The sequence below is a fragment of the Cydia amplana genome, chromosome 6 (assembly GCF_948474715.1).
Source record: "Cydia amplana chromosome 6, ilCydAmpl1.1, whole genome shotgun sequence".
In the NCBI taxonomy this organism is placed as follows: Eukaryota; Metazoa; Arthropoda; class Insecta; order Lepidoptera; family Tortricidae; genus Cydia; species Cydia amplana.
Window position 1 is genome coordinate 4155200 of NC_086074.1, and position 72089 is coordinate 4227288.

Consider the following 72089-nt stretch of genomic DNA (forward strand, 5'->3'; position numbering starts at 1 on the left):
AACCCTCTTCAAAAATTGACCCAGGTATATGTTGTTAATGCAGTTTTTTTAGGGAAGCTCTACACAACACAAATAGAGGTAATTCTATGTAGTAGTAATAAAACTTGCCTAGTTTTCACCCTTTCCGCAAAGAAAATGAAATCATTCGCTGTCAATCCAAAGAAGAAGGCAACCAATCCGCACAGAGCAATCGCATAAACTTGATACTTCCCTTCTCCTATTTCTTCCTCCATTATTCTATCCAGATTAAACTTATCATCCTTTTTATTAGTCTCACTGGATGCATTCGTTTTTGTCATTTTAGTTCTCATCACACTTTATTAAAACTATTTCATAAAATTATCATTTCGATTTCAGTGTCGTTTATTTCACACATATAAGTTTAGGAACAGTAGGTAATACAAAACCAAGTCACTTGCACGGTAAATATTAAATTGGGTACACTTTGTCAACGAATTTAGAATTCAAATATGTACAAATATGTCTTCACTTTAGATTAAATGTATCACGAAATATCTTATAAATTTGCTAATTAATAAAAACAGAGCCTTGATTTAATGCTGGTTAAGTTTGCCGTACAACACATTGTTTGATTTACTTAATAATGTGCCGGTGTGTCCGTATTTATTTTTCATTTCATCTGTATCACGCAGCGTACTACGGAGGTGAACAACACGCGAACGCAAAGCGAAGCCATGCGGCGCGGGGTGAATCAATCCTTTGATACCTATTAGAAGCCTCTTACGTGGGCGATCTCGTTGCGAACGCGACGCGAACGCCATGGGCCCGCCGCGCCGCTTCGCTTCGCGATCGCGACTTCGCTTACGTAAGACGCAGCGTTAGTTAATTAAATTTAAACACGTGCACGTTACTATTTGATTAAAACGTCACAATGGGTTTGCTAAGATAAAATGAGGCAACTATGTCGTACTAGCTATTCATAAATATGATTGTATGGAGATAACAGAATCATAAAGAAAATTTGATGCATAATGGCAGAATGCAATGTACACAGTGCTTGCTAATTCATGCATATGTTTAAGTATGCGTCTTTACTGCGGATGTCGCCAAAGTTAAGGCATTTTAGAACAGTAATTTTTAGTCGGATAATAAGGACAAATGTCGTCTCCTCTCATGTAAATCTGTGACAGAAAAACAAAGTTTAAACACAATAATTAGTAGGTATCACAATTAAGGAAGGTATTAGGATACAAGTGCGAAAAGTAGGAAATTCGCAACGAGTGGCGAATTACCCATTCGCACGTGTAATATCGTTCAACGCTTTACAGTAGTACATATGGCCCTTTAAATTTTCAACGTAGGCACGTAAAGTGCTAATTACCATACAAGTGCGGTAAAGTAGCGTCCAAGTAGTTTGCGCCATCGGCACGGTATAATAACAAAAAATTGCCTATAGTAACTTTAATAAGATGGAAGAAGATATATGTAGGTATTCTATGTTTGAATCTCTATCCCCTTTAATTTAAGACAAATGGTTGTATCCTTACAGTCGCTTTAAACTAATTAAAACTGAATTTAGTTGAGATAAAGTTTGTATTCAGGTATTTTGGAGCACCCCGTTCATGGCACATTCCCTTCACATTCGTGTTTCGTTCGGGGTACAATGTACCTATGTATTTAAATTACCTAGTTGTAGTTAGTCACTTGTTTTGGTTTAGGTGGTCCGATTTTTATTTTAGTGTTGATTTTTTTTGACAGATTTCGATAAAATTTTGGTGGATAGATAGAATTCCCTATTCTTTACAATATTAGCGCAATTTCACCGTATGTCTAATAAACTTTCTATAAGTTACGAAGACATGACGGAAAATTACATAAAATATAGTTTCATAGAAATATGCAATTTTCATGCATTCGAAAAGCTACCCCAATGCACCATAATAAATATAGGTATTAAATAATTAAAACTGGTACTTGCTCATGAAAATTATGAACGAAAACTCTAAAATAAAACCAGCACACTTCTCGGAGATTGCCGCTATGATGGATAGGAGCTTTATTTTTACAAATTGAAACGTCCAAGCGAGGGTTTCTTCTTGTGATAATTTATTTGAGCTTCTCGCAAATGTTACTTACAATATTTCATCCGTGTTTGAGCAAGTCTTTTAGTACGTAGAAATAACTAACTAAGCCGTAGATGTGTTTTTATTATGTTGTAAGAAATGATGTTTTAAGTTTTAACGCGAAAGTTTACTGACTATTATACCTACGGGAAAAGTTTTAAGGCTGCCTTTCCCCGGAGGCGAAGATGATACACCTCTACTCCGCTTCGCTGTATTACAACTTACAACCAACGCTATTGGTTGATTCCTCTCATCTCCACTTTAAGCTTTAGTGGAATGGTAAGCCTTAAGGTTACTTTTGTAACCAATAGTCTTGCAACTTTTATTTCATACACACCATCTGCCATTACAAACTATAATACCTACAATAAATATTCGCTCTCACAAAAGGCGAAAAGCTAAAATAGAGGGAAAAAATGATATTCCGATTGCCGGCTTCACATTTCTCGCTTAACGACACATCTGTGGCCAGATTCTCATCGGCGAGATTGAGTCGAGTTCTTGGACCAACCATTTTTACGACTGGCAATAAAGCGCAAACTTGTCGACATGTGTATCCTGCCTATCGATGGGCCAGCGCCGGCCACTCCAAGGGACGCAGCCATGCGGTAGAATGAGATAGCAATATCACTTGCTCCCTCTAACGCATAAATGCGTCCCTTGGAGTGGCCGGCGCTGGCCCATCGTGTAGAGGAGAAGATTTGCCAGCGAACAATGGATGGAGCGCAGCATACTAGGAGTCCGCAGAACAGACTCAACAAATTAATAAAGATATTCCTATTGATCGAGCCACTATCATTTAAATTGTATGGTGACCCTTCCACACCCTGTCACAACAAAATCTCTGCAGAGTTAGACTGTACAATGTGCACATACACGGTCAACTCAGGCCAATGCGAAATACGAGCACAAATAGGGCGTCTACACATTGCAGCATTCTCAAGCTCCGTCTCTTTCCCTCCAACTCATTTCCCACTCTTATAGATGTTAGGCATATAGCTGGTGGACCAATGTGTGAGCCGGGCGAACACGAGCGCCTTTGAAGTTACCGACAACGGTCGGAAATGCGGGCGAGCGTTGCAATGACGGCAAGGCGAGCCGAGTGGATTGCACACACATTCGCCTGAGTTGGCCGTATATTATGTGTAGGTTAAGCATTAAGCATTAAGCCACCCGATGCTTAAGGGACACCTTAATTATGTAGTTGCTTGCATGTATTTCCCCAGCACGCGTCTAAAGGTCCCTGGTTCGTTCCCGGGTTTTGGCACCATGTTAAGTATTGAAGGATGGAGAGACTTGAATGAAACGTTTTTCTGCACTTTTATTACTTACATTTATTAATTAATACAGAAATTCTTACATTTTGACGATGTGAACGCTAGGAAAGGCGGATAGGAAGAGGAAGAATAGTGTTGCCACACGCAGAAGTTAAGTTGTAAAGTCTGTTTTACACTGCAGGACATTTATTTAGGTGTGTTTCACACAACGAGTTTCTCACATAGCCATGACTGCCATGAGTCTGAGTCGCCCGTGAATGGAAAGCTATTGGAGTATCAACTTTGAGCATGGAACAAAAAATGTTTTATCGTGTCAGGTGTCACGGGAAAGCGCGCTTCGTTTTAGAAATAGTGCGCTGGATTATACGGGGCCGTGGAATTGTGAATTTGAAAAATTGTCGTGACTAAAAACTGTAATATTGCATTAAGCCCATTTACTGTTTTACCGTGCAATAAAAATTAAATGAATTAATAAGCCTTGTGTAATTTCCTTTTAATGGACAGCGGGCTAATATAAATAACGCATAGTAAACGACGCAAACATCGTTGTGGGGTAAATTACCGTGATTATGTGACTTGTGTGGCTTGCAGCAGTTTGGGGATAACGACAATGCCGTTTATTACTACAAATACCCTTTGCAGGGCTTTGTCACATTCAAATTATAGCAGTATCTAAATCACGGTGGTTATTAATAATGATACTTAAACTTGATTCTAGCTGACGAATCTGATCCGAAGCGGTTTTTTTATTTTTTTATTATTGTATTTTCATCGTTTTCGTGCATACTTATAGTCTTAGGGCCCGATTCGGATTATGAACTAGATCTACTAGACATCACCAAGATACGACAACGATATTTTTAAGATCTAGCCTGTCAAATTTGACATTTCCGCAATTCTGGAGATACTCTTGAACGATTTCCACAATGTCTAAAATGTCTCTTTATGTATTTTAGATCTCAAAACGATTTTGAAACGATCTTACTAAGGTCAAGTGAGGTAAATGCAACTATGGGGTTATTGCGTCTCTCCGTTCTTTCTCGAATACGATTGGTCGAAACGCCTTCCCGTCGTCTAGTAATAAAGCCTGAGCTACTTGGAAATGAAACGTTGCATAGTAGAGGGCGTTTCGACCAATCGTATTCGAGAAAGAACGGAGAGACGCAATAACCCCATAGTTGCATTTACCTCACTTGACCTTACCATAATTTAACGTAAAAGTAACATTGGTTGCCCGAATTGAGCTGCAAAAGATATCTAGTTGAAATCTAAACTACCACTATCTTTGGTTGATGATATTACTTAGTATTTACTAGGTACCTATATTACTTAGTATTTTATATTTTATTTAATAATTCATATTACATGTCAAATCACAACCAAAAAAGAAAGTAAATTAAACCTATGCTAACCAGGTATCTAGTACATATCGTGTCGTTCTCTTCATCATAATTATAATTATATTCTCTAATCAAGTCAGTCGATCGCCTGATTTTTGTTGTGTTCTGGCGATTGCAGGACGTTTTTTTTGAGTCTGCTCTTCTCATACCGTAATTTGCTTTACTATGCAACGGGGCGCTTTACGACATCTTGAACGTCAATCAAAATCAGGGATTCTAGCTTTTGCGAACATGGTGTAGGCACTGCAGGAACGTGGCATTCCCATACGATTTCCTGCTGGGCCTAACTCACAGTTGACAGGTGTAAAAAAAGAGACTATGCATATTAAATAACACAGGGATCATCATTCGACGCGAGAGGTATATCAAACTTGATTTTGTTTTCTCTTACTGTAAATTACTTTACTGTGTAACGGGGCGTGCCGCGACGTCTTGTAATATTCATATCGGCGTCCGTACGCAGATGTGGCGAAAGACGCTCCTAACGAGCCCCGTATCTCTCCACCACAGCTGATCTTATCTGGGGCTAACAGAACTGTAATGCTTGATATTAGCAAAGACTTTGATAAGGTACGAGTACACCCAGACAATGAACATTCATAAAACTTAGCAAAATCTCTTAAATTCAAACATCGAAATCACAAACGTTTATGACGCATAACGCATTTCCCCGCTACGCTTGTAGCCATAACGCGTTTATTACGCTTTGTAGCGAAATCCGACTACTAACAGAGAACCTGTATTTATGATTTTGTACGTTAAACAGTTCCGCTTTGGCAACCATAAATTGTATATATATTTAAAAATATACATATATCATTTATAATCAGGTAACTAAGGTCTATAGATATGTAGGACCTTGCAAATTAACATACAAACAATAATAAAAATAAGCTAAAAATTATTAATTATAATTAATAATTCATCATGCAACATACCATTAAATATTTATAGCAAAAATGTGTGTATAGGTGCAATAAGTTGTCTTATAATATAAATTAAAATTAGTTTTCTAAAACGTTTTTTATAAGTTAAAATTTGAACTGGGATTTTTCAGCCGAAACTAGTTTTCGTAAAGTACCTTAGTGAAAACTAGTTTTGACTCTTTTAGTGAAAACTAGTTTTGACTAATTGTTTGAGAAATTATTTCGGTGAAATTTATTTTTACTGAACTGTACACATAAGAAAAAAAAAACTTAGCCTTATGTTAGCCTATATATTGCAAAAAAATCGGGTTTGTTTTAACTAGTAAAGCGTGATTTTCCTAGTCAAAACTAGTTTAAAATGAAGAATCCTACTCAAAACTAATTATCCGTAACGCCATGTTACGGAAAACTAGTGAAAACACGTTTTAACTTAGGCGTTAGAGAAAACTAGTTTTAACTAGGGAAAACGCGTTTTCATTTAAAATGGGTTTTTATAAAATGTGTCAACTGGAATCAAGCGTTCATATAAGGGAGATTTGACCCATATCTGCATGTAAGACGGGGAACAGCACTAAGCACTGTACGATATCAAAGCCCGAACTTGGTAGTGACACGATCGGCCCTTGTCGACGGATTATGTTTGGGAGCTATTCTCTAAGCGATCTTCTTCTTTTTCCTAGCGGTGTACAATTATACCTATTTCTCTAAGGGCCACTTGATCCATCCTACTAACCCGGGGTTAAGCGAATAAACAGTAAAACCAGTGTCATTGTACTGGTAACCATGGTAGCTCCAGGTTTAACTGGCTAACCCCGGGTTAGTGGAATGGTGCAAGTTGCACTAAGCGATATTTTTATTTTTCCCGGCGTTGTCCAATGAAACTACTAAATAATAACTATACAGATAGGTTAGGCTCATTCATACCATAATGAGAGACACTGCCTACGAATGAATCTGTTTTGTTGATAAGCCTGTTTCTTTCTCTATCCGTGTGCGGGAGCTTGTTAGACAATTTGTACAATTTTTAAGCGCTTCAATTTTGGAACGCCTCTAATTTATCTGTAGTTATAATATCTTAGCGTTATCCTCAGGGAAGCCTGTTTTGGATCAGTCCGGTATCGTTACAAAGTTTTCCTTCACCGACATGTGACCGGTTAATATCAAATCATACATCGTACATAAATTCCGAAAAACTCATTGATACGAGCCGGGGTTCAAACCCTGGACCGTTATTTGAAAATTCTAATTTCAGTGCTACTTTAATTGGCACCTTCGACAAAGGATTAAGAGAACACGACTAACCGACATGCCTAGCATGTGCGTCATAAGTGTCTGTATTTCGGATTGCAGCACTATTTGTCATCTTCCTCGCGATGCGTTCGTGCTAGGCATCTATATTGCCATTTTATACGATCCAAAAGAATGTGACGGAGATTTTGAACAAACATTGTCACGATGGTGTTAACGGTCTTGTTTATTCCAGATTTGTGTTTATGAAAATGTTAAACTCGGATGCAATAAGAATTATAATAGGTGCGGTTCTCACGCAAATAAATACACTTATACTTCTAGTGTAAATTTGACATGACATTTCTTCTTAAACCGTCAAAATGATCTACAATTTTGCTTTCACCTCATCCTCATGTTAATATTGGTTGTGCTTTTATAGTAAATTAACTTTCAGAGTCATATTTTATTCACACCAAACATACATACCTACTTAAGAATATCAGCTACATCTAAAACTTGCAACTTCATTCGTATTTTATTTGTTTTCCAAATAATATAATGGAACCATCATTGGAAATTGCCCAATTAAGACAATTGCTTTTAGAAGACTGTTACTAAACGCCGTCAGACATTTGATTACTTTTCAACAACCTAATTTATTTACGAGTAGTAGAATAATGACAATAACCTCCGTAAACATTCGTTTAAATACGATCAATCTTTGACCAGCCATGGATATAATCAGAAGGTTTCTTGTGGCCGAAAATATTGCATGTATATATAGAAATTTCTCATTTTTAAATAAGTATCATAAGATATTTGGCATTATGTGTATAACTTTAGAACTCGCAGTTGCTGCTCATGGGATTCACGCATCATTTTCTTTCATGAAAGATGATATAAATATGGATACAGTATATTTGACATGTTTTTTGAGTTTGTCAAGGGTTAACGCAATTTTAGTTATCGTCCTTGCGATAAAAAATGCTGAAGAATATAAAGTCTTATATTTGCATATTACAACCATATATGATGAGCTAAAATCGTGTATAGAAATGCAAGCATTTTTAAAAAGAGCAAAAAAATGCGGATTAGCAATATTTTGTTTGTATACCATAAATTATACGACAATAATGTTGCAATTTTTTTCTAATACCATTAAAAATATTGTAATTGAAAGGTCTATGATGGGTTATATATTTTTTGCAATTCACACATGGCAGTTTATGATTATGGAGTACCGTTACTTTATAGAGCTCTTATCTGTTATTGTGTTGTTCGACATAGTTTGTATAGGTGTCAAGTTTATAAATCTGGCTGTAGTGAAATCATTAATAATATTGGAAAATGGTGATTTTGAGTGTGAGGTTGCACAGAAGAGATCAATATGCGAGCTTCGAGCGAGTATAGAAAATTCTGCTACTATAGCTCATCACTTGTCTGTGTGCAGAGATCGTCTTACAAAGTGCTTCGGTATTCAGGTAATTTAGTAGATAATTATGCTACCGTAAAACGCCGTTTTAAGCAATGATATTATATAACCTATATGGTTATACTCATACTTGAGGAGCACAAAAAATACTTCCATATTTATTTCTGTGCCTCCGAAGAAATCTGTTATTTTTGATTAATTTTCTCATTCCATCCATCTTTGTCACACTCGTTGTTAAACATAAGCTCGTTTCTTTCTCTTTCGGTGCGCGAGCTCCCGTTAGCACGTGCACATTTCTCGCTTGTCCAGCCGCGACTAAAGGCAACTTGTCCAATTTGTCACAAGGTAAGCACTACAATTTTGGAACGCCTATAACCTACCTATCTTGAGTTATAAATCATTGGTTTTAAGTTAAACGCGTTTTACCTAGTCAAAAATAATTTTCTGCATCGTATTGGTTAAAACGTCAAAACGCGTTTTTACTTTAAAAACTAGTTTCCGAAACATCTTTATTAGTGACAATTAGTTTTAACTAGGATTTTTCAGTCAAAACTAGTTTATAACGCCTGACGCAAAAAAGGTTTGTTATTATGTTTGACGCCAATGTCTGTCGGTATGTCTCTCTGTGGCATCGTAGCTCTCAAAAGGATGGATCAATTTCGATGCAGTTTTTTTACGTGAAAGCGAGTTTCCTTGCGATGGTTCTTACCTATTGATAAACATCCATCCAGCAGTTTGAAGAGTATCCGCTCTTTTCCAAAATGATGTAAGGTATTTTTGGTAGGTATAAAATGCATTTTTTTGTCATAATGCGTAGGGGGTTTTTTAATTTTTAATTTAATAGTTATTGTTAAGTGCCTCGGTGAAAACCTTGGTTAATAATGTCATAATTATTGAAATAACAGAGTTGAAAGTCTTCACGACTTCTACGTGAACTAAAATGAAATAAAACAAATTAAATATAGCGTTTGTAATTCCTATACAGTGTGTAAATCCAATACGGGCAGTAAATTAAACCCGATATATAATGTATCCGTTTTAATCATTAATTAAGAAGTTTTTCTAAGTTACACTTTATTGGCCCCGTAATTATTATTTTTTTATTTACCGATCAGCAATGTACCTGTACCTACTGCAAACATAAGAGACATGACATTACGAGATACGAGCTTTTTAATAGTAGCTCGCAACAAGCGAAGCGTAGCAACAACAAGTACTTTAAAAAGCTCGTATCCCGTAACTTGTGTGTTGTATTGTATTACATATGCTAACCACCGTTTAAATAATATTCGCCCGTATTGAATTTACACACTGTATACGATACTACACTTGATTCTTATATGTAATTTAACGTTTCAGATTACACTTTCCCTATTCCTTGGAATTCTTTATTTCATATTCCTAGCTTATAAAGGAATCATTGCGATTATGTCTCAAGTAAGTTCCTGCATTTGTTTACAGATATGCACTATTGTTTCTCAGTTTGGATTGACTTTACTAATTATTAATATATGATGTTAATATAATTTATGATATATTTTTTTAATGTTGCCAGTTATCTAAAGTAGCCATGACTGTTACCATGAAGTTTAATTTACTTGTTGTTTTTTGTAATATTGTTGTCGTTGTAATAATTATAATGTATTTAAATAGATATCCTGGAGATACATATCCTAGATACATATCTAATAAAATTATTCATGACTGTATTAACTTACATTTTTTTAACAAGTGCCAAAGTGTCATCGGAGTCTGGTTACCTACTCTTGAAAAATCGTATCTCACTCAAGTGTGACATTTTATTTTCTTTATACCTACTCAAAGGGCTGCCAAAACGTATAAAAAAGTTTTATCTTTGTTAATTAATGTTATAGGGTATCCATTAAGATAATTAAATTTGTCCTTACCAAATAGTACTACAACAGATCTTTCTGTTTGTGAAGTGTCTGAAGCGTGATTGTTTTACTTAAATATTGTGGTGAACGTTCTTTTACATTTACTGATTGTGTAGGCTTAGTCCTGCTCACGTCTCATGAATCACCCTGTATAAGCCTTTGTCCTTCAGTAGGTACACCTGAAGGACAAAGGCCTATGAAATAAGATCTTTATCGAGCAAGTGTGATGAAATTGAATAGGTAGTATATTACGATACAAGTGCGAGAAATAGGAAATTCGCAACTCATGACGATTTAATTTATCGCCACTCAGTTCGAATTTACTATTTTTCTCACTTGTATCGTAATGTAATATTACTTATGCTCTAGTTTCTACTTTTCCATCAGTGGAAATCCACTTATAGCATAATTTTGTTGAAACTACTATGACTTGTTTTTTTTTAACAGACAGAAAGAAATAAGCCAGGAAGTTTCGTTACGCTTCTACTGTTATGTAATTATGTATCAGCGCCTCCGTTTATGATATACGCCGCACACAAGGCGCAGAACGAAGTGAAACGGCTAATCGGAGCTTTGGCCCGGCTGCACATCACACTTTTGAGGAGTAAGTATGTAAAGCCCCATTTGTACATTTGCTAACTATACTTGGTCAACCAGATCTTGACAGTAGAAAAAGGCGGCAAATTTGAAAAATGTAGGTGCGAAGGGATATCGTTCCATAGAAAATTTGAATTTCGCGCCTTTTTTTACTGACAAGATTTGGTTGACCAGCTATAGGTACAGTATGGATTCAGTCGATCGACCAGGGTGCGTATCATAATGAATACGCACTTTTGGTATAATTTCAGTTTACAAACGTTCAAAACGTATACTAATCTTATGTATAATGCACTAAATCTATATTTTCAATAAGTATAACATAAAAATAATATAACATACAATATACATACCGCTGTTTGGTGTAACATACAAATAAACTAATTACATTTAATATAACATTCATTATGCATATAAATTAAAATAATGAATAACATCTCATATAAGTAGTCGCGGGTTCAAACCCCGGCTCGTACCAATGAGTTTTTCGGAACTTATGTACGAAATATCATTTGATATTTACCAGTCGCTTTTCGGTGAAGGAAAACATCGTGAGGAAACCGGACTAATCCCAATAAGGGCCTAGTTTACCCTCTGGGTTGGAAGGTCAGATGGCAGTCGCTTTCGTAAAAACTAGTGCCCACGCCAATTCCTGGGATTAGTTGCCAAGCGGACCCCAGGCTCCCATGAGCTGTGGCAAAATGCCGGGACAACGCGAGGAAGATGATAAGTATCTGAACAAAACATCAGTAAAATTATTTGGATAGCTCAGTATTTCATAGGTCATCGAAACTAATTACTGTCAGAAAAGTAGGTTAGGTTAGGTTAGAACTGTGACTCCCCAGAAAAAGAAACTGCTGCCCGAAAAGTAGGTTAGGTTAGGTTAGAACTGTTACCCCACAGAAAAAAAAGAAACTGCTACCATAAAAATAGGTTAGGTTAGGTTAGAACTGTGACCCCCCCCCCACAGAAAAAACTGCTACCAGAAAAGTAGGTTAGGTTAGGTTAGAACTGTGATCCCTCAGAGAAAGAAACTGCTACCAGAAAAGTAGGTTAGGTTAGGTTAGAAATGTTACCCCCCAGAAAAATAAAAGATTAAGTTTATTGCGTAGTATTTGTTTTGTATATTATATTATTTCAACGTTATATCTTTTTATACTTACCATAAACGATATTAAATGTAAAGTTCATTATACATTATAAAATTATTGAATTCATTGTTATACGTATCGCACGTTATACTTATTGCACGTTATGCCATTCAAAATTATACTAATTGAATTTATATATTCTGAGCAATATATTATAGGTTTGTATACGTTCTATTACTTACCCGTTCGAATATGGCCGTAAGTTCTTGAACCGTCTAGATGGGGCTTAAAACAATTGACGACTTGTTCCTACATCAAATTTTTTTGTACACTGAAATCTAAATGATGTCAGGTCAAATATTACCTCGGTCTCTTTAAAACAAGAGTGATGTAGTGAATAGGCTATTATTACTGAACCGGTGAGCTCCATCTAATTATTAGGCTCTGTTTTCACTTTCCATTGTGACTAAAGCCAATCGCCGATCAGTTAATTATAAAAAAAAGGTCGCGCGTGCATTTTGCTCTGTCAGTACATTTATTAGCGCGAGGGAGACGCACTGACATATGATTTAGATATACTTTGCATGTCACAATGTAGGTACATAAGTTTGAATTGGTCTCTTAGATTAGAACAGCTACATGCATGGTAAATTTCATGCCATGTGCCGGCGGCGGTAACATACTATATTCTCGTGCCGCCTACCATACAAAATTATAGCCAAGGAAGTTAGAATCTTGTTGTATTTTCAATTAGGGTGAATTTCATTTGTTCGAAAATTTGATATCAGCGTAATTCGTCCCATTCGTTTTTCGTTCATTTCTTATGTCCGTCTCATTCTGTGTTCGTCACTCATTCTTTATTCGTCTCGATCGCTATATGTCCCTATCGTCTTAAGTACAATTATGTAACCTGTCTCTTTCTTAACAAGTCTTTTTCGTTTTTCGTCACGGTCTTCCTAGGACTATGTCTTTGTTTGTGTCTCTCTTTTTTGGTATCATTCGCACTTTATCTTTAGTCACTTTCGTTATTCGTCTAACTCTTTTTTTGTCTTTAATGGTAACTCGTTCCGTTCTTTTTTGGGCACGTTCGCTAATCGTCCCGTACTAGTAGGTCTTAGTTGCTATTCATATGTCCTCCGGATCGGAATTCATAAACAAATTGAAGTTTATATGTCCCGTACATATACAGAACGGAAAAAAATGAGGGCCCTGAAGGGTCTGGGACTTAATATAATTAAGATAGTTAATTTTTCTCAAGATAAACATTATTTCATATGAAAAAATAAGAATAACTGCATTCATAGATTTTGATATGCCGTCAATAATCGTCATGGTATTCGTTTACAATAAAATCATGGCCAACATCAAGATGTTGGCCATGATTTTTGAAACGCAAATTTTCTAATTCCGCAGCCACAAAAACTAAGAAAACGAGACGCAAAACGAATGTAACGAACTTAGAATTAGACTGAAAATGAATGAGACTAATCACGAATGTGACTAATAACGAATGCATGAAAAAAAAAGAGACGAATAAGTGAATGAGACAAAAATCGAAAGGGAATAAGAAAGAATGAGTCCTAGGAAGACCGTGACGAATAACGAAAAAGACTTGTTAAGAAAGAGACAGGTTACATAATTGTACTTAAGACGATAGGGACATATAGCGATCGAGACGAATAAAGAATGAGTGACGAACACAGAATGAGACGGACATAAGAAATGAACGAAAAACGAATGGGACGAATTACGCTGATACCGTATATTGGTGGTTATACATTCTACATTAGTTTAGAACTTTAGAACATTATGCAGCAAAAGAAGCAGTAGGGACGGTTAATCATTTGTTAATTATTATACAACGCATGAGATTTGTCTTTCACAACCTGGCTACGAAGTTTCAAGCCCCTAACTGAATAAAATTGTTCTCGATATAATCTCTCTCAACCCCCAGACGATTTCCAAGTCCACTATTTAATAAAACCTACTACCTAACTACCTATTTACGAAGTTTGAAGTTCCTAGCTTTAAATAAAATTTGAACCCTCTACCAACTCTCAACCCCTGTTTATACTTTTAGGGGATGAATTTTTAAAAACGCTGAAATTACTTTTCTTGTATTGTAATAATATGCCTTTATACAACGATTCAAGACCCGCACTCAAATAAATATTTGGGTTCCATACAAATTTTTGACCCCTTCACCACCTTGGGGGATGAATTATCAAAGACTCTGAAATTAGTTTTCTTTACCTTTACCTTTTTACAAAGCTTCAAGTTCCTAGCTTTAAATAAAATTATAACCTATACAATCTTTCCACCCCTTTTTAACCCTGTTATGGGATGAATTTTTAAAAACGCTGAAATTAGTTTTCTTGTGTTCTAATAATATGGCTTTATACAAAGATTTAAGTCCCGCACTCTCAAAAATATTTGATCTCCATACAAACTTTCAACCCCTTTTTCACCTCCTCGGGGGATGAATTTTTAAAATCGCTGAATAGGGTTTTTTGTTTTTAATAAAATACCTTTTTACGAAGTTTATCATTCATATATAATATCATTTTGATGTCAGTGTATGTTCGAATTGGCCTGTTAGTTAAGGCTATCCCATAGACTAGGAATCCTCTAGACTGATTTTAGAGCAATTATTTCATGAAACCGATGCTGCCAAAAATACGGGGGTGCGGGGGGACGAGGTGAGCGAATCCCGTGCCGTGATTTGTCCGTTCAAAGACACGGACCAATCACGGCACGGGATTGACTCGAAGATGGAGTAAAACTACCGTATAAGTGGCAGAGGGGGTAGGGTTACTATGCTCAGTCTAGAGGATGTCTTGTCTGTGGGCTATCCTGACTTGGGCTCTATGCTTCTTAAGGTGCTCTGTAGTTAGCAATGTATCGAATATTGCATGCAAGTTCTTGAACCGTCTAAATGGGGCTTCATTTATCATGTTATAGTCCGTAGATTTGAAGCTGGCCTCGAATGGCTAATCCTTTGTCTATTGTGTTAAGTAAAACCGCACGTGCCGCTACCTGCGAAAAAAGGGTCGTGTAATTCTAATTGGCACTATTACGGCTACCATCAGTTTGGCACTGACATAAACGCCGTCGAGAACGTAATTTACTTTCTATACATCTCGCTCGTACTCGCATATTAGTGCAAACGAGATGTATAGAAAGTAAATTACGTTCTCGACGGCGTTTATGTCAGTGCCAAACTGATGGTAACCGTACTGAGCGCGGGGTAGTCCAACGCTCAACAAACCAGCGTAGTTGCACTCCCCGATATTATAATATTTATAATAATATATTACTTGCAGTTGATGGCGACGGAGTGGCCGAGTTAAGGAAGTCGGTGAAAAACCTTCATCGTGGAATATTGGTGAACCCCACCGGAATTGAAATAACCACCGGAGTGCCCTTACATATGCCAATGCTGCCGTATATTGCCAGTACTGTCATTTCGTATACTATTATTCTTTTGCAATTTAACCATGTTGTGTGAACTGTTTTGATTCAACAATAAAACTTCAACATCTAAGTAAGCACAAGATGCGACATGCAGGTTCTGCCAGGAGTCAGAGGAGACTGCAATGCACATTCTCTGTTCCTGTGGACCACTAATGTCAAAAAGAAGTACCTACTTAGGGCGGCATGTATTGCAACCCTATGAGGTACAGAACGTTACGGCCCAAAGCATCTGTAATTTTCTGGATGCAACGGGCATTAGTAATGAACTTTAAAGGGCCGTCACAATAGATCAATACTTGGTCGACGTGACACTCAAAGGCCCGATACCACCCCAATAATAATAATAAGCACATAGTTTATACGGGTCTCGGTTTTTTCCCAAAAAGTTTTAAGTCACATACTTAATGTAATTTTTGCCCGCATTTTCGTTAGTCATAATTTATTCGGTTCAGAAACGCGTCACTTTTCAGGATTGCCATAAAACAAACCCAACCTAACCTAACCAATCTATAGGATAATCTTACGAAAGCCTGTAAAGTTAACGGTTTCAGTTTAATGACTAATGATAATATGACAAACAATTCATTATGACTTAATACTTTATGGGAAACAAAGGGACCCCAGTTTATACTTATCACTATTTATGTTTATATTTAATAATGAAAATACTTCATAATAGGGGCAAGTGTAAACTGAGGGTGGGATTCTACTTAATTCGACAAAGCAACTCGAATCCATGGAACTCCTATCTATGTCCCTAACTTTAGCTAACAATGGCAGAGGACATATGTCTCGTTTCAGCGTTTATTACTTAAGTACCAGCTTATTTACTTAGATAAGTATTTTCGTCTCATATTTGTTAGTAAATACCAACCATTTTATTTGACCTTAAAACAAATACGTATGTGTGTAAACTAGTGTAGAAAATTGTTTAAGTAATAAATAAGTACTGCTTTTACATTTTATCTTTCTTTGCGCTACTAAGTGTTCCTAGACCTATTTCACAATGCATGACTTGCTCAGAAAATAAAATATCTTCTTTGTTGGTTAAATGTGTAGTTGTTAAATACACAGAAGGTTTCATTTCAGCGCACTGGGATGGAGAAGCAAATTTCTAGTTTGCTAATTACCTAAGTATTTCATAACTAGATGATGGCAGACGCGGTTTTTTTCCTGGTCACGCCAATGGCAATGACTGTGACCTGGTGGATTATTCTGATACCTGCCTGATATTATTACAATTAGAATACGCCTCTAGTTGTCAAATTCTATATAAAGTAAGGAATCTTCTTCGAGACTAGGTACTAATCTAAATTTTAATACAAGCTTACTTATTTTACGAATAAAATATTTCAAAAAACTAGAGTATTTTTCTACACGGCTAATGTCGGTCACATGAAAGTTCATACGAAAAACAAAACTACTCGTAAAACCCGGAACCCTGTTCCAGTGCTCTTCCCTGAAAATAATTTTAAAAGTATAAAATGTTGGACGTAAACATGTAAAATATTGAAGCACATTTTTCGCCGTCGGCGTTTTGTATTTTTGTAACTATTAAAACTTTTTGTAGATGCAATTAATGGCGTAGATGTGGAACGTAAATGTTAATACAGAAATATTACGTGAAATGTAAGTACCTAAGACGGGTTCGCACTACATGATTTGCACGTAATTATTTCGTGGATTAACAAAGCAATATTTCTGTTTAAATTAGTGTCTGAAAGTAATGTTCAAGAGACAAATTCCTTACTGGATTATAAAGAAGAGATATAAAACCATCATAAGACCTGTCATCATGTATGAATCAGAGTGTTGGGCCCTAAAGATAACGGATGAAAAGAGATTGCATGTAGCGGAAATGAGAATGTTAAGATGGATGTGTGGCTTGACAAGAATGGATAGGATAAAGAAATAGTATATAAGAGGAAATTTTAAAGTTGCACCCATAGTAGAAAAAGTAAGAACGAATCGCTTAGCGTAGTACGGGCATGTGATGCGGAGGGATGAAAATCATATGACGAGAAAGGTATTACGAATGAATGTGGAGGGAAGTAAAGGAAGAGGAAAACCGAGGAAAAGGTGGATGGACTGTGTGAGAGATGATATGAAACGAACGCAAGTGGATGATGACGAGCGAGAGAGAGGTAAGTAGACATGTAGAAGAAGAAAGACATGCTGCGTCGACCCCAAATGAATGGGATAAAGGCAAGCGAATGCTGATGATGATTTCTTAAGGCTTAGTGTACTACTGGGGAAGTACCTCCACTTTACAGAGAACCGCAGTAAAAAAAACACTAGACCCCACTCATAGTGTTGTGTTCCTGCCGGTGAGTAACTTTGCCAGAGCTCAACGAGGGTGAGGAGTGATAGGGTCGGCAACGCGCATGCTTGTTTGCCACCGACGTAGTATAAAATCACTTCAACACTTTTGTGGTGCGCATGCTGCGACCGCTGCAGGGGACCATCGAGTGCGCCGACTTCTGGCCGAAAGGTGTCGTGTTTCGGACGTTCCGGGGCAAACTGCCGAATCCGACACCAGAGCAGACGATTCAACGGAGCCACGCCATTCTGTCGCCGAAATAGTGTATAAAATAAAATTATATGTATGTTAGTCTATAAGGTATATGTAATATGCCTTGTTGCCTGAAATACATTTTAAAATTGAAATAAAGTAAATAATAAAAAAATCCCGCCGCGTATACCTACTTAAAGACCTTAGTCCCTTATCTACATTGTTTTCTTCATCTTCGGCTTGACTCTCGGCGTCATGTTACATTCTCGCTCTGCCGATTAATGTATCTCGCTCACATCTCGAGCGAGTTTCAGCGACACCGTTCAAGTTAGCGGGAGCGAGATTTACATACTTTTCATATTTTTGTGAAACCTGAAGTAGACTCCGAATAAAGTTTGCATCAACTTGGTGGCGAGCTGTTGAGGTAATGACAATACAAACAAATCTCATCATAAGTAGGTATTTTTATATTAAAGGAAAATATGGAAAAAAGTTACGCTTACGGCAGGACCCGCAATGTCCGCAATCCGTACGTTGCTCTTAATTATGCTCTTAAGTCTCTTAACCAATTGAGCTTCGGAAGCCTACCAGGACCTCGCAAATCTTTCAATTTTTCCATTTCCAATCAACAAACTTCAACTTTTTCCATTTTTTCCTTTAATATAAAATTTGGAGTATCGCTCGCAGTAGTATCTGCTTATTAAAAAATTGATAAGTAGGTATGTTTGAAACAGATGGCGTTATCAATCTTGCAATTCATTGAAAATCAGGGTTGGCTTAACTATTTACCCTAACTTCACTTGTGCTCATCTTAGCCAAACTAAAATATGTAGTTATAAGCAAAAAAAAACTAAAATAAGTACCCTAACTTTACCACCCGACCTAAACCTCGTTTTAAGACGAAAGTGGAGTACCCGCGCGAAATCGCCTTTTCATACAAACGAAGTACTCATTTTCTAGTTCAGTTCGTAGCTGTAATTTATACAATCATCAAAAAATCGAAAGAAATCAAACGTAACGGCATACTTACATCAAATTATATTAAAATATTTTCCATAAAATGTCAATATTCAGAGAGAGGTAGGTAAATGGGCACTACGTTTGTATGGAGGCTTGGCCGTCCCCTTTCCTCTTAATTGTGAATATTCACTAAAACTTATTCCAAATGCTACACGTTTCGTTACTTTTAATCACCCATGATACAAGTTCGAGGGAAATTAATATTTTATTATAGTTAAGGCGAAGTTACGTATTAAAGGCGAATTCAGGGTACCTATTATTGCCTATTATAAGAGCATGTAGGGGCCGTGTCGTACCAGGACACTAAGGGGCTGGCTTCGGAGTGACCAAGGTGGAGACAATTTCATCACGCTGCACCCACAAGAGCCCAGCTCTTAAATTGAATGAATGATTATTGCCAACTCTCAACGAACTTTAATTTGATAACGAAGCGAAGTTACTACCAACATACGCGCAATTGATGTAGAACAGCATGAATTCTTTAATATATATTAAATAACCCTGAGAAAATTAAAACCTAGAGGTATATCAATAATAAAAAAAAACTTGTGGCCTCGAAGCAAAAGATTTAAGATACTTTTGAGGGACATTTGGCAGAAACTTTGTGACAATTTTCAACACTTCATCACGCCCGTAATTTCTGTTTTGGTCGGAATTTTGAATAGAAACTTTTCCAACGAATAAATGGTAGTACATTTTTTAAGCAAATCATGTTCGCTGAAGTTGAAGTGCCTTGTTTTCCTTTAATTTGAAAGTCACTCAAGTTGAACCCTGAGGACAAATCAAACTTATATTGAGACATCAAAATGATGTCAGTCACCCGAGCGTCTCGGTTGCGACAATACGTGTACGGACAAGTACAAGCTAAATGCATGCGCGTGTGACATTATTTAGATATCATTTTGATATCACACTGTAATTACTAACAATTGTATGGATATCTAGAAAATCAAGAAAATCACAAAATTATAAAGGATTGGCAAGGCCCTTGTGGCGCCCTTAAATAAGCTGACGCAGGGCTATTTAACCGCGACAATCGAAGTTCGCAAATTGCTGGCATCTTACTCCTTATTACGTTTTAATTGGGGTAAAAGAGAAAGATGCCCTTCGGTGTTTGCGGTAGGCCCTCAGTATTCGCATACCATCAGGCATCCAGCATATGCTTTTTGCAATCGATGTGGTATAAAAAATTATTTTATGTTTAATATGTCACTGTTTTCCGTTTCATACACACTCGTATTATATTTGTCTTATTTTTTAATTTTTCATTTGACATGACATATCGCATTCCATTTACCTATCCATTAAACTATAATCATATTTAGTATAAAATAAATAGTATGTTGTGGACCTTAAGAAATTACTTACCAATAAATTGTACTTTTTTCATTATACGGTTAGTGGTCTAACCGCTTTTTAGGGTTCCGTAGCCAAATGGCAAAAAACGGAACCCTTATAGATTCGTCATGTCTGTCTGTCTGTCCGTCTGTCCGTCTGTCTGTCCGTCCGTATGTCACAGCCACTTTTCTCCGAAACTATAAGAACTATACTGTTGAAACTTGGTAAGTAGATGTATTCTGTGAACCGCATTAAGATTTTCACACAAAAATAGAAAAAAACAATAAATTTTTGGGGTTCCCCATACTTCGAACTGAAACTCAAAATTTTTTTTTTCATCAAACCCATACGTGTGGGGTATCTATGGATAGGTCTTCAAAAATGATATTGAGGTTTATAATATCATTTTTTTCTAAACTGAATAGTTTGCGCGAGAGACACTTCCAAAGTGGTAAAATGTGTGTCCCCCCCCCCTGTAACTTCTAAAATAAGAGAATGATAAAACTAAAAAAATATATGATGTACATTACCATGTAAACTTCCACCGAAAATTGGTTTGAACGAGATCTAGTAAGTAGTTTTTTTTTATACGTCTTAAATCGCCTAAATACGGAACCCTTCATGGGCGAGTCCGACTCGCACTTGGCCGCTTTTTTCTTTTTTGTTTGGTCCCCTTAAAAAAGTTAGATTAAACGAGCCAAGTAAAGTTTTTTAACGAAGGAGAATAAGTTTAAGCATCTTAAAGTAGGTACCTACTTTAAAATTTATAAATATTTCCTTTCAAACACCACTTAGTTACTACCTCACTCGTTTCCGGAAGAAACTTATGGATACAATCTATTTTATACCCAGAGAAAATAATATTATTTTTCCGTTGGATTTTCTCAAGGCATTTACAGTTTTTTGCGGAAATATGACATGTTTGTCTTATAGAACATGTTCTGTAGATATTACATTACTGGAAACATTCCTGGAAACTTTTAGACCGTTTCAGAGTTTTGCAGAAATATACACGCGACAATTAATTAAATAGTACCACCGAAATAATCAGGCAAAACTTCTGTGAGATAGGTACATATCAAAAGATATTAAATACATACATAATATATTTAAACGCCCACTCACATTTTAAGTACGATGGTTGCTCGACATTTTTAACTACTGAACACGTGCTTAATACACATCGCTAAATATGAACGTATATATATTTTAAATTAACCTAGCCACAGAGTAATTGAACTCCCTAGAGATTATTAAAAAAAACACGGACTGATTAATCTGTGTCCAGGCTTGGAATCTTGGGCAATAGTTGAACACAGTCTGGATGGCGTATATCATTCTATAGTGATATATTAGGTGGGCAATTTATCTCTGAACGGTCTGGCAGAACTAATGGGTAGCTACTAAAGAGGACAACTTAACTGATTTTGATAAATCGATCGACATCTACAAATTTGCGGTCTCTGTGACCGTTTGTTATTTCAATGGAACAATTGGAACAGGTCATATTATTGTAATGAATTGAACAAATTAAATTCAAAATGAAATGACGTTTCCTTTGTGAAATGAAACAAATATTGAAAACAGTAACTAAGGGGTCATCCATTAAGGCGCTAGACGCCGTTTTTGGCCGAAAACTCTAACATTCTAGAGTCTATATCTTCTTAACGGTTCAACAAAAAAATATGACAAAAATATATATGATTTTACGTTTTATGTACAACATTTCCAACGTTTGACTTGTTCCCTATGACTTATAGTTTTTCCAAAAAAGGAACATTACGACAGGCCGTTTTGCGTCTAACTTTGCCTATTTCTAGTAAACGGTTTATTCGATTAAAGTTATTTTTAAACTAGAATAATTGTTTTAACAGATACTACAAATGCAACGTAGAATAATGTTAATAAATAATTTTTTTTTAAGAAATCGAATATTTTTCAACATTTTGTGCGTATGTAGCTCGAAAAAGGCGTGGCCGGCAGTCGTGTGCTAGCTTTGAGACGAGGAGGCTGTGTCGCTCGTCGCTCCGTGCCTTCCTTGTATTCTGCATGCTTGTTCTGAGCCGAGGTGCAATAAAATTGGAGTTATTGTGGCCAAAGATTAAATAACTGCAGAATGTTGATTTGGTTGTGACGCGCTTTAGCGCGCGCAACACGGTGTTTCGCAGCCTATTATTACGAACGTAATGACAATATTTCCACTTATGTTTGAGAAAGCTTCATTTGAAATATATAAAAAATGTTTTCGAACATGCGCCGACATATTGCCATTAAAATTTAACGTTATTAATAAAGTTCAATTTCTAAAAAAAATTGATCAACATTGGCAATTTATGTTGTAGGTATATACTATATACCTAGTTTGATTCAGAAACCATTACATTTTTAGGATTGTTACCCATTAAAATGATGTTAGTTTATTAAGTAAATCTGGGGGCACGGCAGTGCCCCCGCCAAGTCGAGCAAAAAAAGAGGCCGTACCATCCTTTTCTCGAAGCGATTCAGGCCATTTTCGACGTCCTGTAATTTTGTGCTGGCTGAAGCTAAAACCCTGAATTTTCAGTAATATATAGGGCTAAACATGCTTAAGATATATTCTTAAAAAACATTCAATTTGAACTAGTAGTTTAAGAATTATTGTACGTCAAAGTTCCTTATTTTCGACACTGACACACTCACTCACTCACTCACTCACCTACGATCATCATAATTCTAAGGTACTTCTAGTATATCCACAAGCTTCAAATTTTTAATATAAGTAGTTTTTAAATTTAATTTTAAAACCTAAAAATACTGCAATATCAGTCACGTTTTAAAGATCTAAGAACTGCATAAGTAAGTTTGTAATCCCATATAAATATTTGCTATTACAAAGTTACTGTTGCAGTTCCTACAAATAGTAGGTAGTAAAGTAAAGGTACACTACGATGTACGATGTGTGTATGAATGAAGATGTGTTTCTTTATGATATGTGTATACATAGTATGAGTACCCGAAAAGAAGGGCTGTCTACAAAAAGAGATGAGATCCCATCAAAAACATTACATGTAAAAAGGTGCAAGTCTCGCAACGCTTCTACTACAAAAAAGTTTTGAGATGTAATGTGAAACCAAGTCGGTTATTTTAATCAGTGCCAGGGGGTGTTAAAACTGTATCAAATATATATCTTTAATTTGTAATACATATAATGACTTGGCAATCGCACGGCTGCAAACAAAAGGTATACGAGTATAGCGCCAACTGCACGCCTCTGGGCTGTATCTTATTCTTTGAACCTCGTGGCGGTGCAGCGATACAAAATTCACGTACGATCGCAGCGAGCGGGGTAAGCGGGTGGTGCGGGTACAGAGCGCTTAGCTCCGCCCTGACGCTCAAGGGCATTGGGCCTTCCAATCGTCTTAATTACATCACACGTTTAGGGGGAGGGAGGGGGTCAAGAAAATGTGACATATTGTGACATGGGGGAGGGGGGGAGACACAAACTTTGTGACGTCACTTTAACTTCATCAGTAACCGAAAATTTATTTAAATTATTTTATTCGCTGTACATAAAACTGTGTTTTTAAAACGATACTCGTTTTTATTCGTTTAATTTTTTTTCCTAAGCAGTTTTGGGTTATAAAATTACTAATATTTATATCGTCAAAAATATTTTGATAAAATATTAATAATACTTAGGTACTTACTTAATTCGATTTGGCGATTTCGTAGAAAAAATGTGACGTCACACTAGGGTGGAGGGGTTTGCCAAATGTGACCAAGTGTGACAAGGAGCCCCCTCCTTGTCAAAAAAGTAGGAGGGGTCAAAAAACCTAGAAATTCGTGTGACGTAATTAATGGATGACCCCTAAGTATAGTTTATGAGGCTACCTGTCCAGTGTCTACTGAGAGGGAGCGGAGCGAAGATGTGGGGAATCAAACAAAAAATGTGAGTGCGTCCGACCAAGATCAAAGTAATATCGACGTTGACAGTGGAGATGGGTATTCTTCTTGTAATAATCTCATCGGCCATCAACTCTACGCTCGTCCTTCTGCAATCTACTCATGTTGTATAGTAAAACGTATAACTGAAGAGGAGGATAACGACAAAATTGGAGTTTCTATATTGAATTTTACACTTCTTTGTTAAATGCCATGAAAAAATTCGCACGGAATACATATTTGGCCAAAATATGTACATCGTAACACACCTTTGTAACCATAGAAATAAGGATGAGTGTGGAAGGATGTGATATATTTGGCCACTTAAAAACAATAACTATGTATTTGACTGTACTAAAATAATTTATGTTAATAAAATATTTACATCATCGCCCTCGATGGATTATCATTTCAAAGTACGCCTACGCGTAATTATACCTACGAATAATAATTATGTGAGTAAACATTATGGATGATAATCTTATCATGTGGTTGAGATTATATTATGACTTAATATAAACAAGCAATAAACTATATTTAGTTAATACTGTTTTCCAAGTAGTACGTGTCACGTACTACGTGATCATACCTGGTAAATATTTAATTTCATAAAAAAGGGATTCTTTTTATTCAACTACTGAAGTATAAGGTAATAATAAAATTATAATCTCATCATCATCATAAAAATAAATATGTCAAAAAAACATTCAGATCTTAATATCTCACAATATTTATATATACAACAGCCAGTAGCTGAGTTAATACATATTACATTATAATAATTAAAAAATATATATATTTAATAACTACATCAAAATGGAGATGTATGAGAATATACACACACTAGCTCAGTGGTTCCTTACCTTTTTAGTCCGGTCACCCCTATGACTAACTAGGGAACCTGATTTTACCCCTCCTCCCAATGGTAATAAAAAATAAAACGTGTACGTTTGTTGTATTGTTATATTAGGTTAGCTTATTACCCCCGTAAAATACCAGTTTTACCCCCACGGGGGTAATTACCCCCAGGTTAGGAACCACTGCACTAGCTACTTCGTCTGCGTGAGATGATGGTGATGATGATTGATAAAAACTATGATTGAAATTATGTAATAAAAAAAACCGGCTCACGCTTGACTGCACATTTCTAATAGGTTTTCCTGTCATCTATAGGTAAAGAAGTATTTTATGTATTTTTGTTAAAATTTTACACCTAGTACTTTCTAGGTCTAGGGCAATGGTCGGACAGACAGACAGACGCACGAGTGATTCATTTATTCATTCATTTATTTATTGATAAAATGGTATACATTTTACATGTCAATGCTTACATTATACACACAATTATGTATAAGGATTCCGATTTTTCCTTTTGAGGTACCTACGGAACCCTAATAACTTATTAAAGTGATAAAGCATAATATTCTAGGTACATAATGGGCGACAAAGTAAAAGTTCAAGAGCTGGATCCGCAATCTTCGTGGCTTTTAAAACGTCATTTTAATCGTATGTACATATATTAATCGTATGTACACGTACAGTCAGCAGCAAAAGTTGCTAAGCGGGCCACCTGACCCGCCTGCACCCGCTGCGTCCGCTGGATCACCTGATCAAACTGATCTTGACGCGACTTTATTGTTAAAAGAATAAGAGCGTGTCAAGGTAATTCTGAAAACCTCGCCCACTTAGCAACTTCTGCTGGTGACTGTACATATTTAACTTAGATCCATGTTTAGCCTACTGATAGACAGGTGGAAATCGGCCTGTTTCGAGAAAAGTCGTCGACATCTCTTCTAAATACCTAAAACTGGTATGGATGTGTTCCTCGTGATCTCTAGAATACGAAATGACCGGTTTTAGTTTATGGAGTGGGGGACGGGTCGAAAAAAAGGGGGGCAAAGATGGCGGCCGACCATCATTGATATTTGTTCACATCTTGAGTCCTATGGGACCGATCGGTTCGTGTGAGGTGTCGTTTGAAAGAGTATTAAACGTGCTATTATTGTTTCATAATAACCGTAGTCATAACTGTAGTCGTTTACAAAATATTTTAAAATATTTGATTTTATACCGTGCATGGATGGCATAAGTACTGATTAAATATGCGCCTAACTCAATAAATTACAACAATACCGCAATTATTTTATTACAAAATATACGAGACATTTCATTAGCTTACCAAAAACATAAGTTTTATTGGCGTATGATATTATATAACCAATTAATAACGAATTTTGTTCAGCATGGGTCACTACGCACCGTTACGTAAATGGCGGGCGACCGACGTAAACTTTTCATTATTTCTCGGGTTCTATTTTATTGATCAATTGCTGATAGGTACCATTTGAAAGGTTATTAAACGTACAATAAATGGTTTCTAATAGCCGTAGTCATAACTTTAGTAATTTACAAAATATTTTAAAATATTTGATTTTTTTACCGTGCATGGATGGCATAAGTACTGATAAAATATGCGTCTAACTCAATAAATTATAACTTTACTCCAATAATATTCTTACAAAATGTACTTGAAATTTCATTAGCTTTCCAAAAATATAAGTTTTATTGGTGTATGATATTATATAACCAAGTAATTACGAATTTTGTTCAGCATGGGTCACTAAGCGCCGTCACGTAAATGGCAGGCGATCGGCGTCAACTTTTCATTATTTCTCGGGTTTTATTTTATTGATCAGTTCGTGATAGATACCATTTGAAAGAATATTAAACGTACTATAATTGGTTTTCAATAACTGTAGTCATAACTTTAGTCATTTTCAAAATAATTGAAAACATGATTTTTTACCGTGCATGCACATAAGTACTGCTAAAACATGGTTCTAACTTAATAAATTATAACTTTATCGAAATTAATGTATTTACAAAATATACGAGACATTTCATTAGCTTTCCAAAAACATAAGATTTATTGGTGTAAGATATTATATAACCAAGTAATAATGAATTTTGTTCAGCATGGGTCACTGCGCACCGTCATATAAATCCCAACAAACAATTAGGCGACACTTAGCACCTATTTTCTTACCTAAAGACAGCCTGGCTCTATTAGAATAGCTACATCTATAGTCTTTGTTTAGAGTTTATAGGCTCTGGTGAGATAAAAGTGTTTAAAAGGTTCATCTAAAGATTTAAGATCTACAGTAGCTGTTTTGGCTATATTGCATGTTAAGCTGCTAGTATTATAGCTTATAGCTCAAAGTGAATTGAACAACCTTAACATCTATATGAGTAATAATCTGCAATTTGCACTTAAGGTTCTAAACGTGTGATAAAGCCTTCTACTTATAGCTTTTTATATCGCAATCGCTACTTAACTCTCTTGTATGACTTACAGTCGAACAGAGAAGTTATGAGTCGCTATTATAGATCTAAGATCATGTAGTTACAGACGAGCGTTATTTAAATACCGTAGTACATCTTATAACTGTCAATAGAGTCATACTTACAAGCTAAAACTACAATGCCAAACGCCAATGAATCAATAGGTAAGCAAAAACTATAAATTAGACCGTAAAATAAAATAGTAAATAAATATAATATAGATAGTTTACTCAATATTGACCTTATCTTACTATTACTATACTTAAAACCGGACTTCACGGATAGTTATTATGTGGACATACGCTGCTACTCAAATAGTAGTCACTTATTTTGCATCCTGGAGCGTGCGGCGACAAATATCTCTTTAACGCCACAAGCCTCAGATCTCACTAAAAAGGTGATTTTAAATTATTAACTACGGAGTGGGGTTGAAAACGTTTTACGTGTAGACGCGTGAGTCAAATAACAACACAGATATTAAGTACTTCATATGCAGTGGTTTTGCAATCATGAAAGCTACGAACTTAACGATGTTATGAACCTAGAACTGGGCTTTTGTCAAAAGAGTCAAACTATACTTAAGTTTCCTGTGATAAAAAAACAAAACAAACAAACCATCATTTATATCGATATTTTATCATTTTGGATACCTACATTATAAAATGTACTGTCAAACAATAATAGAATGCTGCTGGTCTACCAGGCGCTCGCCGCGCCGTGTGTTTGCTTGCTTGGCGAAATTGGTCCTGGCATACCTACATATATGTTTATAGTTGTACGGTAACTAAACAATATTTTTGGAAAGTTAATAAATAGTTTGCTGATTTTACTCTAAAAATTTCACGCTATATTTACTACATTATCTCTTTCTCAAATTATTTCAGTCACTAAGCAAACCTCTAAGGTAAAAATTAAACATTTTCTTTAATATTTTTAAAATGGTTATTTTGGGCCTCAGATTTCAAACAATCGAGTATTCACAGAAAATTTAATATGCTTGCAAATGGTATCCACCATGTATCAGAAAAATAGAACCTGAAATATAATGAAAACTCAACGATGGCCGGGCTCCATTTACGTGACGGTGCACAGTACCCATGCTGAACAAAATTCATGATTACTTAGTTATACAACATTATAAAGCAATAAAACTTATATTTTTGGATAGCTCATAAAATTTCCCGTATATTTTGAAAATATTTATTGCGGTAATGTTATAATCTACTGAGTTAGAAGCATGTTTTACCAGTACTTATGTCCATGCACGGTAAAAATCATATATTTTCAATTATTTTGTAAATGACTACAGTTATGACTACGGTTATTAGAAACCAATTATTGTACATTTAACATTCTTTCTAATGGTATCCATCACCAATTGATCAGTAAAATAGAACCCGAGAAACAATGAACAGTTGTGGTCGGTCGCCCGCCATTTACGTGACGGTGCGTAGTGACCCATGCTGAACAAAATTCATCATTACATGGTTATATAATACAATACACCAATAAACCTTATGTTTTTAGAAAGCTAATGAAATTTCTCGTATATTTTGTAATAACATTAATTGCGGTAAAGTTATAATTTATTGAGTTAGACGCATGTTTTGTCAGTACTTATGCCATCCATGCACGGTAAAAAATCATATATTTTAAAATATTTTCTAAACGACTACAGTTATGACTACAGTTATTATGAAGCAATAATAGCACGTTTAATACTCTTTCAAACGACACCTGAAACGAACCGATCGGTCCCATAGGACTCAAGATGTGAACAAATATCAATGCTGGTCGGCCGCCCACATTCCCCCCCTTTTTATCGACACGTCCCCCTCTCCATAAACTAAAACCGGTCAATTCGTATTCTAGAGACGACGAGGAACACATCCATACCAGTTTTAGGTATTTAGAAGAGATGTCTACGAAAATCGTGAAGGAGACGACTTGTGTTTAATTTAACGCCAGACTATGAGGCTTACTGTACCAATACTTACTGGTGATCAGGAAACTTTCCATAATTGCGAAATTTTCACATTTAAAATTTCGGCAACTTGTGATATATTTGTATGGGGATCGAAATGTTGTTTCCTATGAAATTTTCCTGAAATTTTCGAGTACATTTTCAACTTTCTTGACCGTAACGTACCGTAACTTGCACATAGGTACAGATGTGCACCTAAGCCTAATGATTGTATCAATATTTGCTAGTTTGTTTAGGTACATATAATTATTATTTCGTTTATATTAAGAGATTAATTTTATTTTATAATTTTTGAATGGTTGGGACCAGACCAAATATATAATATTTTTATATAAATATATCTAATAAATATTTACCAAACCTAACTTACGTATATATCACAGATAAAGTATTATATTATGTATCTATAAAATAAGAAATAAAAAAAAAATGGGTGAAATTGAGTGACCTAGCTACTCTTAGGATGTTACAAGTCTTAAGATCTTGTTTACAGACAAAGCAAAATACGGCCGTTTTGGAGATGTCGAAAATTGTCAACTTATGGTGTATAAAGAAGATGCTGACAACTACAGAAATATGGTCGTAAGACCCGACGATATTTGGGTGGCCACGTTTCCGCGCTCTGGTAAGGGTACAGCAACAAACTAGTGTCCAGATAAACCCACGCTTTTTAAAGTCACGCCCCTACATAGCACATCTACGAGTAAAGTAATTCTACTTTTTTTCTTTAAACACAAGCACCACTAAAGCCACAAAATCAGTACATTGACTGAAGTAGCATAACAAATACGAATGTTTCCGAGAAAATACGATGGTAAAGGATTATGCACTACATCAGTCTGTAATGTATAATTCCGCTTTGCCGACTGTATATATAAGTACTTAAATACTTAGTTTTGTGCGGTTATAAGAGTTTACTTAGGTTTTTGGGTATGTACCGACCCACCACCATATTCTGAAAGATATTTTTAAACAAATTTCTTATGATTAGGGACAACTTGGACGCAAGAAATAGTCTGGCTGCTCATGAATGACTGACTTCGACAAGGCTGTGAAGATACCTTTGCAAGAGAGATTCATGTTCCTGGAGTAAGTTGATCTATGAATGTTCTTGATTAAATACTTTGTGAGTAATTGAGAAATAACTAAATCACAATAAGCTTGGCCTTATTTTGTGCGTTTCAGCATGTTATTACTGGACTCTTGTGATAATTATTGCATTATCTATGAAAAGGGACCTTATTGTCGATGGCGCTTACGCCGCACAGCGTCGCGCGGCATTGTATTTATATCGAAGCATCGTTACTAATGGCGTAAGCGCCATCGACAATAAGGTCCCTTTTCATACATAACGTTACATATACCGACAAACATGTACTAATGATTCTGCCCTTTCGACTATTATATGGTCGCTAAGCGCGAAGATTTTTGTTAATTGACCCGCTTGTTCCTAATACCTCTATCGCACGCGCGTAATATACCTATTGCTGTCTCGCCCATCATGCGAGCGGTAATGTTACTACAGAATAAATAATAGTACTAAGTACAGAAGACTCACTCTCTAACTAACAAAACGCGTCTGTTACGATTAGCACAGATATGGCCGCTAGGTGTCGACAGCGCCACGCGCGGCTTATGGCTTTCCCCAAAATTGGGGCCGGAACGGATGTACTTTTAGCTACCTGTAGCATAGCGCCGAAATCGCGGAGTGAGCCACGCCTGATGTTACATATTTATTTTCTTGCAGAGTGAATCATGCATTGTATTTGGAGCCGCAAAAAATACAAAGCATGGACCCAGAGTTACTCAAAGAAGCCATGTCATTTGTGCACTCTTATGATGAAGTAGTCGCCGCGCCTTCCCCTTCTCATCAAGACACATTTGCCTTTCTCACTTTTACCTTCTAACCTACTGGATACTGCCAAAGTGGTATATGTAGCCCGAGACCCGAGGGACGTTGCCGTGTCCTATTACCATCATACTAAACTCTTTTGGAATTATACAGGAGACTTTAAAAGTTATTGGAACCTTTTTATAAGTGATTTAGGTGAAAAACTATACTTGGTCAAGCAGATCTTGTCAGTAAAAAAGGCGGCAAATTTGAAAAATGTAGGCGCGAGGGATATTGTCCCATAGAAAATTTGAATTTCGCGCCTTTTTTTACTGTCAAGATTTACTTGACCAGCTATATCTATTGTATCCATTGATCTACTTACTACTTATGCCAGTCGTTGGTCATGCAGTTGCGCAATGATTTTTAGTAGAAGGTACCCGATTTTGGGACAAAAGTATAAATAGGTACAAATTTGCTTCAGGCAGTCAAATTTTCAATCAGCTACGGTCTGTAAGTGACATTTTAAGGGTCAATGTAAATAAGGGGTCAATGTAAATAATGGGTTAATGTAATATTCCATATTATTCTCAGTACCTACTTGAATAAGGAAAGTCAGAAATTTATAAATTTTTCAGGAAATAAAGCAGAAACAAATTTTATTACTTGATTAAACCCACGAAATCTATTTCTCTATATAAAAATAACTACCTACTGAAAAATAAGAGATAAAATTAGCTATCTGATATTTTTCAGTTATCTGGTCTCCATTTTTCCCACATTTAAAAGAGGCGTGGGCACTCCGTGATCATCCAAACTTGATGTTCATATTTTACGAAGACATGAAAAAGGTAAGTTTTGTCATTATTTGCAATAGTTACTATGGGACAGTACCTAAGTAACATAAAGTATAAAGTCCCACCTTAAAATGAATAGGTGCCATCTTACATCTTGGACTGCCCGATTCCAATAACTGACAGCTCTTTAGTCACTTTATTTTTCTTATACTTAAGGACCTTAATGTACAATGGGTTCAGGTATCAGAGTTTTGGAAAATCTCAACGCTTTTTTAGATCATAACATGCATGGTTGCCAAAAATTATGAATAGCAATTTATGAGGCATTTCTTCATCAATTTGAAACATGAATAAACAACTTTTGCCAGATTAAAAAAAAAACAGAAAGGTCTAAAACGCATCATTAAATAAATGTAACTATTTTTGCACAAACTATTTTTGACATGAAAATTGGTTCTAAAACATTGATTTGCGTACTTAATGATATTTTTGATTAAAATGATCGATTACTTTTTTTTTGTTTAAAATAACCAAAAATAACGACGATATCCGTGATCGAGGGTCGCATGTCTGTCCGCGCAATAATCAGCGAAGGTACGGAGAAGGACCTAAACTCACTGCACCTTTACTTACACACTAGATCTTAGTGACTATAATTTCTTTCAGGATTTACCATCAACTGTTAAACAGATAGCACATTTCCTTGGCAAAGAAGCTACGGACGAGAATATTATGAAGCTTTGCGAACACGTGGACATAAAGAACTTCAAGAAAAATGAGTCAGTGAACCCATCATGGATGGTCAAGATTGGCAACCCTAACGGCGAGGGCTTTGTAAGAAACGGTAAGACTGGAGGAAATGTTACCTAGCGTTCCGTTGTCGGTAACTTCAATTATGAGAATCAATTTGCGACTTTTCTCTTTCTCAACTAAACCAGTAAAATCGTACAAATATCGCAAATGTGTCAGAATAGCTCGGTAAACTATAGGTACTCTGTTGATTAATGTTTTATGAATCTGGTGGGTCCTGAAAGTACAGTCGCCATCAGATATATCGGAGCGTCTGAGGTGCTCAAAAATATCTGAACATGCACTCTAACATCTTGACAACAGAGGCCTGTTCAGATATTTGTGAGCACCTTGGCCGCTCCGATATATCCGATGGCGACTGTATATTGCCCAACACCGAGTCCAAACCTACCTATAAAAATCTTGGCCATTTGTATGTTTTTACCAATTATGTCGGTCTGTTTTGCAATACGATTTAGGCCAACAACCTTTTAACCGCCAGCAATTTTTGATCGAGCGTGCTCGTGTCGCCACCGACAATAATTGTACCACGCAGAGTAAGCTTGGCATAGTTACGGGAGTTATAAATGTGCTGTAAAAACCAAATCAGATCTTTGTCTTATTTATCATACTGTGGCGAAATGAGCTGGATATTATTATTATTATTGGGGTGGTATCGGGCCTTTGAGTGTCACGTCGACCAAGTATTGATCTATTGTGACGGCCCTTTAAAGTTCATTACTAATGCCCGTTGCATCCAGAAAATTACAGATGCTTTGGGCCGTAACGTTCTGTACCTCATAGGGTTGCAATACATGCCGCCCTAAGTAGGTACTTCTTTTTGACATTAGTGGTCCACAGGAACAGAGAATGTGCATTGCAGTCTCCTCTGACTCCTGGCAGAACCTGCATGTCGCATCTTGTTTCTTGCCAATTTGAAACATGTGCTTGTTCAACTTACAGTGTCCAGTCAGTATTCTAGTCACCGCGCAAGTTTTGTGCCTTTTGAGCCCCAGAAGCTCCTTAGCGATTTTGCTGTTGAACCCTTTGATTAGAGCTTTCGAGTGAGTTGGTGAGCTGGATATGTAATGTCTTATATATCAGACTCTGGCGGTTAAAGGGTTAAGGATCATAATACTTTTAAAAATGTTATCAGGTAAAGTTGGCACATGGCGCGAGCAGTTCAACGAGGAGATGGTAGCACAGGCGCAGCGCGAGAACCTTGCCGGCTCCGACCTGCGTTTCCCTCAAGTTTAATGGATTTAGCTAATATAAAGACGCTGAGTTCGAAGAATTTAGATTTAGAAGACAGAGAGGCAGATAATGAAATTTAGATTTTTGGTTATCGCGGTAGGCAGAGGGACGCATTTTTTGCTATGTAATTTATGACGGGAATTTCATACTCAAGCGTGCTTTGGATGCGTTCTGACCACTATATAAAAAAGTCAAATGTCGTTAATTAATGTAACACCTGCCATACATAAATTATAGTTAAATAATAATCGTTATTTGTAATATTTAACACAGTTTTATTTTACAGGTGTTCCGATAAATCTTAAGTTGAAAGTACCTTTTTTGTTTACGTTTAGGTAGTCATGATGAAATGTTTAGCACAATCATCTAATTCTGTTACCAACAATTATACTGATAAAAAAATGAACATATAATATATAAAATTACTTATTTACTAACAGGTTATTGTTTTTGAACAAAATGTTATTTAAATTAGGCACCTTATCTGGATAAGATAAGTTTTTTATGGAATTTTGTTTGTTTGTTAACGATAAACTTATCACGGTATTCATGGTTGTAATGTTTGACTCCCAAGGGCGTCACGGGTAGGAGATAAGATATTTCCTATTTTCATTGATTGTGAAATAAGATATCGTAAATTTTGATGCTTAGAGCTGGATGCCAAGCGCGACGAAATAAAAGCTAGACCACTTGCGGCAATACATTATAATTACACAAATGGTGTGCTCACATGCCCGCAATGTTCGCGAACTTTTAGTAACAAGATCGGCTACGTCAGCCACTTGCGAGCACACTAGAGACACCATACTTCAACGGAGTTGAAGCAGTCGCCGTGGCCGAATCGGCCATGGAGTCATTATACGTATCGAAAGTTTCTGAAAGTAATCTATAAATTGTAGATACAGATGTCAATCACAATTTAATGCCATTGGTTGTGTCTAATTCGCTCTGCTGGATCCAGTGGGATACTGACTAGTTTAATATTTGTACATCAGTCTGCTTAGTTTAAGTAGCAAACGAATAAGAATTACTCACGGTCGTTTATAAATAGTTGACGGTATAACCACTATCTGTAATTACTACTGCTATAACCCTCATCATGTATGTATTTTAATTTACAAATGGCGACATTTAATAAACATAAAAAAACGTGTAAATAAATTAACACTACATTTCATTTATAGAAGTTATTATTTGCCGACAATCATATTAAAAACCCCACTCATATTGATGGATTTTCACAATGCAGTATCGGTTTCATTGCAGTTCGATTCATCTGATGAATATGTCAAAATGCCTAAAATAAATTTGCTCCGCACGCTTATGGTTATAGAAAACATGCTTGGTATTTACCGTAACATGTTTTCATTTACTCGTACGTCAAAAATAATTGCAACTTCCCGAGCGGCATTTTCGGTGCTAATATTCACAGCAGTTGGTTTGGAAGCCTTTATTGCATCACTCAATAATATAGAAGGTAACTCACTAACATCGTTATTTCTTGGTTCATACAATATGGTGACCACAATCAATTTGATTCCGATCATAATCGCAATAAGCCGAACAGGGAGTTTTAGAGTCTTCATCAAGAGGATGAACGACCTTCACGGATATTGCAGCAAAGACGCTGATTACATGAGAAAATTGAAAAGAATGAAGAATAGAGTCAACATTCTAGTACCAGTCCTGATTATTGGCTATGCCGTTACATTTTTAATAAATTTAAAGCAATGGATGAATGTGTTTGAACATAATGAAGCGTATGTAGCGTACATGAGCATGTTTCAAAGCGTGTTGGCGTATTGGAAAGAAGTCCGTTTCCAAATAGAATTTTCGATCTTCAATGTGCTCATTAGAATTATGATTTTGATTTTGTCGCACTTGAAGATGAAGCTAATACACTTAATTGAAACTATTGACTACGCATATTACAATTATCGGTCGGAGTTCATCGAATGGTCCAGAGTCTACATCAAAGTAGCAATATCCAGTGACAGTCTTGCATCGAGTTTTGGGTGTCAGGGTCAGGTAAGTAGTTGAATACACCTTTCTATGTTATATTTATACGTGTCATGTAATTGATGTAATAAAGAGGTATTACAGTAGGTAACTTTTAAACTAAATTAATAAATACCTTAAATCTGAAATAGGCCATTGAGGCATTGTACAAAGGATTCTGGCGGCCGCCAGGAAGCCGCCAGCTCCCCGGTCACCAGTTCTGATTTTATTCAAAAAAACTTGTCTTTGGGACCCCATGGACCTAGACTTTGAAAGCCAAAGTGTGTGTCATTATAATTCTATCCTATTTTGATAGATCTTTAACAACATACTAGTAGTTTATGCAACAGTGATATAATAAGGGTTCTTAAAATTCAAGGGTCGAAGTTACAAAACGAGACGTAGTCGAGTTTTGTAAAAAAAGACCCGAGAATTTTAAGAACCAATTATGAGCTGTTGCATACATTACTTTTTCTATGACAGCTGCAGCAAAAAAAAAAAAAAAAAAAAAAAAAAAAAAAAAAAAAAAAAAAAAAAAGTTAATATTAAAAAAAAGAGTTATTATTAAAAAAAAAGAGTTATTATTAAAAAAAAAGAGTTATTATTTAAAAAAAAATTGAGTTATTATTAAAAAAAAAAGTTATTATTTAAAAAAAAAAAGAGTTATTATTGTAAATGAAAACATACCTCTTTCAATCAAGATGATCGGAACTTGTATCTTTAAAAAAAATAAAGCAGTTGTATTATACCATAAAGTAAGTATAGTATAGAGTAATCGGCCCATACAAGCCTCGCTTAGTTCCACAAAAATCCAAGAGATGTCACTCAGAGCACCATTGGGCCTAAATATATATTTGTGTTATTTCAAATCTTGCCAATTTTTAAATTAACATGTATAGTTCTAATTTATTTAGCATATTACAACAAAAACCTTTTAAAACATCCATTTACACATAGTAAATCGACGCAGAAAAAAATAAATAAATAATGGCATGAACTATTCTAAGCGCCATCTATCGCATTACTAGACAGTTAGTTTCTTGCCGTTGTAACACACTAAATAGCTCGATTGTTTGAGAAAGACTATCAATAGATGTCACTGTAGTAAATCCTCATACTTTATGATCATATCACAGACAACATATCAACATTATTAAGTAATAAATAATATAATTTTTCTCAAAAATGGACGGCAAAGTCGACGTTGCCGGTTAAAAAATAGGTCGCGAAGTGTGTATGGTCATTCTAAAAATTAAAAAGTTAAAAACATTGCTGTCTCGATTTCGGGACTGCAATGTTGCATACAAATTCCATTATTAAACGAGTTCCAAACTTTTTAAAACTTTAAATGGCCATATCAAATGAAGGCATAGGTCCATTAAACAGCCGAACAGATGATCAGCACTTATTATTAATATAATGTTGGTACCGCGACTATTTAGGTGTCTCAAATACGTTGGCGTATTTTCAGCAGAAAAATACACTTCTATTTTTTTTAAAGGCGGCAAGCAAATCTTTTTAATGGTTTTACTTTTCTCTGTGAAAATTAGAACGTTGCTTCTGTAAAATATCTCTTGCACCATTTTTGAGAAAAGCACTATATATGACTCGGCTGGAAGGCTACTTGCTGGCTTCGGATTCAATTAAACGGACTCCCAAGGTCGTCCGTTTAAAACGAATCCTCAGCTTGCAAGTAGCTACTTCCGAACCTCGACAATAATGTACTATTGTTCTTAGAAACGTGATAATAATTAAAATATATTAAACCTACATGGTATCATCAGCCACACTGTTAAGTGTTAACTGTACCGATGTACAGTTAGGAGTGTTGCTGTTTGTATATTAATTTACTTAACCTTACGCATTACAAAATTGTCCTCATATAGCTATACATATATTTTAGGACAGTCTTACACTAATCGACCTACTTGGTAACAAAACATTGTAAATTCTTGAGTAGTTTGAATAGCAGGGCAGGTGACAAAAACTTGCTCAAAAGCATAGAAGGTAGCATCCTATAGAAGTGGTGTACGCGTGCCTCCGTGAGGGACAAAACATGTAAATTCGACCAATCATAGCGTCGCATTGCGCCGCTATGATTGGTCGAATTTATTTGTTATGGTGGGCAACAAATGAATTCGACCAATCACGGTGGTCAATTTACGGTGGGGAATAAAACAAGATGTGAGACTGTGACAAGGACAAACAATAATAGCGCTTTCGCTGCTACTCCTACTGAAAGATACATAAGACTATCCCGTTCTGTCAGTTATCCCCTGCTTCTATTCATGCTCAAAAGAGAAGAGACATCCGACATTTAAAAAAATATCCCTATATGTATGAGAGCAATAATACAATGTGTAAATGTAAATACATACATATCTTATATTTTATGATCATATCAAAGCTGGAAGTCCTAGGTTCGGATCCCCCTAAAAGTGTATTAATATGGTGTCCCATGGTGGTGGCCCATTTGTCCCCGCCGCCATACAAGAGGTGTGGACAGATGGGAATAGATATAGACCATTAATATATACACACACAATTAAAAAACAAATAAATGTCCTATGAGGATTTGAACCCAGGACCTCCTACTTCATAGCACATAGCAGAGCAGGGTCACTGTCACTACTGACTAGCTAGGAGGCCGTAGAAATAATATACAATTTATATATATTTAAATTAAGTACAGTCAGCGTCGTATAGTAGGTCGCATCCAAAGTATTCAAATAGTTCAGTACGCCATACAAATAATATGGTGTACCGAACTATTTGAATACTTTGGATGCTACCTACTATATGACGCTGACTGTACTTATATAACAATTAACAAATCAGACTGGCAGCCACAGTTTAATGGCTAATCTAGGATTAAAACTTTTTAGTGGCTTGCCATTATGTTCAAAACATTTAGCTTCATACCACATCAAATATTTAAGTTTACCGCCATTGCCCGCCAGCATTGAACAAATTGGTTGTTAGTGGGTAGACAAAATAAAGTCACTATCATGTTAAACATTGAATTTATTAATTGTATTTTATTATTTTTAAGAGAATCTTCATAGCATGTGTCTGTCCGTTGAAACAGGAATCAATCTCAACCATCTTCCACTCAAAATATTTTACTTGTGGTACAGTCGCCATCAGATATATCGGAGCGGCCAAGGCGCTCACAAATATCTGAACACGCCTCTATTGTCAGGGCGTTAGAGTGCGTGTTCAGATATTGTGAACACCTTGGCCGTTCCGATATATCTGATGGCGACTGTACAGAGATGCATTGACTATTTCATCTTCACTCTCTTGTTGCATACATTGTAACTTCTAGTGGCTAGAGGCTGGGTCCTGAAATCAGAAACATATTTTTTATATATAAAATGTAATAATATCACAATAAAGTTTAATACACATTGCCTTCACATTGGAGTCTGTTTGCAAACACTAACCATTGTATAGATTTAGACCAAGAAAAGTATGCAGCGATATTGATCGCCTGCGCAGTACATGTGTTATTTTAAATGTCAAACATCTTTGAAATTATGACGTACCTTTCTTCTTTCTTGCTCTAACTCTAAATACTTTGGAATCTTTTGCTTGCTCGGGTATCAATATTAGCATGGGGGGTTAAAATAAAACTTGACAATAGTTATTAGTGGGCAAGGGGGCAAAGCAGTTGTTTAACCGCTCATGCTAATGTTGATTCCAGGGCAAGCAGAAGATTTGAACTATGAGCGTAGCGAGTGGTTCGAGAAGTGGAATCTTGAGCGTTGTGAGAATTCAAGGCACGAGGGTTAAACAAACATTGCCACCTAATGAAACACAGAATTTATAACCATGCCAATGCAGGGAAAATACCAACTATAAAATACCAAAAAAATCAAATCCACATGAACATTATAAAGAATTTATAATTCAAAATCATCATTTAAAAGTAAATTCTACCAGCTAACATAAGGAAACTCAAAATTTAGATCTGATTACTTTGCCCCACATGTGGGATAAATCATAAATGCAATTTTCTCATTAGTATTTGAACAATCAAGGGGGCCTTTACCAGTTGGTGTGGTGATAAATTATTTAATTAACCTTTGTATTCAAAACAAACTTACCTGAAGTGTTAATTTTTTATCAATTTTATCATTTATTGGCAAACAGTAGACACTGTCAGATTAATATGTAGGTTTTACCATTAGTAGTGTTCCGTTACTACATCGGCAATTCACGTCATCATCACAGGTCTTTTCGTCTATTGCAGACGATTTATGCATTGCTGTTTAGACAACGGGTTTGGTGATTGTGGAGGCCGATGCGTGAGCGGCACGACCTCCCACATTTTGGGCACATGTCACGCTTAGCACAGTCTTTAAAGCGCCACATCGGTCTTCCAACTTTCCTTTTAGCATACCTACGCAACTGCACCAAGCAAGACACGTCTAGGTATTCTATTCACGTACTTGTACTATAGTTCAAATGAAGCTATAATATGAAATTAATAAGTTTGTATAAACAGAAACAAAGCAAAGGCAACCAACAAACGCGGTGCCGCTTTGTGGCGACTTGACTATTTGACAGTTTATTTTTAGTGTTGCCGTTGAAAGTTCTTTCTTGTCCCTAAATAGAGCTTTTATGATTTATTATTATACAATATTATTAGTTCAAATAAAATATGATATTCCAAAAGACTACAAATAATATTATATAGTACTTAAATTCCAAAATAATGATAATTATGCCTCAGTGTCCATTTCTGAGGGCCTACCGCGAACCACGTTCGACGTGTTGCCTCTCTGTCGCACTTGTAAATTCGTACGTAAGTGTGACAGGGAGGCAACACGTCGAACGTGGTTCGCGGTAGGCCCTCAGCTTTTTTAAGGAACAGGCGTATAACATTACCCTGAAGTAGGGGACTAATTTTAAAATAGCAATAATCATTACTTGATGCCGTTTTTGACGTTTCTGTGCACGCTGTTGTCTGTCTATACTTATAGGTCACATAATTAGTGATACAAACACCTGCCTGGTCAATATACGCAAAATTAGATATATTTATTCTAATTATAACAGAAAAAGTTTATTAAAACAAACATTAAATGCTTTTGTATAATAATTTCAGGTTTGATAGGTACGGGTTTTGCCATGGGAGAAGTTGAAAAGGAACGTTATGAAAACATATCTTTGTATGTATAGGTACTAAGATGGTACAAATCATGTACAAATCTGTTGCTTAAAAATAAAAGCACGACGCGACGTTGCCAAACTGCTATGAGTTACTGCGAAGCGAGTCCAGTTTAACTCGACAACGTCGCATCGTATTGTTACAATAGGGTATTTTCGTACTAGTCAAATCAGTTACTTTTTTATAGTTATTGCAATGCAACTTGTATCGTAAATTTTTAGAAGGCACGATAAGAGTGAATTGAGCATGAATTGAGGTATTTTATCTCATTAGGATCGAAAGAGCTCGTGAATTTGAGTACAAATAACACAAAAGTGGCAAAAAAGATCACAATATAAAAAATGGCAAAAAATAGTAGTTTTCGATATAAGTGCGAGAAGTATGTCATTTTGCACGAGTACCGAGCTTTCGATTTTTCCGGAAATATACTGAGGGGCTACCGCCAAAACCGAAATTCGCAAATTGCGGGGATCTTTCTCTTTTACTCCAATACAGGCGTAATTAGAGTGACAGAGAAAAATGCCCGCAATTTGCAAAATTCGATTTTCGCGGTTATAGCCCTGTCACTTACAACGGATGCCTTTGCTTTGATATCTGGTGGCGTTAAATTAACTCCAAAATCGTCTGAATCACTCATTTTTATTTAATAACTTATGCTTTCTTGGCAATTACTTACAAACATAAATCACTTTAAATGTTGAATAAAAAAGGCGGGAAGGGAATAAAAAAAGTTTTACTTTTAATTGCCATTTTTTTCAATGTGGATTCTGTTGTCACTGTTGTCAGCATTATGCCAATTGAAGAGAAATTGTATTATTAAAATTAATAAAATTAATTTTCAGAACATATAATTATACATGGTCAACCAGATCTTGACAGTAGAAAAAGGCGGCAAATTTGAAAAATGTAGGCGCGAAAGGATATCGTCCCATAGAAAATTTGAATTTCGCGCCTTTATTTTACTGACAAGATTTGGTTGACCAGCTATATGTAAAAAAACATGAATCTTTTGTTATTTCATTATATTGATATATATCTAATTAATTACATTTATATTAAGTGTATAAAGTGTATTGTACGAACGTCAGCTTCATTCTGTCGCGCGTTGTTCAAGTAATACTATTGGGTCTCGAATAATACTCCTTTATGCCCAATCGCGCGTTGTTCAGGTGGGTCATTTATAAGCGGGTCTCGCATAATACTCATTTATTTAAAATGTATCAATCAGATTACTTTTTAGCACTAGTGTAAAAAAATCAAACTTTACGCACGATTTGCAGCTACAAAAACTAAACTTTTTGAGCAATTGGATTAAAAAAATATAAAGAAACGCTCAAGTACCAGTGGCATGGTGGCATATAGACGGACTTACGCCAGTAGTAATGTCTAATCCTTTTGCCATGCACCAATGGTAGCATGCGCAAAATTATTATGACAGGTATTTATTTTCAGCCGGTTTAAATAGTTTCGGCAAGACTTATGTAGCATTCTTATAATATATAAATATTATCATCACCACAGTATCGTTTTCCGAAATTACTTTATGGTTATACCGTTTGGCTACGCTATTTCTCTGTACCCTGCCTCTCCCTTCCCTCCCTGTACTCCTTAAGTACCCGAACTCTCTTTACTCCTACTGAAAGATACATAAGACTATCCTGTTCGGTCATTTCCTTCCACCCCTCATGCTTGATCCAGTTTTAAACTAGATTCATGATTTATTCAATACGCTATAAAGCGACATCTGTTGATTACTTCTAATCGTTGGCAACGACATATGTCTACTAACTTTCAATGAAGACGTATAGATGTCGTTAGGAATTCTATGATTTGGATGTGACACAGCGCCATCTTGTATCCATGATAGGCAACAGTGCTTTTTCAGTGACGCCATCTGGTAATGGTGCGCTTTTAGGCGGTCACATTTGAATGTATGGGATAGCAGCGTCTGTATATATGTAGTCTGTGATTATACTCATAAGATGACTGCTAGCAGTCATCTTATGAGCCTATAGACAAAGCATTCAAATGACATTGCTTTAGATATCACTGTCAGTCATTTAATTGACACATTTAAGTGCTGGAGTAGAAAAAATAATTATTGAATGAGATAATTTCTGTTTCAGATTGCATTTTCCCTGTTTATTCTAACTTTATATTTTATTGGTCTTAGCTACTTGGTAGTTATTTCACTTGTTTCAAATATTGGCGTTTGGGGTCGAAACGCTGGGGCCGTGGGGGCCAAGCGCGCGCCGGATATACAAGGCCTTAGCGGCTTGCCTTATAGACGCCACAAAGGACCAGAGGGCTGGCCAATATTTTGCTCAACGCATTAGCATCGCTTAAAGTTGACATTTTATTGCAAACTCGATGTGAATTGACACATTTTTGCTAAACACCATCCTTGTTCAAATTCGATGAAGTATATTTTGGTAGACACTTAAACCACAAAGCCATTAATTCAACGAAAAGCGTGCCTTTTAAATAAACATTCGTCTTGATGTTATCAAAGCCGAAGAAATGTCGCATAAAAGGAGTCGGATCTTTGCGTCTCTAATTGGGTTATTCTGGAGCTGCGTACAAATATCCAATTTCGCGTTAGGCGTGAAAATGGGCGCACTTGCCTGGCTAAACAACATAGTCCGTAACAGAATTTTCACTTTGAAAATATACTGGGTGACATTCTTAGGTTACCTATAGGTACTAGATAATTATTGTATAATATAGGTACCCTCGTGATTACATTCATTTGACTCATTTTATAAAAATGCAATTTTGAAATAACAAAAAAATTCCAATACAAACGAAGTCGAGTAAAAATTTAATTTTAATATGAAAACAACAGTTTTTTGTGATTTCAGTTTTTTTATCAAGCATATACTATACGTTTGCACGCAATAGGTAGGTATACTAGTGCGATCGTCCACTTTCGTCTTAATTTCATGACATAATCACTAATAACTCCTTAAATTGAACAATACGGAAACATTTTATTTTTTTGTAAAAGTTCTGAAAGTAAGCAATCTCAAACAATGGTGAAAAATCAGCACTTTTCATATAAAGCGGGACTTTCTTTGCATAATACTTATAACAAATTGTGACATCTGGCCGTTCATACTCTGCGTGTATGTGCCGTTAGCAGGTGTTCCGTAATCGAGATCTAGTATACTCTTATACAGGAAGGAACCATTTTTATAATGAGCTCTTTTTACGACCAGCCGCCAATTTACTTGATGGCTCTTGATCTTTTAAGGGATAGGATGTTGCAATCGTTACTAGGGGTTATAGGGATGTCAAACTCGATTTAGGTGGATTATGAAACTCGTGTTCCGTCTTCATAAATAGTATGGAAGTGGACAGAGTTTGTTTTTAATTTATTATTAGGGAAGGTCATTAATTTGAACTTGGTGTAACATATTCGTCGAGTTCGACAGTTCATTCCTTATTTCAGCAAACAATGCCAAAATTAACCTTAAGGATTTTTTTCATGCGGTTTCTCTTAACCCGGAGAAAAATAAAGTATTTTTCTCGTACCCCACCTGACCTTACTCGTATTTTGACTAAATAAATGCCCTTCAAAGTTCATCCTCGCGTTATCCGTGGCCTAGTCTTCAAAGAAATCAGAGTACACTAGTATTTGTCTAACAATTGAGCTGTAGAATTTCATTAGGAGGCTGCGCCATATTTGTTTTGCCGAGTGAGTTTGTGCGCCCGTACCCGACGGCTATACAAATGTTTAAAATTATAATTCTCTTTACCTGTGTTTAATCATACGAAATGAACACTCGCCCTTGAGCTCCTGATAATCTATAGATATGTTTTGATAAAAAAATTAACGGTGTTTTTCATCCGTTATTTAGCCGCAAAGTATCCGCTTTGCGGCTTTCTCTTCTTCCTCGCGTTGTCCCGGCATTTTGGCCACGGCTCATGGGAACCTGGGGTCCGCTTGGCAACTAATCCCAGGAATTGGCGTAGGCACTAGTTTTTACGAAAGCGACTGCCATCTGACCTTCCAACCCAGAGGGTAAGCTAGGCCTTATTGGGATTAGTCCGGTTTCCTCACGATGTTTTCCTTCACCGAAAAGCGACTGGTAAGTATCAAATGATATTTCGTACATAAGTTCCGAAAAACTCATTGGTACGAGCCGGGGTTTGAACCCGCGACCTCCGGATTGAAAGTCGCACGCTCTTACCGCTAGGCCACCAGCGCTTTTTTCCATCCGCTTTGCGGCTTTATGTTCTAATAACTCTTTTAGGGATTTTCGCAACAACTGGCTAGCCTAGGTTTTAGGACAATGTTTTGCAACGTTGGCTATCTTTTATAGATATCAATATAAAAATAATAAAATCTCTATGCTGGAGGCCAATTTTTCAATTTCGAGAGCTCTATTTCGTGTGGCTCCTTTCAATATATCGCCAATACTAGGCATTTAAATTCTACTAATAGAATAGAAAACGACTGGTCAATAGCACTAGGTTCCCAATTTTGCACGTATTTCAAAAATATCAATTCGCCGTTTGGTACAGATCTTCGTGTGAAGAAATCGAGCAATCGAAATTCAAAAATTTGCCCCCTGTAAAGAAGAACATCCGGACATACGAGTACAAAAGCATTTTTGCCCAATCTAAAATGGCGATATTCGCTTTCTCTTGGTAAAAAGAATATACCGTGAATTTGTATGGCCGGCAATATCCAGTTTAGAACTCAGTTGAGCCCGTGCCAACGCTTACGACTCGGAGGAGAAAAGTGCAGTCTTTACTTAGGAGTGTTTTAGTTTCTCTCGCTCCGGAATGTTGACGTTCCATGTGATATACTGACGCTACAGAGTGATGTGCAACTATTTTAGACGTTTCGTAATTTTTCTTATTTTTGAGTGTGTACCTACTGTCTCTTCCGAAAATAGTTTTTTTTAGATTGCTATTTTTGCCATTCGCAATTTTAATCATTTATGGCAATCCTGAAAAGTGACGCGCTTCTGAACCAAATAAATGATCACTAACGAAAGTCCAGGCAAACAATACATTATGACTAAAAACTTTTTGGGAAACAATAGAGACCCGTATTAAACTCGTTAAAAATTCAATACTTATTAAGTTTTGATCTTATTTTAAAATCGTATTTAAGCTAAGCTTTAAGCTCGTAGAACAGTGGGTAGATTTTTGCAATTCAAGTTTGTCCCATGTAGAAAGAGAAGTTATCTCATATCATCCCAAATTACACTGTAAACCATTGGCACAGAATAAATAATAGTACTAAGTACAGAAGACTCACTCTCTAACAAAACGCGTCTGTTACGATCAGCAGACATATGGCCACTAGGTGACAACAGCGCCACGCGCGGCTTATGGCTAGCCACCAAAATTGGTGTAGAACGGATGTACTTTTAGCTACCTGTAGCAAAGCGACGAAATCGCAGAGTGAGACACGCCTGCCATTGGATTTAGATCATTGGATCTATCTTATGTATGTTAGGTTGTATATGATCCAACTGAGAATTAGAAACCCGACACGAAAATCCTATAACTTGTTGAAATGTGTCAAGAGAAAATAATATCTGCTGAAATATAATTATGATACATGTCCTATCAAACTAAGCCCATATTTCATATAATTCCAGAAAATCTAATAACATCAGCATGAAACATAACACTAAGCAGCAAAATGGCACTGTAATTTACTTGTCACATTTTCGAGGGCGCTCAACATTTGTCATTGTGATAGGGCGTCATAACAAGCCGAGGGGCCGATTCAAATTTACATTGTGACACCAAAATGATATATAAATGATGTCAGTCGCCCGTGCGTCTCGGTCGCGGCAGTACATGTACTGACAAGTATGAGTGAAATGCCTGCAGTGTCTGACATCATTTTGATGTCACAATGTAAGTTTGACTTGGCGTCCGAGTCTAGTAAATAAGCACGTATTTGTTACACACTTTGACGTATGTAAAGGTACAGATGTAGTCATTTATAAGTATTATATACTGTCATTCTTATATGATTGTTGTTTCTTTAGTATAAGTAGGTACTTATAGCTGCGGCTACGTGAGTACCAACTTTTCTTTTGATTCTGATTCAATTGTCAATTTTTCATATTCATGTCAATCTCTGCAAATAATGTTATTCATGTTAAGATTTCTAAGAATGCCTCGTGACTGATAATAGTCTGTAAAAATAGCCCTCAGGCTGTACAGTCAGCTGCTGAGATAACTGTCCCCTCCTGCATAGAAATTTGTTTGCAGAGGCGGTCAACTATCTCTGCAGCTTATACTAACATGATCTATTTTATTTAACCAGCCCACTACGAGCAGCAATAAAAAAAACATCGTTTAAATCCTTAAGCAAAGTATCGTTCCACAACGGTAAAACTAAACCCCCTGCGGTGGGGGCAGATTAAAAAGTGTTGAAGTTTGACCCCCTCATCGCCCACCGGCGCCAGTACGTGCGGTGCTCTTTAAAATGGTCACGCGCTGTGATAAAAGTCGAAAGGCCGCGGCAGATACGTTTTACGGTTTTTTTGGGGTACTTTATTTAGCAATAAAGTCGGATTTCTAATCTCTTTGTGTCATGCGAGCAACACAGCTAGGAGCGCAGTGGAGATGAGAAGCAGTGAAGTTGCAAATCACTTCAATATAAAGTAACGACGCTAAGTACGAAGAATTTCGCACATTTGCCGCCCATTTTCCGCCCATCATGCCGGTGGTCAATGCCACTGTGAGAGCGGGGCAGCAATATAATTATGCGCGTGCGATAAAAATAGGAAAATATACCCCCCCTACCTAGGAAAATATACCCTATTGGACTTATGTGCTTATTGTGTCTTTTCTTCTTTTTTCTACTCCCGTACTTTTATTTGTCATTTAAAGGGTCGTGCACACACCTTTTAAACCCTACCTTATAGTTGTCAAGACAAGTCTTTAGTCTATTCCCCAAAAAAGAATTTGTGCTTACACGCAATATCTTTTTGGCGAATTTACGATACTTCGTGTAATGACCACTTAAAAAATATTGAATGAAATACAGTGTTACCAACCTTATTTTAAATGTCATCTCTGACAAATAAGTGAACCATAGACATGTTTTTTTTTATTTCATTCATTCATTCATCCTTTTCCCGCCCGTACCCTTCATTTTTGCTACTTCTTGAATTAAAAATATTTGTTAAATTTACAATTTTATTTCAAAGTAAGTGCTTGGTCGTACTGAGTCAAAAAATACTCGTGGCGTCTTTATTAACAATTTTCGGCTGCGCCTCAAATTGTTACTTACGCCACTCGCCTTTTTTGACCTCTCTTAAACAACGGTTGCATAACATACTATTTCCTTGTTTGTTTTTTTTTGTTACCGTATGTTTTGCGACAATAAATGACTTTTTACTTTTACATTACTTTATACATACTTTAAAATAGTTAGCGGGCCAATGTACGAAATTCTTGACCCCTATTCCAACTTTGGCGGTTTATTCCATTTTGATCTTAACTCGTAACTCGTTATAACTCGTAGGGATTTTTAGTGGGGGTGGAACTTGCAAGATTTGACCCGAACAAATATACTAGGTACAACCAAACATTGCAAGTTAAATAAAAGCACGTAAAAAATATATAAATAACAGAGTTCCCCTTCTGTCCAATGTGCACTGTAGCTGCACCTTATTGCACATACTACCGAGTACACCGACTACAGCGTTATGAAAGATACTGTAAATACTATTTTGTAAAGCGAACTGTTGCCGAGTGCTTCATATTACCCTTATTTTGAGGGTGCATTTACAAGGTTGATCCAGAGAAACAGGACACAAATGATAGGTTGATGCGGTTACCAAAAGTATATGTTAAAAATTGACAATACCTAAGTAAAGATACACGGAGAAAAAAGTCTAGTTTTCTTTAACAGAATATTGTAAATCTGACTTGATTTTATTGTATTATATGTGACAATCTGTAGCCATCATTATAGGACAGGGTAGAGTTCATTAGTGTTAAATATTATTACTGCGGACTTGAAACGCCCAGTAATCTCTGTTTACTATGTGTAGGTTTAAGAACACCAGATTTTTATTAGTTTAAAGTATAATTTTAGCGGACTGAAATAATCTACAATTTCTGTTTACTACATGCAGTATTGGAGAATAAGTACTAGATTTTTGTTAATGTTAAAAATAATTGTTGTGTCATGAAATAAACAATATATTCTGTTTACTATATACATATACACCGCGGGATTTAATAATCCGAACGATTTAAACCAACGATTTTAGAGTCTAATTAGAGTATATAAAGTTATATAACATATAGTCCAAAAACCCATAATTTAAGAGATATTAATTATTTAAAACAAATCACAAGTTAAAAAATCTCAATTCTAACACACCCTAACGCGTGACGTAGCCACCAACTAATTTTACACGCAAACGCACTAACTGCATGGTTATTACTAGGGTTTGCACGACGGATCTGAAATGTATGGGAAGATCCGCGGATCCGGATCCAGATCCGGATAATTTCATACATTTCGGATCCGGATTGCAAACCCTAGTTATTACTTATTACTTATTACTCTTATTAGCCAGTTTGGTATCTATCCTACAAAAAGGTTTCACTACCGAAATTTTGTTCTGTCCTCAATCGAAAGAGTGCAAACTATTTACTTTCACAATAACTGGCTGATAGTTTGAAATTGATGTCACTAAAATGACATTTTTCATTAGTATGAAGTAATAATTTACTGATTGTCACGCAAGATAAAATCTTAAAAATTTGATTGACTGTAATAAATAAAATACGCCATGCCGCATTATCCTCCATTATAAAGAACACTTTTGTAAACCTAAATAATGAAATCCGTTTAAAATTAAATCTTTGTGCTGAAAACGGTGGTACACACTTTGAAACCCTAATTCATTAAATTAATAAAAGGCGTAATTGTTTAACATAGTTGTTTATTTTACTTTACTCAGTATAAATCAACACATCGAGAATTTAAAATAAGTACTGATAAGCATGATCGATATTTTAACAAAAGGTCATTGATTTTAATAAAGTAATCATCCCTTTCCCGCTGTAGTATGAGTTAAAACAATAAGAGGCATGATTTCTTTCGGATAGAATCATAGACATCATAGTTAATGGCTTTGGTTATGTCAGTCAAAGGAAAAGATTTTATCTCAAAGTTTCAACAATAATAACAATGCACTGTACTGTTGTAGTAACTAATAAGTTTTGATACAATTTGTGATGTATATTTCCGAGCTCATATAACCCGGCAACCTTCAAATCAAGGGTGAACAGGCACCTTCTGGGCAGACTCGCTCCATCGTAGGCCACGTCTTCGCCCCGGCTATTAGTCTGTGGCCATGAGTAAGCCCATTTTTAATAAAAAAAAAAAGTGATATTTTGTGGTGCCAATAAATTGAAATAATTTCAACGTAAACATCATCCTAGACATGTCTTAGACATAATTTGACACTTCTTGTCATGGAACACAAGTCACTGCATGGTCACTGCATTCGCCGTGCATCGTATGATATCGGAGTGATTCGTGAAATGTCATACTCGCTCTCTGTTTCTCTACTTGAGATTAATTAAACTCGCTCACTCTCTGGAGTAAAGGTTTGTTCACCAAGAAGCGGTAAATTAATATGATTTAATTTGTACTGAAATAGTAGTTTAATTAAAACACATAATTGGACCCATGTTGATATAACATTATTTACTCGTATTGTCGTCAAAAATACGTGGTTTAAATCTTTCGGGTTATTAAATCCCGCGGTGTATTGTAGAGTTTAACGGGTTTTATATTTGTGTTAAGTAAATCATTATTGCGGGCTGAAATTAAAATATACTGACGAGGGAAACAGAGTTAAGTTAAATATCTTGGGTGAGTCTTCGCTTTAACATGCTTTTGTTGCGGCGAAGACTTACCTAAGGTGTTTAACATTATTCTGTTTAACTGGGCAGTACGTATAGTTCGTTTTTTTTAGCATTAGAAAGAACTTGAAAGAAGGTAAGCGATTTTGACATGTCTTTTAATTTAGAAACACTTTTTAAAAATCAGTAACCATTACTTATGAAAGCAGAAGACTATAAAAGATCGTATTAGATTCATAATTGTTACATATTTACCGTTAACTTATTTTGAAAATGTGTTTTTCAATTAAAAGACACATCAAGATTGTTTACCTTATTTCTAATGCTAAAAAAAACGAACTATACCTATACATATTGGTTTAGTCCACAATTATGATGTTTGTTGTATTTTGGTGTGGTGGTCTGAAACATAGAGAGAAAAGTCTGAACCCTAAATAATTACAATGGGTAAAATAATAACAAACATTTTTTTAAATTAGTTTTTTATTTACAATTGGGCACCCTGAATGTTAAGTACATAACATAAATTCTCGGTCGCACTTTTAGCACATTAAAACATCAAGTTTCAAAAACAGAACACTCCAATATAACCTTATCACTATTAACAACATATAAATTTTCAATTAAACCGTTTTGAATGAAACACAGATGTTGGAAATATACTAAAATATATTTTTTCTACTCCCGTACTTTTATTTGTCATTTAAAGGGTCGTGCACACACCTTTAAAACCCTACCTTATAGTTGTTAAGACAAGTCTTTAGTCTATGCCCCAAAAAAGAATTTGTGCATACACGCAGTATCTTTTTGGCGATTTTACGATACTTTGTGTAATGACCACTTAAAAAATATTGAATGAAATACAGTGTTGCCAACCTTATTTTAAATGTCATCTCTGACAAATAAGTGAACCATAGACATGTTTTTTTTTAAATTTCATTCAATCATTCATTCTTTTCCCGTCCGTACCCTCCATTTTTGCTACTTCTTGAATTAAAAATATTTGTTAAATTTACAATTTTATTTCAAAGTAAGTGCTTGGTCGTAGAAAAAGTATTGTATGCAACGTTGTTTAACTGAGTCAAAAAATACTCGTGGCGTCTTTATTAACAATTTTCGGCTTCGCCTCAAATTGTTACTCACGGCACTCGCCTTTTTTGACCTCTCTTAAACAACGGTTGCATAAAATACTATAAACCACTTTACATTATCATTACAAAGAGGATGGTAGACAACAGAGAACGTATGAGAATTATGATTATGATTATGATTATCTAGTTACGAGTGAAAATATTCCTAGTAGGTATTCAAGAAATTTTGAGTAAGTTAATACCCATTGGTATTAAAAATCCGCTAAAAGGTACGAGAAATAGTACCTATAAATGAATTATATGAGGTGGACCTTACACAAAGATTTTGTAATACCCAATTTTATTATTGGTGTGTTAAACTAGATGATGGTGAACATAATTAATAAATATTGTAAACATCGCAATAATTGAAAAGTGTTGTAAACTAAATGCATATTTAACTCTGTTACCTACATTAGACGGTTACCAAAACGATATTAGAGTTTTCGTGTACTAGAATATTGTAATATTGACAAAAATAAGTTTTCAATCAGTGCGTCCTACCCGTCATGACCTACGGAGCCGAGACATGGACTCTCACAGTAGGGTTGGTCCACCAGTTCAAAGTCGCTCAGCGAGCTATGGAGAGAGCTATGCTCGGGGTTTCTCTGAAGGATAGGATTCGTAACGAATACATCCGACAGAGAACCAAAGTTACCGACATAGCTCAAAGAATTAGCAAGCTGAAGTGGCAGTGGGCTGGCCATATCTCACGAAGAACCGACAACCGCTGGGGTAAACGTGTTCTTGAGTGGAGACCGCGACTCGGCAAACGTAGTGTAGGACGCCCTCCGACCAGGTGGGATGACGATCTGCGAAAGACTGCAGGCAGATGCTGGATACGGCAAGCTGAAGACAGGGCGCTTTGGCGCTCTTTAGGGGAGGGCTATGTCCAGCAGTGTACTAATATAGCCTGATGATGATGATGACAAAAATATGAGTCTGTTAACCCATGGCTAAAATCTATTTTTTTTCACCAGAATCATAAACTAAGTACTATTATACAATCTGGTAATATTGTAAAATATTTTTTCCTCCGTGTAGCTGCAAACTTTAAGATTTGAGGAGTTCCCTCGATTCCTCATGGATTCCATCATCAGAACTGGGTTTTGAAAAAAACGGGACCAATCTGTATGCATATACATACAAACAAAATAAATAATTTTCAAAATCGATCCAGTAATGACGGAGGTATCGAGTAACAAACATAAATGAAAAAAAAAACAAAAAAAAACGTACTCATCATTTTCCTCGCGTTGTCCCGGCATTTTTGCCATGGCTCATGGGAGCCTGGGGTCCGCTTGGCAACTAATCCCAGTAATTGGCGTGGGCACTAGTTTTTACGAAAGCGACTGCCATCTGACCTTCCAACCCAGAGGGTAAACTAGGCCCTTATTGGGATTAGTCCGGTTTCCTCACGATGTTTTCCTTCATCTAAAAGCGACTAGTAAATATCAAATGATATTTCGTACAAAGTTCCGCAAAACTCATTGGTACGAGCCGGGGTTTGAACCCGCGACCTCCTATTGCAAGTCGCACGCTCTTACCGCTAGGCCACCAGCGCTTCAAAAAAAAAGAAGAAAAAAACATACTACCGAATTGATAACCTTCTTTTGAGATTTGGAAGTCGGTTAAAAATAAGTACTTAAAGCGGATTTCATGCTTTCAGCATAATAAAGCATCTCACTCAATGAGTTAAGTCAGGGCCGTCAATAATAACTAATGGATCCAAGCCTTAATTTCCGAGGTGGCGTCCGAAAGCCAGTCGCCTGTGTACAGCAGATAATAATTTGAAGCCGGCCTGAGTTAGGGCTGTTGTATATTAGGGTTTGTGGACGGCCCCTTATTTTGTCGACTTTTCATTGTATAGTATGAATTATCTGAGATGATTTTTTCGGGCTCGGGCCCTAGTCTATTAAACAAAAGGTATTGTTTCTTTTATGCAGTGCTTACACTTGTTTACTGCTAATAGACCCTACTTAAGTAACGGGAACAAACCCGTTTAAAAAGCAAATTTATCATTCTATTTATATGGTTCAAATTCATGAAACAACCCATTTGGAGATAACACGTTTTGTTATCTCCAAAGAAAAGACCACCCTGATTGTTCTCAGAATGAGCTGTCATATAAATTTGAACCTTAATACTATCACGATAGTTGCTTTTTAAACGACATGGTTACTTTAGCACGTGATGAAGACCGCTCTTAAAAGAAACAAAGGCTTTTGTTTAACAGATTAGTGCTCGAGCCCGAAAAAATCATCTGAGATAATTCATACTATACTTACACAGTCATCAGAATGATATTTGAATCATGTTATTTAGGTACGTGCGTCTCGCTCGCAAAACAATTAGGCAAAATGTCGTGTCTTACAGGGACCTAAAGAACCTGGCCGAGGACCGCGATAACTGGCGCATACTCCACCGACAAGAGCCATGCTCTTAAATTATGATGATGGTGATGTCTCGATCACGCCAATACATGATGTACGGACAAGTATGAATTAATTTATACAAGCGAAATGCACGGTAAATAAATGACGTCAGTTAGATGTTATTCTGATATCAGTGTACGTTCGAATTAGCCTGTAAGTTAATTGACGATACATTGATTGTAGAGATCTCGTAATTCCGTTCAGAGAAGTTTTCTTCTATGATTACTGAAAATAACTTTTTTAAAAGTATTAGATAAATAATCGATCAATCATGTCATTAGTAATTCAATCAGCTGAACATACGTCAGAGTACCTTTTGTCTATATAAATAGCCTCATAAATAAAGCCACATTATTAATTTACTTAGTTGGTATATGGTACATTTGTTAAATTAAATAATTTTAGGTCAATACCTTGACTTTTTAAATTAGAACTGCGATCAGTGCGACCCCGCACATAATTAAATTGCTTCCAATGAAGTAGAACTATAAAACCATCAAACATAAATACGGGGTTAGGTTAGAACTAAAAAAAACTGCGTTAAGTTCTTAGACAAATCTGCATATCTGCGACATACAGGAATAAAAACCATGCTCTTGTAATCATGTCTATGGAATATTCAACATTCAAAACAAATCGTTGTTTTATCCTCTCCAAGTGTGCAACCCCCCTTATGTCCTCAACTAAATGTTCTGTCAGGTGTAAACTGTAAAGCACAATTAGTTTAGATAGTGACAGCCAAAGTAGCTAAATATATCGTGACATTCTAGTTTCTTTGGTAAGTAAGGTGTGTTACGATATAATTGCCAACTTTTATTTTAAGATTAGTACTATTATTTATTTTTAGATTTCGTTTTTAAGTTTTATAGGTTAGTTATTTAATTGTGTTTTATGTATAGGTATGTATATTAAGTTTGTATGCAATAAATTACTAGAATTACCAACTTTCAACGTCACCATCTATTTTATGCTGTCAGTACTCGTACTATGAGATCAGCCCTTCAACATCCGCATGGCAATGTCTGTTTAAGTCTCCTTTTTAGGCGAAAGTGGTCGACCGCCCTGAAACCACATTTCCATACAAACTTAGTCTCCATTTACCTCTCTGATATGAACATCATTGTTGTTCATCAATATTTTTACACAATTTGATTTAAATCAACCACATCTATATAAAACTACTCGTCTAGTACACTAGTCCATCTTTGCGATCTAGGTAGGGGAGCCGGGGGCTTAATGTCACAGGGGTAAGTAGTAACGCTCAATTTTGATTGGGGAATTAAAACTTTTTTTTTTGCTGAATGACTTTCTTATAACTCGAGGAATAACGTAAACACCGCCATTGTCAAAAAAAATTACGGGGCAAGTTGTAACAACTCCCAGTTTTTCAAAAAGTGTCAGGTGTAAAAGATGCGTAAACATTTAAAATTATTATGTAATCGGAATTAGTGCTTAAATAAATACTTTAAAAACCCTCATACTCAGAATCATAAAATTATACATATTTTAGACAATACAGGCCTTTTCCCTAAAACTGTTACAACAAGCCCCCCGCTCCCCTACATCTTTGCCATAACCATAGAGAAATAAGTAAGCATATACATCAGTTTTCTTACCAAAACGAGGGTTATTTTCGTAGTATCTAAAAAAACATGTAGTTTTACACAATAATTAAACAAACACCAATGAAAATGCGGACAAGCCCGCAACAACACCAAATCAAATCAAGCATTTTCATTTAATCCTGGAATGTTTTTTCAACGTTGAAATACTTTGAAAACATTGACAATCGCAAAATCGCAAAAAGTTGTTGTTTTATATTTTTCCGCAGAGTAGATCTCCATGTTTCCAATTAAGTACTCCAGTCATTTTACTGTCCATACTAGGTGAATAGAAATAATGTATGATAGCTAAATTATCTATTGGATATACACATATAATCATACTGTATTTTATTTCGACGTAAACAATTAAACATGGAAGAGACAGTAAAAGTTATTAAAACATATATATTATATCTCGAGCGATCTTAAGTATACCTAATCTTCATTACAAGATTCCTGCTCCGTACGCTATTATGATACGTATTAATAGGATATTGATTCTAGTGTGTATAGGCGAACTCTTCGTCTAGAACTGAGTCATGCTTTAGTCATTCATTTGTTCCCGATACTTTAATATATTTACTTATAATAATAATTGTCAGAAAAACATCCATTAACGTTTTCGACGCCGTGACAAACACAAAAGCTGTCACGCTGACGCCACGTCATCGAAGTGTCAAAACTGAAATTGAACTTTATGCACGTAGGTCTATGTTGGTCTGCGGTCTATGACCGATTAATCGGTCTTTGGCGTTGAACCTACGGTGCGGATATATCGGTCATTGGCGTCCAAAAGGTTAACTGTTAATATAATTGCTTTCACATTTGTAACGTTACCTGACAATAACCTAAGTGCATTAATGTTCGAACTTGACTAATGGATTATGTACTGAAATATACAATTTTGATCGAAGCGTTCCCAAACCTAGATGTGTTGAAAGACATGGAGGGACTGAAATCCGAAATAAAGTTATTGACTATGGTGATAATCGGGGAGAATATGTCGTGTATTTATAGAAATTTTTTTTCGTTCACTAGACAAAGACAAATAAGAGTAATTAGTAGAGTCATACTGACATCATTGATTTTCATATTGGCATGTATAGATAAAATAGACTTCGTGTATCGAATATTATATAACAACAATTTTATGTTGTTTGTCAATGAAGTTGTGTATGCAGTATTGACAACTACAATAACTTTGCTTGATTTTATTCTCAGTATAAAAGACTCCATGACGTTTTGTATAATCGTGTCTAAGATAAATCTCGTTCATAAATACTGCATTAAAAGTAAAGTTTACACTAAAGCCCTTCAAATATTGACTTGGAAAGTAACAGTCCATTCGATAATTCTTACACTGTCATTTGTAGTGTCTGAAATGACTAACAGACCATTTTTTTATCTTAACTTTTACCATTGTGTCAAGCTTTCGCTGCAAATACTTGTTAATTTATGGAAAGAAATACAGGTTTTTCTAAAAATTCTAACTTTTAACGTTATAATTCGTATAATCAACTTAGCGATTAAGCAAATAAAAACAAACTTAATTGAACCTCTCGAGATATTAGAAAACATTGACAGCATGAAAGTTGACAACGAGGACATAAGAGTCAATATGAGTAAATTGAGATATAATCTAAAAGAATCAATTGTGGCATTTAATCGCCTTCAAATATGCAGTATTAAACTCAAACAATGTTTTGGGGTACAGGTAAATATTACTTTGTATGGTCACATTGATGAATTTCAAAAAGATATAAAAATTATAATGTACTTACAATCTATCTATCTATCTAATCTATCTAATACCTTTAAACGAGTAATTCTTGTTTATTTATTTATTTATATATATATTTCGGGGATCTTGGAAACGGCTCTAACGATTTCGATGAAATTTACTATATGGGGGTTTTCGGGGGCGAAAAATCGATCTAGCTAGGTCTTATCTCTGGGAAAACGCGCATTTTTGAATCTTTAAACGTTTTCCGAGCAAAGCTCGGTCTCCCAGATATTATTTATTTAAAAAAACTACAGGCCAATTAGAACGGGTACCAAAATCTATAGGACATTGAATTTTATTAAATTGTACACCGGGACTTAATCGCGTATCTAAGTTTTAAGATTTACCTCCGACGTTTCGAGGACGGCGTTGTCCCCGTGTCGCGTGCGGGCGTGACTTAGATACGCGATTAAGTCCCGGTGTACAATTTAATAATGTGTAAAAATCGTGAAAGTTTAAATCAGTGACATTGAATTTTAACAAGCACTGTTTTAATTAATTTTCAGGTGGTGTTTTCGATATTCAACCTCTCATTGTTTTACGTATTTCTATGTTATCGTGGAATTACATCTTTGTTGCAGGCTGGAGTAAGTCAACACTTTAATATTTTAATAGCCGAATATCTTCTGCGATGTCTATAACAATTACATTTCTTCAAAAGTTTTATATTTATTCGATATATTACGAGTAAGCATCTGTTTATATTGACATTATCTGTTAAACATATTATATAATAACTTAGTTATATACGTCCCATTGCAAACACGTTTCTATGCAGGAGGGGTGGGGGGTCAGTTATCTCTGCAGCTTACTGTAAGGTCAATGTGGATAATTCCGTCATGGGGACTATTCCGTCTACTAGCGTTTTTCTCGAACACCGAACAAAATTGATAATTTCACCGACAAAGCAGCGATTGCTCTTAGTTTCAGCAATCAAAAACAGCTGGTTTTGATTCCTACGATTAAATAGCAAATAAATATAATTATGCTCGTGGCCGGAATAGTCCCTATGACGGAATTAGCCACATTGACCTAATGACCTTATCTAGTCACTAATGGGTGTGTGTGAATTTAAATACAGTTTATATTTTAGGAATCAACATATCAACGGAACCCCGTCGACACTATTATTCAGTTGATAAATTTTATGGGCGCCATTATTGCTGTGCTTTACGCTGGTCAGGAGGCGCACAATGAAATAAACGATTTGAGGAGAGCTATGGCCAGGCTGTACAACGTACTGCTTAGGAGTAAGTCTAATACGTGTTATATGAATAGTAAAGTTATTTATTACAAACAGAAAATTGATGTCATACACTAAAGAATTGACCAAGTCCACCGTTGGTCGAGGCCGGAACCGAACTGGCGTCATCAACCGAACTTTTATACCTATACGCAGCCAACTAGACCACCTGCATATTTTCAGTTTATAATTTATATCTAATAGTGTGACTCTGAGTAATAAACACAAATCATAAAAATATTTGATAACATATTGTACCTAACACAAAGAAATTATAGTAATTTTAAATTTTGCTTCAAGTGAAATATTTCTTGACGACCTGTCTGGCCTAGTTGGTAGCGACCCTGTGACAATGAAGCCGATTGTTCAGGGTTCAAATCCCGGCAGAGGCATTTCTTTGTGTGATAAACACGGATATTTGTTCCTGAGTCATGAGTCATATCTTATCATATCTTATATTGAGAGTACTTAGACATCGATATATATCGTTACCCACAACACAAGCCTTATAATTATTTATTTTATTTTATTTATATGTGCCTAGAGTGTCCCACTGCTGGGCAAAAGGCCTCCCTCCTCCCTTTCCACGTATCCCGGTCTTGCCCCGTCTCCCACCAGTTCCTGTCAAAGGCGTCAAGGTCATCTCGCCAACGCCGTCGAGGTTTGCCGCGACCCCGGGCCTTATAATATATATTTATTATTATTTTACTTATCAAGTATTACCAACTTGTCAAGTTAGTTATGTAAGTTAGTTATGCAAGTTTACTTATATTCAATTAAAGAATAAACACAAGCCACTCATATATGTATCTTTGTTACATGTTTGAAACATCTCAATCTCGAGCGATATTTGGCTTGAGTTACTTGTGGACCCGTTAAAAAGACTTATACGTCAGTTTCTCGGGAATTTTAAGTAAATTACTAATTTTCTTATGAAGTTCCAGGTCCAGACGCTCTACAACTACAAAAGACAGTTAAAATGTTTCACGGACAAATGGCACTTGATCCAATCAAAATCAAAATAATGTCTATGATGCCCGTGCAGATGGCCCTAGTTCTGCAAATAGTCTCAACTATCGTGTCTTACACTATCATCTTTCTACAATTCAACCATGTAGTGTAAATTTGCCTCTCTTTGTACACCTCTGATCACGCGTGAAGGAAAAACGAAAAGGAGATGGCTTGGACGCATTCTAAAAATAATGGTGGGAAAAAGCAACGGCAGGACCGAATGAAGGAAAAGAGGGGAGGTATTTGCTCAGCACCAGGATTATATCTGTAGGAACGAATGTAGCTTTATGGTTGTAAAAAAACTATGAACGAGAGGCTGTAATACAAACTAGCGATAGGACGTAGGGAAAGGTAGGCAGTAGTAAAATCACTTTAATGTACAAAAATAGGTTAACACAAAATTGACATAAATTGGGGCACAATGGCGAACTTATCCCTTTAAGGGACCTCTTCCAGTTAAACTTCGAGAAGATGACTTGAAAACTCTAATTAGATACCTAGACAAACTTGGGGAATGTATTTACAATATTATTTGAAAGAGTAAACTAAGTATTAACACATTGTCCACAATAGATAAATAGCATATTTATACGTAGTGTGGATTTGTAATAAAGAATAAGTTAATAGGAAGTTGTTTTATTCAAGAAAACGCTTCATCGATTAAAATTCGTTGCTTTAGATGTAAGTCAAAAATATTTACAATAAACTAACAGGATGGCTACGTTGAAAACTGCTGTGACCATGCAAAAATATAATTGAAATTTGGCAATATGAAGGCAATAAATTATTTTGTTTAAAGTCGTGTCATTGACATATCAAGACAGTAAAATGGCTTATTAATTAACAAGATTGGAGTCGAATACATTGTTAAATCCAATCTAAACTATAGAGCATTATTAACTTTCTTTACAATAATGGTGCGTTTTAGACCTATGTCCGTATTTATATTGTATCGATCGAAAGTTGTTTAATCAGGTCTCTAATCGATTAGGTTCCTAGAGAAAGGCCTTATGATTGCTCGTTATATTTTTTAGCAACCATAAGATCTAAAAAAGCACTACAATTTTTCACAGACTGCTGGCTGAAGGCACTGCGACGTAAAATAACCGCAGCTGACGACTTCGTCACCCCATAATCAGAGCATTAGGCATAACTTTCTTGACCGACGCCATTCTCAAAACGCGAAAGACTGTACTTAATTGCAGTTTTATATCTTCCATTTAAGTCGTTCTAACTTGTTTGCTCTCGCAGGGTTGTGGGGAAGTTAAAGTGGCTCGTTTAACCCTAATATCGGGGAACTATTCTAATTTTAAAGCGTTGAGAAACTTGGCCGTTGCTTGGATGATCGATTATGATCGTTGGTGATAAAATTTTGAAACTCTACTACTAGGCGGGGCGTTCATACTTCATAGACCTCGATTCCTACCATCTTCCCTAATTTTAAGACATTTGATTCATTGATCCTATAGAGAAAAAGAAACCCAACTTAGCTTTGGTTTGCATATACGCATACGCAGTTAAACTAGATTTTTTGTTTCAGGTCGCTCTTAGTCGGTTTTACGAAAACTTGTAACTTGTAAGTGGAAGCTTATTTTTAACTTCTATCGTTAGAAACAAGGAACTTTCGCGTCGCTATCAGCTAGAATAGGCCTAGATTGGGCCTAGGTCATACCATATTTACCATATTTAGGTATTTGGTCTGCCTCCGCCTCACTATTACTAATAACTAAAATTTATTCTACATTATGCATGTAATTTTATCGGTATCAAAAATCGTCAACCGAATTTAATCACTAATTTATACAGGGTGTCCCAGAAATCGACGTCAAGCCGTAAACGGATAACAGTTATCATAAAAATACAAAAAAAAATCCAACTCATGTTCTTTAAAAATTATGGTCACTTTAAAAATTCACTAAAAAATCCACACCCTGTAATGGTTCTTTAACTCTTGTTACTACAAATTCCATAATTTATTCTAATTTTTTTATTATTATGTAATCTTGAATAATGCTTCTGTAGATTGCAAATACGTTTGCAAAAAAACTCATCAAAATACACTCACATCAATAAGCCGCCTATATTAAAGGCTAACGATTCTATCAGACAATCAGAGTTTATCGATAGCACCAACGTAAACATTGCCATAGCCGCTGGCAAAAATAAGTACCTATACATTTTTGGCCTTATTACCTGGGAATAAGATCTAAAAATGTATACACACTTTCAACATCGCCCGCACAATGAAACTCGCTCCTAAGCGACCTAAGCCCTAGGACTATCCTTATGAAGATTCCGAAATTCGAAACGTGGGATATTGGTTCTAATTTTCTATGACATTAGGTTAAGTTGTGCTTGATAAGCTAAAGATTGCTCGGTAGATATCCATTGGAAATAGGTTTTCCTATGCAATTGATGGAATTTTTAATATCAGCATTCAAAGCGTAGCTTATTCAGTTTAATTACTGTACCTACCAGGATTTCATTAGACATGTCTTATGTTTCATATACCTGACATTTATTAATTCCTGAAAGTTTAACACCCTTCTGCATCAAGCATCAATTCCATATGAGCACTGAAAACGGGTCCCTTCTTTGTAAGTAATTTTTCATACAAAGTGACATCTTTGAGGCTGTGACACATCTGCGGCTGGCGAGTTTTTGGACCGCATCAAGAGACAACCACTTAGCGCCACTTGTACCATACCACTAACCCGGGGTTAACCGGATAAACCGTTAACCCAGTATCAAGCTGTACTGCTAACCATGGTAACTCCAGGTTTAACTGGTTAACCAAGTGTTAGTGAATGGTGTAAGTGGCCCTAAGAAGTTTTGAGCAATTCTTTCCCGTTAATTCTCAATCTCTCTCTCTCTCTCACTCTCTCTCTCTATCTCTCTCTCTCTCTCTCTGACTTATTTAATTTTGTATTAAGCATAAACGTCTGCAAACGATGCCATGCAACCCATCGCCCTTCCAACTGAGCTACCGAGATTTACCCGAACATAGCGAGTATTTCTACCATACTTTTCATATCGGCTTTAAGGCTTCGTCACACAGGCGCGTTTTCCGGGCGGGGCGTGAGCGGGGCGCGCTGCTTTTACATACAAAACGCTCACGCCCCGCCCGGAAAACGCGCCTGTGTGACGGAATCTTTAGGGAGGCGCCTAGTGTCTTACTTCGTATTCTCCGTAAAGGCATTAGGTACCTACGTACCTATATTATTTGGTATATTATTCCTAAGCATATTTTTGCATAGCGACTAATCTACATTTTTGCTTGGCATCTGCCATACCTTTTTTTTAATATCAGCATCCAAAGCGTACTACAATGAGTCAGACAAAGCGGTCGGGACAACATCAATCTCCCCGATAATAATGTGACGGCGACGGTGACGGATGGTGCTCGCTTATATTAAATATACCGTTTGATCACGGTACAGATGTTCGGGATTTAATTAACAATAGCTATTGTAATAGTATTTGTAATGCACTTACATGGTAATTTAGAAAACAGTGAAACAAAGCGATTTTATTAAGGTGTATGCAGAGCTCGAGAATGCGCAAGCATGTTTGGTGTAGATTGTGGGTTTATGTAATATATAGGCAGGCATGCGCCTTGCATGAAATTTGCTAATGAAACATACACTTAGGGCCCGATTCGGATTTTGAAATAGACATCTGTTAGATATCTTTTAGACATCGCTAAGATACGATAACGATATGTTTAAGATCTAACCTGTCAAATTTGACATTTGCGCGATTCTGGAGATACTCTTGAACGATTTCCACAAGATATGACTTAGAGATCCAATTCACATCTAATAGATATGTAGCTCTTTCTAACGTAAAAGTGACATTGGTTGCCCGAATTGCGCTGCAAAAGAGAACTAGTTGAAATCTAAACTATAACGTATCTAGAATGTATCTAGTACGTGTCGTCTCTTGTGAATATCTTGAAGTTCGAATACGGCAGTTAATCTGAAGCAAACGTGCACGCGTTATCGCGGTGAATTTTCTAGACGAGGACGCATCTTTACAGTTACTATTATACACTATTTATCTGCCAATACTTCATTATATCCACAAAATGCATACCTAATTAATTATACCTTGTTCTGAATAATAATTGTGGTAGAATTAGACTTTTTTAGGGTTCCGTAGCCAAATGGCAAAAAACGGAACCCTTATAGATTCGTCATGTCTGTCTGTCTGTCCGTCTGTCTGTCCGTCTGTCTGTCCGTCCGTATGTCACAGCCACTTTTCTCCGAAACTATAAGAACTATACTGTTGAAACTTGGTAAGTAGATGTATTCTGTGAACCGCATTAAGATTTTTACACAAAAATAGAAAAAAAAACAATTAATTTTTGGGGTTCCCCATACTTCGAACTGAAACTCAAAAATTTTTTTTTCATCAAACCCATACGTGTGGGGTATCTATGGATAGGTCTTCAAAAATGATATTGAGGTTCCTAATATCATTTTTTTCTAAACTGAATAGTTTGCGCGAGAGACACTTCCAAAGTGGTAAAATATGTGTCCCCCCCCCCTAACTTCTAAAATAAGAGAATGATAAAACTAAAAAAAATATATGATGTACATTACCATGTAAACTTCCACCGAAAATTGGTTTGAACGAGATCTAGCAAGTAGTTTTTTTTAATACGTCATAAATCGCCTAAATACGGAACCCTTCATGGGCGAGTCCGACTCGCACTTGGCCGCTTTTAATTTTTTTTAAGTTGAGCCAAAGACTAAAAAGCCTTAACAAAAGTACATTTCTAAAAAAACTAAATTGAGTAACCTGTCGTGATTCGTGCACACGTCACGCCCAGTACATTAGTGTTCTGGACATTATGAAAGGTCTAGCTTTTTACTCCCATCGCCGAGATAGCTCTTGCTCGAGATGGGCCGGTCTAAGTATGATCTCCAAATGGACAGTTCTGACGAAGACACAAGTTTTCTCTCCTCTGGACAGTATATAGTTAATAGCTTGTAGGCATTTAGCTACTTATTTTATCATAAGTACTTATCCAGTTTTCTGTTTTGTCGGAGGTTCCGTAGTAAGACTTAATCTTTGGGCTTTTTTTTATAATTAACCGATCGGCGATTGGCTCTAGTCACACCTGATGGAAAGTGAAAACAGAGCCTAAGATGGAGCTCACCGGTTCAGTAATAGCCTATTCACTCTTGTTTTAAAGAGACCGAGGTCATATTTCTCGGGGAATACAGATAAATAACGGGAGTGCATTCCATTCCTTAGTCGTCCTTACCAAAAAAGGCGAGGCAAATCGTTTTGTGCGGACAAATGGGATATTAACAACGAACGGGTGCATTCGCTCCCCGCGTCGACGTCTGTTTCTGTTGATGGAAAGGGGAAGGTGGGATCAGGTCATGCAGTTCTTGTGCGCACAAGAATGTATCCTATACGACACTGATAGACATGCGACTCGCCAGCGATGATCGAGGCTTTGTAACTTTGATTTGACAGCTGGGTCATCGCCAAACAGTCTATGAGCCCGGTGCTCTATTGAATCCAGGGCCACCAGCTGATACTTGGCGGAACGGTCCCATAGGCGGCAGCAGTATTCCATGCACGAGCGTTTACAGGAAAGACGTGAACACAGTTTTGTGTTAGACCCGACTCCTTAATTTGACCGCTTGAAACGATAGCTTATGCAAGTGATAAGAATAACCATGTTCGGACACGACGTAAGCATGCCCGGCGCGTGACCTGACCACTAATGTTCCTCTTATTCCTAAAACTACATTGCATTAAGTCCACTAACATATCAAAACTAAATTCTACCTTATCATCTCGTATTAAAGTGCAAATTTTTAATGAGAAGTTACATCAATTATGATGTTTATAAGGAGAGTAGGTACTGAAATGAGCAGTAATGAAACTTGAAGTTTCTTTCGTTTTGTTTCGTTTACTCTAGATGGTTTCTGTTAAAGAGTGAAAGGGATGGTGAAGAAAGTTTTTTATTAGGCTTTTGAAAGCTCAGTTTTGTAACAATTAATGTTCCTGTGGTCATTTTATTGTCATTTTGGTTAGGCTCCCAGATCTTCTCACTTCATTTAAAGCCTTAACATCGCTTTCTATTTCATAAAGTAAAATACTCTAACCACACCACACGGACTGCGTAACAACAGGCAAAACTATCATATTTACAATATTACTGGATTCGGATGCGCCCCGGGTCTCGCAATTCTCCAGAGACCGATTTCCCTAATGTTGTTCGCGCAACTTCCATAGTATTTGAATATCTCATCATATTTCGATATACTTATATTTTTTTTCTCCATTTCCTTTCGGTGGCAAGGTTTAACGGTTTTCGGCGTTCGATTTATTTAAAATGCGGGGATATGGAATTCTCTAAACGTTTCCATGCTGTAATACTGAATAAACTAAGCATACAATTTAAGTTATTTAAGATAAGATTAGAGATTAGTATTTAATGGAACATACAAAATTGCGCTAAAAGGTCACTCAGCTTGCGCTGCGCTGATTTATAAGTTTGTCATGTTTTATAAAATCATATAACCTGTGCGGCTACCACCAGTTTGGCATTCACCAACGCTAACGTGAGCGTAACTTAGGTACTTTCCATGCATCTCCCTCGTACGTAAATTACGTAGACTTTAGCGTAACTATTATATGTCAATGTTGACACTGTCAGCGACTCATGGTACGGGTACATAAAACTTTACAAGCCTAAATTAGTTATTTATGTTTTATGTTTATTAATTACTTAATTTAATTTGTATATTATTACAGCGTGAAGCGTGCTATAATTACAGGAGATGCAGCCAATAATAACTTTATTTCCATTAAAAATAACTAAAACATATATCTTTGAAATAATCTATTTACGCGGATCATACATACATTACATACTTATCTAAGTATCGTTATTTGTTGTGTCACGTGACACTATTAAGAAAAAAAGTCACGTGAAACGCATTATTGCCATTATAGATAGGTTAAAGGTTGACCATATTTCAATCTATGAGCATAATATCGATACTCCTCTAACGGCCAACAATAGATTTTTTCCGGCATTACACGACCAAGAATGTAAGCGCCTTTAAAAATCCTCAATAACGGACAGGCCTTTGTTCCCATTTCTTAACGAGTGCTGGCGAATCGACCGGCCACAAAAACCATCAAGAACCCGATTCTGATTTATTTATTTATATATACTATTTCCCCCATCCCCCATGGATGGGGGATGGGGGAAGATCGCGCAGTCTGGAGGGCGTACTCTGGAGAACCAAGGGGCGGAAGACCGTCTGGACGCCCTAGGTGCCGCTGGATAGACGAAGTGCAGAAAAACCTTAGCGAATTCGGCGCCGTCGACTGGACAGAAACGGCTTTGGACAGAGTAGCAAGGCGGTCTTTGGTGTCGGAGGTCAAGATCCATTTCGGGTCGTTGCGCCACAGCAGTAAGTAAGTATATATACAATTTAAATCGGGCAACAAGGCCCATATTACAAATACCTTACAGACTAACATATATATGCATATTAAAAATTTTAAAACTAAACATATAGGCGACAAAACGGCGCGGCTCCGTTGAATCGTCTGGTCTAGTATCGGATTCGGCAGTTTTCCCCGGAACCTCCGAAACACGACACCCTTCGGCCAGAAGTCGGCGCACTCGAAGGTCCGCTGCAGCGGTCGCGGCACGCGCACTGCCACTCCAAAAGGATTGAAGTGCACGTAGTGGCGTATATAACAATTTGATATGGAGACAACGGTTCCACTCACTTGAATTTTTAGTCGCTATTGGCAACATGTTTCGGGCCCGTCGAGGGTCCTTCTTCAGGCTCGAGTGCTCGCGGCTGCACTCCGTGCCGCGTGTCGTTGTGTTCTAAACATTTTCGAATTTGATATGGGTTGGAAATGGTTTTGACACGACTTTGAAGATCGCATTGGTGACTTAACGCGCATCTCACGACTTTCTCTTCATTTCCACAATTAAAGTCATGAGTTCGCCTACGCCCTTCAGCCAAGGGAATAGCACCTAGGAAACCCCGGCTTATTGATGACCACCATTATTATTTGGTTAGGCACGTGCTTCCAGTAAAATATTACAAAGCCCTGTAATAAGGAATTTAATCGGAGACTTGAAAGGAAAATTAGTGATAGCAAATTAAGTTATTCGGAAACGTAAATTGAAGCGTTTCAGTTATTTGTGAGGGGGATTAATAAGGCTGGCGAAATTTACGCGTAAAAGAGAGTGTGCTACGGACTGAAGTTTATTTTCGTAACAAATCAGTATATTTATTTATATAAATTGTTTAACAAGCAGCTATATACGTCTGCGAGCGATACTATATATTAAAGGAAAAAAATGAAAAAGTTACGCATACGACTTGAACCCGCAATCCGTGCGTTGCTCTTATCAATTGATTTTATATCTTTCGTGTCGAATGATAGTCGCCATTTTGTATTTTGATTACTAAAATATTAAGTTTTTTGCTAAACTTACAAAAATGTCTACAAACATTTTATGTGACATCTAATACCTACTACTGAAAACCCCAAAAGCCTCGAGTCTTTCCCAACACTAATAGTTGCCACTAGGTTTTGTTCAATGCATTCCACTCGCCAATCTAGATCAGGCTGCATGTCATTGGTTTGTTATTTAAACGCAATTGGATCTGGTTCGATCAGGTTTTCGAAAGCATACAATGTTTCCCAGTAATTCCGAACTGAGCGAGGTTTCTGTACGATTCAGGGCTGAACATCAGCCACAGTGAATAGCTGAGTAGCAGTATGATTGTTTACACTTTGTCTAAACAGTAAGTTTACATTGAGAAAAATTCATAATTCATAATTCGTTTATTGTCAGTAGAACATGGGTATATACAATGATTGAACATTAAAATATAGAATGACCATGGTCTTGCCATTAGGCGTACAGTCAAACTTATAACTACTTAGGGCGCGTGTACACGGTACCGCCTCCGCGCCGCCGCCGCATCTTTGCACTATGTACACGAGACGCGTAAAGCCTGCCGCCGCGCCGCTTAAGGGGACGGTATATGACGTTTTCGATTTAGACCTCACTTTGTGCAATCAATTTGTTCAATGAATGATTAATAACTGCATTAAATTATACGCAAATCTGTTCACGAAGAAGCCGTGTACCGGCTCTTCACGCCATATTTTTTTTTATTTCCTGTAATTCTCTACAAATCGACACTAAAAGTGTCCAAAAATCAAAATATGGAGTTCCGTTTGAGCAAGACGCATTACAGTTTTGTCTTTGACAGTAATTGAGTTGTTGTGGGATTTTGAAGGCTAGATAACTAAACTACCAGATTATTATCTACTTATATTTTTACTCACAAATACAACACAGAAATTCAATCCCAAATGTAAACTTTCGTATAATTTCCATACATTGACGACATCACTCAAAACTCTTCTTCGAGTCAGATGGCCGTTGGCCTTGCATCGAAGCAGACGTGTACATCGTCATAGCTCGTTTTTGACATTAATAAAGACATTTCATCATATACGCATACGAAAATGTATACCAGTAGATAAATTGTATTTCATAAAATAGGGTAAATAAATATAATCACGTCGAGCTCCAGTCAAATTTTAAATGTGAGTTGTTGTTATTTACGGGTCGTAACGGTCGAAAACAGCAGTAAATTATCCTAAAACAATACGATTACAATCGAATTTAAGTAACTTGTTCCTTCAAAACCCGCTTAAAATGAAAAAAGTTTAAAGACTCGTTTTACTGATTGGGATTGATTTTCATTATGCTGGTATCAATTTTGCGTCATTATAAAAATGTATATGACTTCTGTACGTCAATGACTTTTGATGTCAATTAATTGTAATCTTGTATTTATGTTAGAGAATATTATATGTTCATTTAAATATTACTCATCTATTAATACGAAGCGTAATTCGTTTAATACCTAAAGACTTGCAGTGTCTACACCTACTTTGTTGACGTTCGTTCCGTCTATGTATGCGATTACGTAACGTGCTGTTCTGATAATCTTCAAGAATCAAGATAATTAATAACGGCAAGACCAGCATTTAGTACCAGCGAGTTTTGCGGATTTGGAGACCGAGATGAAGCTTACAGGCCAATATCGCTGCGGCCTGGCCTGCTTATTGTTATGTGTATAAATCGAATGTTATATTAATTTACTATAAAAAACAATGTTTTATTTCAATGACATTCTGTGCGTAGAGGTATGTATGTTTCGGTGATTATAAGAATTATGTCCACACAATAATCGTGCAAAGCAGAGACTGCATTATTTCTTTACGGTATAAGCGGTAAGGAAAAACTCATTGGTATCCTGGCTCGTACCAATGAGTTTTTCGGAACTTATGTACGAAATATCATTTGATATTTACCACTAACTTTTCGGTGAAGGAGGAAACATTGTGAGGAAACCTGCATACTCGTAGTGCATACATTTGCGAAGAAATTCAAAGCTGTGTGTGAAGTCCCCAATCCGCATTGGGCTAGCGTTGAGATTATTGTCTATACAGGGTGGTCCAAACCGTGACGTCCAAAAATCGTGGGCTATCATAATGTACCCCATATGTATGTTAGCCGATTTTTCATAGTTTTCAAGTTATGATTTTTTAAGCTTTTAACTTTTCCTATGTAGGTAATATTCTCCGACCGTCCTTAGTCTGGGACCGGTCTGAAAACCAGCGCCGGGCACCTAGGCCCGGCACACGCTGAGACTGGAACCCTGTGCCTAATACAAAGATCTTCTCACTTTTGTTTTGTATATGATAACAACTGTTTTATTTTATTATGTAAGTAATTCTAACTCTATTTTATGTTCATGTATGTGGCAATAAACAATTCTTATTCTTATTCTATTCTTATTCTTATTCCTATGAAATTCCGGGGTTCCCATACAGAGTGGCTGAAAAATAACTTCATTCCGTTGCCAGGGAGGTGTTGGGATTATACTGAGCAACTTTTATTATGGGACCAACCCCGAAATCGCGAAAAAAAAATTGGCTTTTTATACATTTTGGCTAGTCCATTTTCTATGGAAGGGTAATTTTTTTCGCGGTTTCGGGGTTGGCCCCATTGTAAAAGTTGCTCAGTATAATCCCAAAACCTCCCTGGCAACGGAAATGCAGTTATTTTTTAGCCACTCTGTATGGGAACCCCGGAATTTCATATGAAAAGTTAAAAGTAAAAAAAAATCATAACTCGATAACTACGAAAAATCGGCTAACATACATGGGGTATATTCTGATAGCCCACGACGTGAGGAATCTAAAAAAAAATTTTTGGACGTCAAGGTTTGGACCACCCTGTATATAGGCTGAATTATTATTATTATTTATAGGCGGTACGGTACCGTTATTATTTATCAATACCGCTTCGTTTTGAAGGTACTATACCTGTTGAAATATAAAGTACGGTACCGGTATAAAATTGCAGCAGGTACAACAATTTTTTATAGGTGTACAGTCAGCTGCAGAGAAAAGGTACCACCCCTGCATACAATCTTCTATGCAGGGGTGACCTGCAGCTGACTGTACCTAAACCATCACTGACCGAGCGTAGGCGAAGGTCTCCGTTTCAGCTTGGGCAAAAATACTTTCGTTTGTTCGAATGTTCTCCTTTGCATATC

General features: G+C 36.3%; 1 pseudogene; it reads left to right on the forward strand.

The window, feature by feature from the left end:
- The first annotated feature begins 9777 nt into the window (after positions 1 to 9777).
- LOC134649072 (sulfotransferase 1C4-like) lies at positions 9778 to 34197 on the forward strand (annotated as a pseudogene).
- The last annotated feature ends 37892 nt before the right edge of the window (positions 34198 to 72089 follow it).